Source organism: Anticarsia gemmatalis, chromosome 15 (genome assembly GCF_050436995.1).
Source record: "Anticarsia gemmatalis isolate Benzon Research Colony breed Stoneville strain chromosome 15, ilAntGemm2 primary, whole genome shotgun sequence".
In the NCBI taxonomy this organism is placed as follows: Eukaryota; Metazoa; Arthropoda; class Insecta; order Lepidoptera; family Erebidae; genus Anticarsia; species Anticarsia gemmatalis.
The window spans coordinates 1924219-1996307 of NC_134759.1; the positions used below are offsets into that span (position 1 = coordinate 1924219).

Sequence of the window (72089 nt, forward strand, 5' to 3'; positions counted from 1 at the left end):
TGCGCGTGCCTTCGGCCGCGTGAAGAGTTCCAATGAACAAAAGTATCACGATTTGCCAAAAACAATGTGAGTTTCTCATGTACCTAATGAGGAGCCTATTGCCATAATACAAGGCACGTTACCAAACTCCTAGCTAGTCTAGCTACTACTGATAAATGTATATTCCAAACTCATTCAGGTTGCCCGACCCGGGAATCGAACCCGAGACCGTATGATCAGCAGTCGGATACACTACCGACGGCGCCACAGAGGTAGTCTAAAATTAAAAGTTAAGGAACAAAAATCATGTGGGACGTGTCTGGCTATTTTTAATTGAATACGTTTCCTTTAACGATAGGGTCTAAGATGCCTATACTTATAGCAGGGGCGCTGGCAGAAGGTACCTACGTAAAAACAGTAAATTTCCATTCCCTTACACCTTTCCATTCACACGTAAGTGTAAATAAAATACCTACCTTGGAGATAAATAAAGACTTTTTCTAAATAGATCTTCAATAACAAATGCCTTTCGAGCAATCGTGTAAAAAGAGCTTATTGTTATCGATTTGTTAGGCGCTCACTCATAATATTCTTACGTACGAATAAAGTAACAAACATGATATAACTTTATTTGCTTACTTATCTACGTTCATAATTCGCAATAAAACACTGTTTCCAGGTCAGTTTTTTGCTCGATAGACAGCATATTATTAGCTATTGTTGACGTCTGTATTCAGCGGCTAGCGCCTGATAAAAAGTTACAACAAACTTTGATTCACTGTGTTCTGTAAAAGGGTTGGACTATTCATTATCATACGTATTAGAAAAAATCAAATCTAACCAAAACTTCCAACTATGGCAACTATACCTACCTACCCACTTAGTTCCAAAGTAGGTTAAAATACTTACGTAAGCTTGTAATTGCATTATATACCTACCTACGTTCTCTTTACGTTCATAGTAAAATACCTAAACATTTGACATCTACTTTTTACTTGTTGCTGTCTCGTTCACTCATGCGGGGGATTATTGTTCGTGGAATGCGCGCGTCGACTAGTCTCGCTAAGCACAATCAGTATGGTCCAAATTAAAAAATCAAAGAGACCCAATACACCTTAGGTGAACAGCATAGGGTCGAGTTTTGAACAGCTCTAAGCGTGAGAACTTCCAAACAACAGAGAAACGTTCCTCACGAGACTACCAATAGTCACTACTTTGTAAGAGTACATTCATAAATTATAATTTAGGTATTGAATACATAGCTTTTAACGATATGTAGCACTATTGTATCGATACCAAAACATATTTTTTTCATTCAGAAGACCCGTGCAAGATTTAAACCATGTTTTCCAAAAATAAATTATTCGAAAATAGAACAAAATGAAAAGTCCTTGAGAACTAGTCTCGCGAGGAGTGCGGCTACGTCATCGCAGAGACTTTTGTAGTTATGTATGGCCGCCAGCAGAGGCCTGATTGGCCAACAAAGCCTTGTCGGCGGCCATTTTGTATGCTGCTGAGTCACCAAAAGGTGAAAAATGTACATGAATTGCACTCCTCGCGAGACTACACAACGGTATTGGGCATTTCCCTGAACACAAAATTTGGGTTTCATGTTCCTTACCTACCACAGCGTGGAAAATAATAAGAAATATCATTTTTACCTGTAATTTAAGTTCTAGAGTTGATAAAAAGTTAATTTCTATAGAAAACAAATTGCCGCGAAAATTATTTTTTAAAACTTTACGTCGGCAATAGTGCGGAACTTATTCTCAGTTCTGTCGACCCTCACATGGACTGTGACCAGTGCACGGATCTCTCGTGGAAACTTGACGTGAAGTGTGTGAACTGTGAATGATTGTGAATTTATTATTCGATAACGCATTGTATGCTTGGGCGATCTGTCAAAATAGTGAAGTGATAAGTGGACGATGCGCACCGTGGAATGCGGTTGTTTACTTATTATTGACTGAAACCTGGCACAGCGGAGCTGCAGGATGTAGCTCAGGATTCAAGTAAGACGTTCTAAATCAGAAACTGTGATTTATTTGCTATAGACGTGATTTGTGACCGCAAACATGACGGACACTACTACCACAACTAGCACCATTCCTATGGTCAAGGTAAAAACTGAGAGGCCCGATGAGGCCGAGATCAGAGAGTTGGCCGCCAAGATGGTGGAGGCCAACAAGGCCAAGGCGCTCGCGGCTTCGGTGGCAGCGGCGCGGCCTCCGCCCGGCGGGCTGGTCGGCGTGCCGCCGCCCGGCTCTGGTGGTCAGATGGGTATCCTTAACTTCTTAGCCCGTAAGCCCGGCGCCAACGCTGCCGCCGCCGCCGCTGCAGCCGAACAGCGGCCGGCGCCTGAAGGTGACAAGAAGACTCCGGCCCCCGACGAGGCCAGTTGGAAAGGTCACTTCGGTTGGGATATGCTCGGCAAGTGTCACATACCATACATATACCGCTCCGGCGAGAAATACGTGGCGGTGAGGATGGTGGAGATCAAGCTCCTCAACAAATACCTGAACTATCTTCACGCAGACATATACTCGTGCACGTGTATAAGGAGTTACTACATCACAGAGATCGAAGCCCGGCTACTGAACGAGATAAACAACAGGCATTGTGATGGACAGTTTGGTCGGGAACCGTTTACTCAAAAAGACTTAGTAGTGAGGTTATCGGATGCCTATGAGTTCTATAACTTCTTGGACGTTTGTTACAATAAGTTATTAAGGGGAACTACAAATAGTAAGGACAAGTGTGGTTTTATAAGGATAAATAAGGAATCTGTTGTACCATATACTGTGCGGGATAACCAGAAGTTTGTACCATTGTTCTATTTTGAAGGTGAGACGGACAATTTAAAGTTAAAAGCGGACCAGTTGAAAGGGTGGGACTTATCATACTTGAAGTTCTGTTGTAAGGTGCAAGGAATTAGGAATGAATTGTTTGCAAGTGAAACATGTTCAGTGATAAGTTTAACGGACATTAAAAGTTATTTCCCGCCGGGGACTGAGTTTGAGGAGTACTGGCCCAACAAGGTTGTGGACTCACAGCTTCTCATATCTGCTAAAGGTGAGAAAACTAGCTTAACAATTAGAATTAAGCTTAGTATAAACATCAGCATGTACTCGGTGGTTTGGCTATATGTGCAAGAATGGAAATAAGAATATTTACACAAATGTGGCATAAGAAAACCAAACCCCAACAATGATATTTTATTGTATTACTTTTATCTTCTCATTCTTTGATTCAAAAACAAATAGCTGACTTGAGATCTTCCTTCATTTTGTTTACTTTTAAGTGTTTCTTTCTAGGTACCTATAGCCAGTAGTACTAAAAGATTTATTTATATCAATCACATCTTCATTTTTAACAACTATCAACAAATCAAACCCAAGAAAGCCTACTGCAAAAATAAAAAAAAATAATCGTTTACACGGACATACTTTTTAACATGAAAGAATATGCTGCTCTTATAGTAATAGGCTTTGAAACACCCAAGAACTACTAATATTATAAAATAATATCTAATATCACAAAAATTATTTACACATTATCTTACCTACTACAAAAAACCATCTTGCTTTAGAATAAAGTTTGAGATGAAACTTCAAGCACATAATTTCTACTGCAAGTAGAACTGTAAATTTATTTTTTTGATTCCCATAAAATCATTTCTCGCTAATATGAACTGGTTGCTTATCTTAAAAATAATGTTTACCATTCACAAGGCACTTATTATACTCAGCAAACAAAATATCCAAGGCCATAAAAGGCTTTATTAAAGTCTTTTATTAGCTGATAAAGGAATTTCTTTTTACTGCCTTCATTATAGCTCACTTTTGCCCTATATACTTACAAAGTGATTATCATAATAACATGCTATCTTTATGAATATTCCCAGGCTCCATGGTAATTTAAAGTTTAATGATTTCATTACTTAGGTCCATAGATCAATCTCAACCTTTTTCTCATTAACTGTCCAAATGGATTATTAAAAAAAGGTGATTATTTGTATGTACATGCTGTAATTTTATTTAAGTTATAGAAATAGGAAGATTGTGAAGTCATGATCCCATGAAATTGTTAAACTTTAAGATGATTATTGAAATTGATTATGATCCAATAGCATGTGACTGCATGTAACCCAAAGTTGCCATTTCTTCCCCTAAGCACTTGGGTTACATCACAGTAATATGGCACCAAACTAAAGTCCAAAGAATTTAAAAATTCCAAGTCTATACATAGCAGAATTAAATGATAAATATGCCACATGTATAGTAATCAGGTGACATATTATAAATATTTAGGATTTTGTAATTATGCAAAGAAGACACAGTTACCTAAACAAAATATTGTAATATAAGTAGGTCCTTACTGTACCTAGCCATTCACATGCAATTAGCAATTAGCACAACATTAAGTGCCATCAATATCTGTAGGGCACTCATATTTATTCAGTGAATATCTCAAGGCTGAGAAAATCATGAATGAGTGACCTGAAATGACTAATATTGGTACTTTATTAATATAATGCCGTATTTAGTTTTATTAATAGACGTATCGTAAACTTAAAAAAAGATAATTCGCATACGTATTAAAAAACTGAATTACGATCTGCATTGTTATGTTGGTTGTACTCATTTATTTTCGTAAATGTTTTATTTTTGGTGGCCAGCGCATCATCACGCTTCGACCATGTGGTAATAATATAAAAATAACCCCTCCCTTTTGCTAATACACCCTTGCTTTTGGGTAAAAGCAGTTTCATTAATCATTCATTACAGCAGCACTATGCATTTCAATACTTGTCTCGAGTCATTCTTATTACGTGTCAGACAGTAGGCAGACGAAGCCCTAAAATATTTTCCATTATACTAGACTTATCGCTTAGATATTAATCTAGTCTAGACGATCGATTTTCTTGACAATGCCGAGAGGATTCACAATTTTCATAACATTTGTACGTGTAGCTGGCAGATTGACAATCGCAGAAATATGTTTATTAGTAAACATGCGGATGCCGCACGGCGTTCGTGACAATATTTTAGACGTCTTTGCCACGTTATTCAATAAAAACCTTTTGAAAACTTTCTTCTAACGTGTATTCTACTGATTTATACTTACGTAGTTGTAGCTATAATTTACTCTTTATTTGGGATCGATCTTATTACAAGTCATTACATTTATTGCATTACCAATCAATTCCCAAGTCCCGATATTGGTAAGTTTTTTCATACACATAAAGTCAAAAGCAATCGTGTCAAACTATCACGTGGGTTTATTCTTGTACGTTGTACGTAATAATTTACTGACCATATGGTCACGAGATATTTATTTATGTCCGCAATCGCCCTTGTACTTACGTACTTTTTAAATATCGCTAGGTATTTATTTACCCACAGTTCTCACAAAAATATTTTCTAAGTTTATACAGATATGGTTATTTTTTATGTGGGTTACGTCCCCTTTAAAATTAACCGACCCCAAGACTGCGCCCTGGAATTTGCAGCTTGCATGCCTTGTATTACCCTCAAAACGTATTATTCAGTTAACAGAGATTGCATGTTGCAATTTAAATTCGGTCATAAAGTGGGCAATTTCTTGGTCTACTCTTCTGCTCTCGCTGATGTCGATTCCGATCCGTAGTCGTGAAGCCCTGAAATTGACTCTAAAGGTGGCGGTTCGCGCCGCGACAGAGACAGGCGACCGAGACAGGAGACCGCGACCGGAGACCGTGACCGCTACTTAACTCTAGGCAATGTATAAAGCATCAGTTCGCGAGCGCGACAGAGACAGGAGACAGAGGCGCGCGACAGGAGACAGCGAGACGGTCGCTGCTCCGGTGCAGTAGTGTCTCGGTCGCGCTCGTGAAAGTACGTGTTTATGTTTAAAAATGAGTTTTTCTGACGAAGACTGTGAGACTCTGATTGAACTTATCAGGCAGCACCCTCCGCTATACAATGCACAACTAGACTCCTACAGAGACGAAAATTTGAAGGACAATATTTGGAAAAGCATAGCTGAAAGCATAAATAAAACAGGTGAGTTCTTCTTATTTTATTTATTTTGCATAAAATTAACATATTAAGAAAGAAAAGGTTAAGAAGAAAAGGAATGGAATCAGTTCAAACAAGCCGTGTGACATGTTGTTCTTGCCAGTCTACTGCTCCTTGCTGTGACGTCAAGTAATTGGTTAATTTTACTCTAATATCGAGTCCGTTGCTGTTCGAAAACCCTCCTGTTCCACGTAATGTAACAAAATTTGAAGGCAAATTTTCTTCCTCTCGATTCCATTGATGTACGGGCATTTGAGCAGATTCCAAAAATCCATCTCTTAATAGGTTATGCAAGCAACAGGCAACTAAGATCATGTCTGTGCATGTTTCTGGCGCTATTCCGATAGGAGTGTAAAATATTCTAAACACCTGAGACAGCAAACCGAACGCGTTTTCCGATACTCGTCTCGCACGACAAAGGCGGTAGTTAAATATTTCTTTGCTTAAATCGTTTTTTGCAACTCTTCTAGCGTAAGGTTTCATCATAAAAGTATCAAGACTAAATGCTTCATCTCCAACTAAAAAATGGGGTAATATTATGTTCGAATTCGGTAGATTTTTTGGTTTCGGAAAATTAAATTCATTTTTCATTATTTGTTTTCCCATTGCAGACTTTTGGAATATTCCACTATCTCCTTCTTTGCCATAAGAGCCAACGTCTACTGCAATGAACTTGTAATTATAGTCTACAATAGCCAGAAGAACAATTGAGTAATACTCCTTATAATTAAAATACAACGACCCACTATTTTCAGGGGCTCTTATTCTTACGTGCTTCCCATCAATAGCACCTGTGCAATTGGGGAATTGCCATTTGTCCCAAAATCCTTCAGATATAAGCCTAAAATCACTTTCTTTTGGAATAGGCATAAAAATTGGCACCAAAACAGTCTTTAAATGTTTTAACACCTCTTTGACTATTTGTGAAATATAAGAAGGTGATATACGATATTCGAATGATAGCGAAGCATATGTTTCTCCAGTCGCCATGAATCTGGGAATAAAAAAAAATATTATTATTTATTACAGATTCGGAATGCCGTAAAAAATGGAAACTGATCAGGGACTCCTACAACAGATATAAGCGCAAACAAAAACAATCGACGGGATCTGCAGCACCAGCTAAAAATTCAAAGTGGCAGTTTTATGAACGCTTAAGATTTTTAGAAAACACACCATCAGAACGGCAAAGCTGCACCAGTGTAGAACAAGAACAGCAAAGCTCCGCCAGTGTAGAAGAAGAAGTTACTAATACCTCCCCAGGAGTAGAACATGAAGATACTCCTCACGAAGCCGCAGACACGTCAGTACATAACACTCCTTCAAAGGAGTTACCAGGCACTTCTAAATCTACACAAGAGAGATCTAATATACCACTAAATAACAGTTATGAAAAATCAACCTCCAAAAATACAAAGAGAAAGAGACAAAAAGAAGATGAATTCATAAAATTTATGAAGGACAGACAGGAAAACCGAAATAGACAGCTGGAGTCATTAAAATCTCAAGAACCAGTTGATGATATATCGACATTTACAAAACATATTGAAATGATGCTAAGAAAATTGAGTGCACGTTCAAGAGCCATGGCAAAAACGGAAATATTTAATATTGTCTCGAAGTATGAGATCGGAGATATCGAAGGTCAAACTGAACGCCCCTATACTGATTCATCATACCAGTTATCATATAATTCAAATTCATCATACAATTCATATTCTCCGATAAGTGCAGCATCAGAACACCAAACACAGACTGGATTGATTGATTTAACATCTCGCCAATCACTAAATATTTCGAGTGAACCATTTCTAAACAATTACGGTGAAATCGACCAGAATAATTTAGATGAATTGGCAAACTTACCTTAAAGTTAGTGATAATTTTTCTTTTACTGATATTCTTCCCTTTTCTTGCATTGTTTTTTTCAGTAAATTTAATACGTAATCAAACTGTGTTTTATTCAGCCGAAAATACTTCCTGAATATATTGTCATCAAACATCAGGTGCTTCTTTACTAATAGCGAAAATGATCCTTCTTCACCTCTAGTGGAATATAAATCCTTAATAGGTAATCGTCTTTCAGTTTTGTATTTGTAATAATAATATAAGAGCAAATCATCGTCTTCTTCTTCCTCCAATAGCAGCTTCATTACTTGGTTTTCCATCACGACACAAAACACCAGTGACTTCATCGACAGACTCTCTTGAACTGAGCGGTCGCTCTGTGACACTTGTCGCGATCTTCGGTCTCAGTCTCAACCTACAGTACATGCCGAAGAGACCGAGACACTTGTCGTGGTCTCTGGTCTCAGTCTCCTGTCTCGGTCGCCTGTCTCTGTCGCGGCGCGAACCGCCACCTTTAGCTCCGAGTGACTATTTAAGAATCTCACAAAATGTTGATTCTTTACTACCAATAAAGTAAAGTTATTTAGTTAGTAATAACTATTAAGTAATCCGTTTTTGGATGCAGTTGAGGACATTAAACTTCTGTCAAAAAAAAGTATTGAATTTCTGTTTCGTTAGACAATATTGAGTCAAATATTCCCGATAAAGATTATTCGTTTGCACAAATCGTATCATAGAAGAGATAATAGTCTTCGATCAAAAATACTCAAATCTGAAAGGACACACATACCTACCTAGATCTTGAAACTTCGAAAGAGTAGACCTCCGTAAGTCCGTACTACTTCCCTTGAGTGCCGTGTAAGGCGATTTAAGGATTACTGTCCAATTGCATGGACGCATTTTACGACCACTGAGGGATGAAATGTTTGAGGGAGTGGGATGAGAATTGACAAAACCAAATTGTTCCTCATATTCCACAAGGATACTAAATACTTATTTAAAACGTAGCTGTATTTACTTGTTCATACAATGCAGTTCATTTCACGTCCCCGCTTCTCTGCTTTCGCGGAATTTGTAAAATATAATTTTCAGAAACTGCCGCAGTAATAAATGGAATAAATCCATATCTTTTCATACTAATCATTTACCTCGAAACTTTGTTTTTTGTTCGCTTCTGCAGACACGCCGCTTAAAACCACGCTAGATGACTGGTATAAAGCGGGTGTAAGGTAAAATGCACGGTACATGTTTATTGAACACTCAATTATGAAAAATTAAGTACGTAACTATTCAGTTTCGTAACAAAATAAATATTTATAGCATCCGTTGCTAATTTTAACTCGGCGCTGGTCATGGAATCAAGAGATCATGGATGAGCCGTTGCGTCACATCTTGAAGGAACTTAGACGTCTGCTAAAGTTTTAATTAAAATAATAACCATGTATAAATAATCAGATTTTTTTTTCTAAAAATTATGTAGCTGCGTCGCTTAACGAAAGGTCTTCTAATAATATTGAACTTAAATTTTATATAATTTTTGTACAAGGATATTTTTATATTTTTTTTCGAAGGGCGTAATCATGAATGATTAAGTCTTCAGATATTATTATATTCTTTATCTAGGTACCTATTATTATATTTTAAACAGTCATCATCACGTTTGTGTGATAATAATCCTAATCATCCCATAGAAGCGACGATTCAGTATTTTATTTGTGTAAAGATTTGTAAAATAATGTGATTAATGTTTTTGTTATCTCGTATTTGCCTATTTATAGTCATTGTTACATAAGTATATGAGGATGTGAATAAAATTATTAATGCATCAGATACCGGTGGTTACGTAACTTAGTGCATTAGATCTTTGATAAGAAACGCAAAAAATCATAAAAGTACCTATTTATTAAATTGAAAACGTTGCCATTAAATGCCTTTGCTGAAACTAGACAAACATTCACCCCCTTTTTTGAATACATTGTAATAACAATATATGTATGTAAATGCAAATGACCGTACTCCCTTGAATAACATCGTTGATATTTGCATAAAGTATTATTTTATGCTGAAATGTTGATATACAAGGATGCAGGTAGTTTTATTACTAGGTAGATATAGGTACAATATAAAAAAAGTATTGTGTATAGCTAAACAGAGTTATTGGTCGGATACTGCTGTTTGAAATGTACCTAGCTAGTGTATTATAAATGCTATCTTCATGCATTTGTAATTACTATACCTAAATAGTATTTTATGGTTCGCGCCTTACTTCCACTCTGTATGGCCAGGTCCTTAGCTGGTAACGCTCGTGTGACGAAAGGGTGAACTTTTATAGTTACGAGATCAGGCAAACAGTCAAAAATCTGTCTTATATATCTACTTAATTCAAATATGTAGTTCATCGGCATTATCAATATGTTCTTCATAGACGTAAAATAGCTCATAAATATTTAGAATCGTCATGCGTTTTTTACTAGCAGCGTGAATAACAATAAATTGTCACGAGACCAAAATGCTGACGGGTGTTGGACCGTGCAGAGATAAGGGCTGGCTGAGACAGTCCTGCGGTTAGAAGATCTTTGTTGCGTTTCTCGCTCCTCAAACGAATTAGCAACACGCGACGCGAACGACTACCGAATATAGACCTTTGAGCTTTCGAATTTAAAAAATAATAATCTTTGAACCACAATGTCACTGGTTTTCATTAAAAAAATGTGAAGGTTATACCTCGTTAAACCTTCAATGTCAGACCTTGACATGTAAAAATATTTGCATCATGGTTGTAGAATAATATCTCCTTTATTGCTCTTTGTACTTTGCATTTTTTTGTGCTGCGTCATTCACTTTATCTTAGAAAATTTCCATTGCACCTAAAAGCTTCTTAATCTAATCAGTGGCAGATACCTATTTTCTTAGAATCTTACCCATATCTCGCAAGAAGAAAGAAAATATTGATTCCTTAAGTGAATTTGATGTCTATCGTTCTATAATTAACGGTATTTACCATATTAAAACTGAAACTTTTGAGAAACACGTGGTTGTAGCGCTGTATAGAATCTCAAGAAGCTCTCAATAAAGCTTGCTGTTAGTCTCTACCTTAGCAATCTTGGCAGTCAAAATGTGTCCTTAAAATGTATGATTTGGGGCCTTTTTCCATAATGTTCCAAACAACCATTTGTGCCTATAATTCTAGGCAGGTAAATAACCGCAACATGACGTTTTAGTCTATGTTACCTTATTGGAATGACTCCGCGGTTTAACCTAGTCTGCTTCAAACGAAATTATACTTTAATCCTTTATTCATAAAAGTTAAATTCGTGAGCACCGGAACGCGTTTAAGTCTTTAGTTCCAAGGCGCTTTTAGTTAGAGGTTAAAAAATAATGCTTTGATCTAGTGGTCGCAAGCGTGACTGGTAATCGTGAGGATCCGGATTCGATTTATCAATGTATCCTTTAAGTAAATTCTTAGAGCTAGCAACCCGGATTATGTTCAGTCCGAACGGCTTTATAACCGAAGCCGATTTTTTTAAATTAATTGTTAGCTTTTCTTATCATACATTCATACTTCTTTAGTTTGACACAAGCCGAAAAATTACCCTAGACTTGCGATTCGCAGTTCGCAGCTAGTGTGGTCAATCCTTGTATGATTTTCCCTGTTTTCTTTGACACCCTAAATGGATTGGCTGTTTGCAAGTAAACAAGATGCCGGATTGCGTTATTTAATATTTCACATGCTACAGTTGCTGTAACAGTATGTGCTAGATTGAACTCCGATTAATTTATTCTACTCATTAAATTAAAATTTGTAATAATGACCACAAACCAAAAATATTTTGTGCGCATATGGGGTCGAGGCTTTTTATGAAAACGACCATATACTATAGCAGTAAAAATGACATATTTATTTTCCTTATTGAAAATTAGATTCGCTGCCTGCTGTACGTTCTAAGAAATGTGACTGGTAGTACGAAGCGCCATGCGAAGACCAGTGACATGTTGTAATGTTCAATCATTGCCATAACTCGTTATGAAAAATGATCATTTTATTGCAGCAAACGGAAGGAAATGTTAACAGGAAAAAGTACGATAAAAATTTAAATGAATAGTCTTAAAAACGGGAATATTTTATCGTTAATAACGGTAAAATATATAACGGGTATGATTGCCGACAATTTCAGTGTTGCCAACAGAAGAATGGTTATCTTGCAGAGGCTTTCTCTGTTCCCGTTACGCCATGATGTTACCAACATTACGGATTTTATCTGTGATCAAATGCCCCAGTTTGGAACTTCCAATTGTGGTGTCGTAAGATTTCACAGTTCATAGCGCCTCTGTTGAAATAATAAAGAAAAAAGTGCAACTGCAAGTTATCTGCTATTTAACCCCTGCTGCACAAAAAAGTCAAAGTGCCTTTGGTCTGCCTTTGACTGATGATAGAATTAACGACACAGCAACAAGATAAATATTGTTTTATTAAAAAAAAAAATGTTTCCGGCCCATAGAGCGCGCAGATATGATTGTTGCCGTTATCATTATTTCACAATATCTACGCAACACTATATTTTCCTGTAAGGTATCTGTAAAGAAACTACACAAAATACTTCTGTGTAATCCTCACGCCTCGTTCATCTTGCGGAAAAATCATAACTTATGCTGACTACGCCAAAATTTTAAGTCTACGGGTTTAAAATTTTAAAAATGGTTTATCTAGCAGTCAAAATATGTCATGTGAGTCACATTTACATGTAATTGTTCACAATCTAGCTAGCTTGTTACAATTTGACCTTTTTGGAGCATACCGTGTAAATTTCAAGGGCGTTCATTGTCTAATATTTCTATTGATATTCTCCAACTCCAACGGTAGCTAATTACTAAATGCCACTGCAAGTGTATTGCGCAAAACAAGATTATTTTATCGCCGTGTGCTATATTTACCATGGTCTTTTCCTTTCATTATGGTCGCTTCTTGGAAATACGTGAACTGACTGGATAAATGATACCTACAGTACCCGCAAAAGGCACAGTATCAACTTACATCATTATAATTATTAGTGGTTCGCAAGGGCTTGAAATTCGACCGCAATTCAGTATATTTTGTGGATTTTTTATAAGTTCTCCATGTATAAATATTGATCATGTCCAACCTCACACGGGACTTTAAGACTGTAATTATTTTTCTTTGTGGAGTCATGGATCGAAGAAACAATTCTTCTTAGTTTTTCAACTCAAAATCAATATTTGGATGAATGAAGGAAGGTTTACAATACAGCATACAACGCGTTCTAATTTAGATTGTAGATGGGGACGGTCGGTAGGGGACGACCTTTTCGGACATACGGGCTTTATCTGTTATATAGCACAAAAGGGTGAGGTGCGTAGTTGCACGTGGCCTTAGTTCCTACCATGTACCCTCTATCCCACTTTCAAAAACGTGAAGTATTCTTTACATTATATAATTGCGTTTAATTTAAATATGTCAAATCATTGTTTTATGTTATGATACGGTTCATCGCACGTGGATAAAACTAAAATAGTATGTGTTATCTGTTGACTAGTTGTTATTTTTTTTATTTATTGGTTGTTTTTTCCTTATTTATTCACAAATTCCTTGTCCTTGTTATCAAATGATTTCAAGAAAAATGGCTGCATGGCGACGCCTATGTCTATTAATCAGCAGCAGACCTTACCAGTAGCTTACGATTTATCTTGCTGTTTCTGGTCTTCTTGAAAGACCCCCGTAAGTTATAGTATTCGCGTGTATACTATTGACGCAATCCAAAAACTAATCTTTCCGGGTCACACGTGAACTAATTACCATAAAGAAAAACGTTTTCGCAATGTCAAAATATTTGAATAAACAAGCTGCTTATCATTTATCCAAGGCAATTAACGCCGGTTATGTGGATGTATTAGAATATCGCTCGAGCTAATTAGATTTCACTTAAATGTGCGTAATTGTATCAGACTAATATTTATTTTGCACACGGAAAAGGCGTGTACTATTTCGCGGCGTTTAATTAATAAATTAATTTATTTTGTCACTATTGTGATCAATTGCTTTATTTGAAGAAGTTTTAGGCTTTAACCATGTGATTGTTCCAATATTTTCCAAGAGTCAAATTACTGATTCATTCACCTTAAATTCGATTGACGCTATGTCCGTATCTTATCAAATCCTAGTATCTGAATCATTTATATTTCATAGAATACTTAAGTACTATCAGCAGAAATGAGACGAAACTGGTTTGTTCCTTACAGGATCGGTATCAGGCGGTGGTCAATGGACGAGGGCGCCTCCCGCGCCGCCTCCGGGCGTCGTGGGGGGTGTGGGAGTGGGTGCGGGGGCGGGGGTGAGCCTCAACAGCGTGAGCAGCCAATCGACGCGGGGCCGGCGCGCGACCACGCAGAGGCATTCACCTGCCTCGGCAGCCATGCAGATGCCCCATGGAGGGCTGTCCGCCGCTGCAGTGCAAGCGCTAGCGAATGGATGGAGTCTACCAAATACGCTGACTCAAGCACAAACAGCGCAAGTGCTCAGGCTTGCACAGGTGTGTTTTAATATTCTACTCACCTACATCAAATTAGACGTGATTTCCATCTAATAAAATAGTAAAAAAAGGGCTATTTCCGGTAGAAAGAGATGCAACTTTTCGCCTATTTTTACATTAAAAATTTTTCACAATAATAATATCCTTCAGTCAAATGGGTTCAGTTAAAGATCCGCAAAATTTCTTATGCAAAGAAACCTATCTAGGTAGTTGCAATTCATTATTACCAAATAAAATGGATTGTAACATTTAATAGGTATTTTTATATTGATTAGTAATTTAGGTGTGTATAACTAATCACTCATTATTTTGCCTGTCGATAAACTTTTTTCCTCTACGTGTACTTGGCGGGTCATTGTGAATTGTCAGTACAATGTGATTTATGCCAATGGGGTTTTTGATTTTACGTGCGACGAATTCAAAACAAACGCTTAGTTGCGTCAAATGAATATTTTAAATACGTGGCAATACTAAAGTTACCTTGCATTTCGAACTTTTCTGTCTACGTTTTAAATGAACGCTATTTCTAAAAGGGCGCATCTCACATCCAAAATACATAAGACATGTGCCCATTTATGTTCAGGTACAAATATACATCATTATCTATACATCTTTGAGCAACGTTAAGCATACCTACTCTTTAACTAATAACATTTTACGACCTCCCCAGACAAAAGTGCATCATGTCTGTTAAAAGAATTATCTAGTATCTTTGTTTTTAAGACGTGGGTAGAGATGACGTCAGCTTTAATAAAATACATATTAGACTTGCCTTTGTGACTTGAAGAAACCACCAAATACCTAAGTATTTATATTACTAAGTATAGGTATTTTAGAAAATGATTAATGGGTTGCCAGCGACAAGCCTAACTGATATCAGATGACTCATATTGGTATTTATTTTTCCTGTTTAAACCAGCCTATTGTAAAGAGAAATTTATTTTAAAATTGCGTAAAGTCAGGTAATAGTCCAAATAGTCTTACTTAGAACTTTATATATTTTTTGGATTGCACGAGTCTTCTTATTGGAAAATAAAACAATATTTTGTATTATAATAGCATTTATTTTATGAAAACATTTGGCGAAACAAAAAGAACACGTATTGTTGTCCGAGCCTGAAAGAAACAAGCCCTATGACGTCAATCATTGTTTATTCATAATTTATATGAATTTGATTCATTCCGATGAAAATCATACGTAATGATTCAAACTATGAATCTTATTCCCGTGCTTGATATTGTCCAAAACCAGGCCTAATTCTTAAATGCCATGCCATCTTTTTCGATCTAATGGAAATCTGTGAACTTTTCATGAGACAAAACCCTACTCTGGGAGAAAACTATAGGCAACCTAAAAAAGTCATTGTCGCTAAGGTTTTGAACCCTCGATATCTTGCACTTATTTTAAAAAAGGACGAGACCTTTGTCTTAAGAAAATGAGAAGGCAACTACTCTCGAAGAGTGGGTCATTGCCTGGTCTTGAAAATGAGGAAGTCTGGCATCGGGCGCTGGTCTAAAGCCAATACATAAAAGCTTAAATATTTACTAAAATGGGGTGAAATGATGTCAGTATATCTCGGAATTTGATGACGCAACTAACCACATTTTATTCAACATTGACATCCTTTTCTCGCTTTCTGCCTGAGTCACAAAGGATGTAAAATTTCAGGATACCTAGACAGCAAAGATCGCTTTCTAGATTTTTTAAAATATTTTATCCAAAAATATTACAGAAAGATATCGATAAATTTATTTTATCATCTAATTATATTATGTTTGTAGGAATAAGTTAAATCAAAGTGATGTATTTGTCTGCAGGCACAAGTTGCGCAGGCGCACGTCGCGCGGTACAACAACGCGATCGCAGCGGCCGCGTCGTTGCCGCAACATCGCTCGCAACACCAGCGTAATGTACAGGTAAACATCAAACTCATCATAAATGCTACGCGACACATACAACGATTCAAATACACTCTTAAGTTCCACTTATATTACGTATACAAACCTACATAGAAAACTATTGAGTCAATACGATGACTTAATAAATCCGCGTACTCAAAACAAACAATTCCTATACGTTAAACAATATTCAAAGGAAACATTTCCACCACAAGTCATAGACCTTTGTTCAGCGAATTCCCTTACGTATATATTTAGTTTATTGTAGTTGTATCGTTACTCCTGGCACAACTCGCTTGATGATTGTTATGTTAGTGCCACGTGACAATGTTTGTTTTTATCGTTTATTTCAGTTTCCGAACAGTGCATTAACAATGGCGATGGGTCAGCAACCCCCTCCACCTCTGGTGAGGAGCACTGCCAACACAACGACCATGAAGTGAGCATCTTTCATCATTTGTAGTGGATACTGTAAGAACAGCCCCCACACGATTAGCTCATTTTCCAAAGCACACCTGATTGGAAGTTAACTTTCAATAAATAATTTCGCCTTTCTTAGTCAAAACCATAGCGCGCCCTTAGTTCTATTACTAGACATCCCTTTATTGACATAACGCGCTCAGTTTCATATCATTCCATTGGGTAGTAATTTGATCCTCGTCAAAATATATTAACCCCATTAATGAGCTTAATTCGTAATTTTTAAGAACTATCGTACATTTCAATTTGTTTGTCGTCTGATTTGTTAGCTCAAGTACGTTGGGCAATTTTCTGTCTTCATGTAGTCAGTCATCGGCCGATGATAAGTTGTCATGTGCGACGGTTTTAACGGCTGTTCTTACATATGAGTGTTTTATTCCAGTCGCCATTGTCTTGACACTGTCTGATATCATATTATTATTAATATTTACGTATACGCTTTTTTTCAATTATATTACCTCCTGAATTCCTCAATGCTGCCACATTCCCGTTTGATCGCTAAACAAAAAAACGTTTAGTGAAAATTTATTTGCTGCTCCTACAAAAGCTTGCTTTAGGTATTTTGTTATTATTGTGGTGAACGGAAAGCCCTAGTGACGTCAAACTAAATCGTCAGTATCTGATAAAATGTAGGCAATTAAAAATCAAAGCAATTCCATTTTTCAAAGCAATAAAATAAATTAATATCCGTTCTTTGTTGCGTCAACTTTAATCTGATAAAATTTTGTTCTCGGCGGCTTTTGGATCCTCTTATCAGGATTATGCAGCATGTTTTTATCTTTTTTTAGAGATAACGATATTTTGGCAGCATCATCCCCATAAGATTGTTTTGTGGATGTTGTAAGTAATAATGTTTGTTTGTATTGCAGTGTGCCACCGCAGGTGACTGGGACAATGAATGGCCACTCAACCTCTCACTCCGTGGAGAGTCGCAAAAGGCTTACTCCCATACCAGACGTCAGTATAACTGGCAACCATACGCCGTATAGGGTAAGAACCAAGATTTTATCTATTTACTTCGAAAATTACCCCTTTACTGCAAATGTACAAAGGTTGCAATTTGCGTCACAAGTTAATTATTACTATTTTTATTAAAGATAATGAAGTTCACGCTAATTAACAGTCTACCATATTCTCTTATCGTTCTTAAGTTGCTTACGTTTATAAATCTGGTTAATGCCTCAAAAACTATTAATTTTCAAAAATACAACATTATTTCGAAATCTCTTTGAATATAAAATGATAGAAAAGATTTACGGCACTAATGACATTCTATGATGGTGCAGGTACAAAAAGCGCTGGTAGAGAATACTATGGTGCCGTGTATCAACGCCAAGCCGTACCAGTACACGGAGCTGCTGATGACTCTACCAGACCTCGCCAGCTACTTCTTCCCGCGGGTTTCGCTCACCACCTGCCGCGCCATGCTTGATGCGCTCGGCATCACTTTGTACAGACCTAACAAGTGAGTAATTTGCTAGTTATTGGTATCGCTTTTGACTTCATAAACCTAAGGTTTTGTTTATAAAGTTAAATAACAGGTCCAAATAAACAAACTTATGTTATAAAACAGTCTAGTGGGTGGTCATTTTCCAAAAAAATATTCATGGCTAAGTCGATATAAAGCTGATTAAAATGATGGAGCACGGGACGCCGCAAGGGACTGTGTTCGGACCTTCTCTATAAAATAAAATGTAACTCAAAGATGATCGGTCGCTAACCTGTGGTATCTGGTTCCAGTACCCAGCTGCAAGTGCTGCGCAACTCGGGCAAGTGCAAGTCGGCGGCGGCGGGCGAGAACGGCATGGCGCTGGTGCAGATCCGCGACGTGATGCAGCACATGCTGCAGTTCAAGTACATGCTGCGCTCGGGGCTGGCGGCCGACGAGCCGCCGCACGCCGCCCCGCGCCCTGCGCATGCGCCGCCCTCGCAGCCCAAGCGAGCTCGCGCTAACTGAGCGCCGCCCGACCACGCGCACTATGCAGCGCCACCGGACCACGAGCAGTACCTCCGCGACTAGACTGTGAACTGTGTGAACTGTGCCGCGAGTGCCGCTCTCCCGGGAGACGCTTGGACGTGCGCGTGTGTCGTCGTGTCGTGCCCGCACCCGCTCGGAGCCTCGCCCCGAGCGTCGTCAATTTTCCATAGCTTGTACAAATTGTATGATAACTATTGTAAATCGAAAGATCTAATTTGTAGCGATCTATTTGTACTATTCAATAGAAGACTGAAATTTTTATTTTTTAAATGATTTCCTATATCAGAAGCCGTAGACGCGTCGCGACCGTAGATTTTAGTCGAGTCTCGAAGTGTGATCCGTTCGATGGATTTGAGTTGATCCGTATGTTGAGTTTATGTATACGAGCTGTAAATACTAGATGTACGCTGCGATCGTGCAGTCGTGTCGTTTCGGCGATACGTTTTAATATATTCCTTAATGAAATAAACCTTAAAGTTTTAGTGAAACGCTGAAAGAGTAAGAGTTATTTTAATTTATAAAAAGTATCGCTCGAATCGCATCATAGAATGCTTAAGAAACTGTATCATCACAATTTGAATTATTACTTCACAAACTTTTGGTCACATTAAAGATTGTTGTGATGAGCGATCGCCTGATAATCTTAACCTTTAGATGGCAAATATGACAAAATTATTAAATAATGAGCAGAAAAGAAACGAAGAAAATTTCACAGCTAATTAGAGCAGTGTATAAAAAAATTAAAAAAATGGCTATTCTTGGCCAGGGACGAGAAAAATTAAAAAACGCCTTTATAATGCGCAATCTTTAAATCAATTGGATGTTGTATTTTAAGTGGCTTAAAGATGAATAAGTTGAAAATACTGTAGAGTCCGCTTACAAGACGATATTGTCCTAATAAGTATCAAAGATATGTAGGACATAGAACATCTATGTTGGGAAGTACCTTAGTAGTGAATCAGCTGTTTCATCATCATCCATTGCCTACTAATTATGTTAGGATAATTACCAGGGGCCTGTGTGGGCATTGGATGACAGTTCCTGGCTATACCAGTGACAATTGGCTTAGCTTAATTAAATTGATTATAAACATAAGAATTAAAATTGTCGAAATATGAATGAGTTCCTATAGATGGGGCTTTGTAGTGTGCAATACAGATGACAGAAGTTGTACAAGACTCCATTGCGTGTTCTGCGTGCATACTGAATGATATTCATTGATAATGTCGTACGCGTAACGCAATGTATTGGATACAAGTCTGAAATTGTGTATTGGTTGTGTAAGAAGTGATTTGTGGGATTTTAATGTCTATCATTATAATAGTTGAAAACATACGTCTTCCTATGATAATGGTGCTGAGAAAAGAAGTCGCAAAAACTACAGAAATATATTTCAAAAAAAGTTTGTGTTACATTTTTCTTGTTTACATAATACTTACATCACAAAATAATTTGGCACGTATTTATTTGTCATTTGAATTTAAATTTTTGAAATCATTAAAAACCAATAATTATGTAATAGCTACTAGTTATAAACCTTAATAAAATAGCCATTAGTTCTATTATCGTATGTCACAAATTAAGCGTGAAATGATAAACACCGCTTTCGAAATTTTTGCAATGTTGTGTAACATTTCAAATCACGTTCTACTTAAAAAGAATAACATCACGACTCCTGATAGGGTGCAGACATACTCGCATATTGCAACAACTGTTTTGTATCAAATACCTCATCTATACTTCCGATGTTATAATATTTAGGCTAAAGATAAATGAAATCCCACAAGTCACTTTAGCGGTAGTGTAATAATACCCCGGATTTACGTAATATTATTATAATAAAACCGGGAACATCACAAATCGTAAATCTGCAAATCAAAGTACCTTATTGTATTAATATATAGGTATGTATTTATTAAGTTGTTAGCCATTACTATTGTAATTAAAATAACATAATCAAGTATAATATAGTGTGGGGGATTTAGTGGGGCCAAGCTTACGTAAGTCGGGGTATTATGTAATCAAACTTCCATTTAATATTAGGTATTATTTCGTTTATGGTGGTAGGTTTTGTTTTCGCGATATTTGATGTGCGTTTCACATAATCTGTCTGGTAAAGCGATTTTGATGTCGTCCTGTATAATAACTAGAAAGTAACTTATATTGTCTTTAGCAATAAATAGAACGGGAATGACGAAGGAATTGCTTGTGCATTTAATAACGTTGCTCTTTTTGATTCTTATTGTCGGGATGTTCGATATCATGGATTGATACCGGCTCCTACATACTTCCCTTGTGGATGCCCAGTTTAGGATAACTTTGACCGGGCTTACAAAGTAAGTACCGAAAATTAACGATTGTTCTCATTCGTTCTCTGTTATATAAGTGTCTGCATTTTCATATTTTATATTATTTATTCATAGGATTAATAGCGCGATATTTAACATAGTTATCTCTTTTTATAAAAAAACGCAGTCAAGTCTCGCAAAAATTGGAAAGAAATAATACTTAGGCCTTGGTAGTTGTGAAGGAATGCTAGTTTAGTATCTTTTTTAAAATATTTAGATAATATAAATGCAGAGCTGTGTAAGTATGCTAAATTATTTATGATAGATATAAGTATGGCATGGTCTATTTGATATATCAGTTGTAAAGCGATACGCAGTAGCACTTCGCAATACAAGTTTGTGGTGATCCTGTATTAAAGAAAATAAAAGATACTTTATATGAATTTTCGTATTTTGATTTTACAAATCCCCATTATTCCCTGTGCCAAAGTTATAGGAGCAGCAGCGAGGACGCTGGAGCTGCTATTTCTTCTGCTCTTGTGAGTTAAAAAAGCAAGTAATTAATTTCTTTAATTTCTTCAATGACCAAGTGCAATTTGTAAAGAAACTATATATTAAAGGCCTGCTCAAATATTGTGTTTTAGAAACCCTCACTGGTCCCTCGCTATACTTGAATCTGTAATTGGCGGTCCGTTAACACGTTCGCTGCCCCTTGCGTTATACGAAACGCACATACGCGTCGGAGGCAGCGAACGTGTTAAACTGTACACGTTGTAAGTGTAAAAATAATTATATGAGCTAGTTTACGCACAGAGGGTATCCTGGATCCAGTATAACAGACTAAACGCTGCGTGAATATTATATACCTTCAGTAGCGATGGATACGATAAATAACATCCTGTAAAGACAGATGTTCTGTAAACGCGCCCTTAGCTAATTACGGCTTAACGCTTAACTTTTAATATTTTATTCTGTGATTTTTCCGAAAGCAGTTCAATGAATATTTAAGTTATCTTCCTTTTCACACTTACACAGCTAGGCCATTAGAAAAACTAAAGGTCAGGCTCAGGATCAACGACTTTTCATCCTCTCTGAAAGTGGTACTACGATATAATTTTTATTTTAACTGAATTTTTGTTTTATATTTAAATACTTAAAGGTACCTCGGTATTTTTATTCGCAGCCAAAGATATTAAATGCTTGAAATACAGCGAATGTACGAATGTAGGTACCGTATGCGACCATTATGTCAAACTTGTCATCGTGATTGTCAATGTCATATTGTCATATGTCATTGAACGAAACGGAGGAAACGCCAATAATTCCTATAATGATATCGGAAATGAAGTTTAAATAGTGAAAAATTTGTGCAAATATTATAAATTCGAGTGACTTTTATAGGAACTACGATGGGAGCTTTACATAAACTGCATTTTGGTCATTTGTTACTGATAACTTATTAATACCTATTTCATTTTTTTTTGTTAGGTTTAGGGATTCATATTGTTCATTCCAATCTTTCATCTTGTATCATTTAAATTTAGTTTGTATCTAATTGTAAGGTTTAGGCAATTTTGCTTTGTCAACATGAATATTCAAGTATGCAGGGACCCGTCAGACGCTGTGGCTCTGTATTTGCCGCAGCGTTTGTACCTCAAATCTTTTGCAAAGCTTAACATTTCTGTCCAGCTCCCTTCCAACAAGGTACACGGCAAGTCGATATCGAACTGGGAACTCATGGAAAAGCTCCGAAAGATGATTTTACCTGATAATTTTTCCGTGTTGAAAGTGTCGAAGCATAGTTCTGAAATGATAAGGTTTGACGCCGAGTTGGAGAATCGTAATGCACTTGATAGAGTTATATCGCGGCTCGAGGGCCGTATAGTACAATTGAAGGATTATCCGGACCAGTTGAAGGTCCGAGTGTCTGAAGCTAAGTCTGATTATCCCACTCGTCACGACTGGGACTCGTTCTTCCGCGATGCGACTGACATGGATGAGATGAAGCCTGGCGAGAGGCCGGACACCATTCACATAAGTAATCTTCCAATAAGATGGTTTGTACATGAGAAGGATCGTGATGATGATGCTCCTCCTTCTGAGAACATAGTTAAGAAAGCCTTTGAGAAGTTTGGTAGTATTAGACAAGTGGATGTTCCCGCTGCCGATCCATTTAGAATGCAAATGAAATCAGCAATACGAGGAATTACTACTCCACCACAAGATGCTGCAGTGTTCTTTGAGGGTTATGTTCAATTCAGTGAATATGTAAGTTTTGTTCGCTGTATGGACGCCTTAAGAGGTCGTAAACTTCTTCGGAAGAAAGATGATATATCTGAGTGGTGTGGCATCAAGGTGCAGTTTGATAAGACTAAACACATGACTGATGCTGCAGTGAAGAGGAGGTCTATTGTGAGGGAACGACTTGTGGCACGTCAGAGAGCTAAAGCTGAGGAAGAAAAGTTAGAAAAAGAAAGAATTGCCAAAAAAGAGGCCAAAGAAAGGTATGTACATGAGAGTTTATTATGATACATGAACTTAATATACATCAATCATCTTTAAGGCTGTCTATCCCCTGAAACATACATATGTAAAAATTGGGCAATGAGTGTAGGAGCAGAGTTTTAATTCAATTCCATTGACACTGATTTGCTCTAATAGACAACTTACTAAAGAATAAAACTATACAATGCAGCTAGTCTTAAAAATCACTCTTATTAAACATAATATTATGTAATTCTAGACAAAAACTTGAGCGTGCTGAGCGTGAGAAGTTAGAGAAAATGCGAGAGAGAGAAGAGAGAAGGAAAAAGAAGCAGCTAGCCAAACTGATGGAGAGAGACAATGTGGATCTGAACAACAAAGTAGCTGAGCAACAACAGAAGCTGCTCAAGGCACAGAAGAAACTGCAGGCTGTGCGCCTCATAGAGGAACTGTTTAGAAGAATAGAGGTTGGTTACTGCATAAGTATCTATTGAGATTGGTTACAAAATTTACATATTACCGTTAGGAATTGCAATTGTATAAAAGAAATTACCAAAAAACAGATGTAAAGTATAAAGTTCATTATTCACTGTAATTTTGCAGTTTAAATTTAAATTGATGCTGTTCAAATCTGTGAATGTCATGAACTGTTGTTGTTGCTAAGGTGACTATTATGGTGTATTATTTTACTCATGCAGTTGGGACTGCCTTCATTGTGTCTTATTATCAAACCATTTGGAAAAATGCAAATCTTAGGGCCAGTTTGACCATGATAGCAGTTCATATTAGCTAAATTAAGCAGCAGCAAAAGAATAGCAAAACAACTCAGAATTCCACCTGGTAACATTGATTAGTAACCCAACACAGTGAAACAGGGCCTATTTATTCACAAAACATGGTCTAGCTCTTTAATCTGATAGTTTATTGTATTTTGCTACATCTTATACAAAAACGTATATTATCAAGTAATTGTTCTTTCCAGTTGCGTCCAGAGTTACAACGCAGCGGTAGAGAGGACCACTACCGGCCGGGAGAGCGAGGCGCGCGCGCTCGTATCATTGACAAGATCAAACGACAGCAGGAGGAATTGCTCGAAACACAGCGGAATCAACTCAAAGATGCATTAAATGGTATATTTTTATGCTATTTAATTGTACGAAACCTGTTATGTTTTGCTGTCTAGTAATAGTGATGTTAGGGTTGGACAGTGTGTTTTGTCGCTCTATACTTTTTTGTAGTTTCATATCGTAATTCACTAGAACGAGAAACAGCGTCTGACGATCGGCACACATGCTTTCCCCCGCAAAGTAATTCCATAGCATACGTTTAGACTTAGACTGTTTAATAATACAGATACTGGCTTTTTTGAAGAGTGGTGACAGAGTTAAACCAATGAATATAGGTGTCGCTTAATAACTTCAACACAAGTTGCTGTATTTTAGGTAAACAGAATAAAGATTTGAGACAGAAGACACTTGCACTCAGTTGACTAATTCACCAATAGCGCAAATGCCGTCACCAATTATTATTAACTATTCCAACAATTCTTCAGATTTGTATTTCGTAACATTACCCACGAACATCAAATTCCTTCGCTAAAATGATACTATAAAAATAATTGTCATATTTGTATAATTCCAGGTCGCATAGTGATTCGTTCCGCGTTAGAGACGAAGAAACCGAAGCGCGACTCGTCGCTGAGCTCGGCGTCGTCTGACGGCCGCGACACGCGCCGCATCAAGACAGAGAGACTGTCCACACCTGAACGAGAGATGGAGTACAATAAAGCTACTGGTTGGTCACTAAATATATTACCGACACGAGTACTAACTTTCCCCGAAGTTGCTCTTTAGGGATGATTTTTAAAATTTGAAAGAAGGCCCCATACAGATTTTCGACATAACCGGTTCAGCAGTTGAGCCAAGAAGACGAAACAGACAAACCAACTTCCGATTGATAATATTCGTAGCAATAAACGAGATAATACCTTTCTGGTACTTTCCGGGATGAGGAAGGGGTCAGTCCACAACTTTGGGAACTATGTTAAAGTACTCTCATTTCCTTCACCGTTAAAACAAGTGATTAATACTCTTAATACTCATAACGTCGAAGAGCCTTTGGTGTGGGTTCGAACTCTCGACCACTTGCGTGGGAGGCTCACTGCTTATCGGTCAAATAGCTGAACGTTACTTAAATACTAACGTTATATACATTTGTTTGCAGCTGGTATCTACGGCATGCCGTACGGCTTCGGCTACCCATTCGGGTGTCCGCCGGGATACGCCTACCCGCCGCCCCCGCAAAGTATGAGTATCATTACTGTTATGTACCTACTTACTTCTTTCATCTTATGCTAGCCTCGTGAATCGTGTTGCTCAAGTATACATAGCCTGACAACTTAAGAGAAAGCCTTGGAATCGAGTTTTATCTTAATTATAATTGAGATTTAGGCGTATGTAAAATGCCAGAAAGATAAGTATACCTAGCAAATAGACAATAATGTATGCTGCATTAGCTTCCGGGGGAAGGACGTTTAAAATTCAAAATTTTGGTTACATCCGAATCCGATACCACCCGAGAATTTTGCTAATAAGGCTCTTTACTTTATGATTTCTGTTACTTCGACAGTTATTAGTATCTGTATTTGACCTAAACCTATTTGGTACGTACACAAAAATGTTTACTTATGTATGGTGTGTTCCACAAAGGACTTGTAAAAGAATAAAAAATCGTCGCCTTTTTATATTGCGTTGTATACAAAGGGCCTTATAGTAATTTTCTCGACGCATTGTATTTATGTATTTGTGTTTTATTTAAATTAAATATATCCTTTATTTAAAAAAAATTGGTACAGAGTATTGGAATAGTCGCATAATCTTTTAATGTTTCGGAAAAGCAGATTGCTCGTGAGAAGAAACGGCAAGAAACTCAACTTACGCTTATATTTTTGTGTATTAATATTTATGGATTATGGATGAAACAAGCGCATCTCAAAAAATGGCGTACTAAGGGGGGGAGGCCTATACTCAACAGTGGGTAAAAGTGGGCAGAATAAATAGATAGATGCTTTAGTCCATTGTAAAGTCACATTTAGGGCTATATTTTTCAGAAGGCTGACTTTCAAAGGACGGACAATTTGTGGGGTCGACGCCTTTGTCCCCGGCCGCCATCTTGTAAAAAGGGGGGTGGGGCTAGGGAACAAAGGTGGCATCCCCACAAACTTGAACTGAAGTTTCTATTGACGTGGTCACCTCGCCGCAATAGCCGTAGCGCCGCGTGTGGTGGGTTCGAATCCCACCCGGGACAAATATTTGTGTGTTGAGCACGAGTGTCTGTTGATGAGCCTGGTCGTTGATGTATCTATATAAGTATGTATTTAGAAATATATAAGTATGTTTATTAGATATTTGAGTTGTGACAACTTAAATATCATTGGACAACTAACACTTTTACGTGTAGATGTAAATATCATTGGACAACTCTGATATTTACATCTACACATAAAAAACAAAATTGTACCCTCTGAAAAACGCAAACTAAGACGTTTCTAACCTTCAATGGACTAGTTATATATGTATGTATGTGTTGTGCGCTAGCGTCGATGTACTACCCGGTGCGGGGCGCGTACTACCCGCCGCCGGCCGAGCCCTACCGCCGGCCCTACCGCGGCCGGGCGCGGGGCCGCGGCAGACCGCGCATGCCCTACTTCCACGGACCTGACGCCAGCCAACAGTATTACAAGTGAGACTTTACATACTAACTGTCTTAATAAAAATAATACAAACTTTTGCATATTTAGAAAACTCAATGAAAATTAACTTATTTCCTACGTCCCTCGTAATATCCTATATTTATACACCTAAGCTATTTATCCAAAATAAAGTAAGTGGTATAACAAAATCGACATTACTTACTAACTCACTGATCTACATTATACAAATGAAACAGAAATTCCAAAAATTGGAATATTTTGATTTTTTTCCTAAATAAATATTTCGTAGTCATCATTTTCAGCCTAATATCATTATTTGCAGGTATTTCAAGATGTTAACGGAAGCAGAATCTCGCAACGAGCACGACGACCGCTCTCGCTCCCGCTCCCGCTCGCGCTCCCGGCGCCGCTCGTACACTCGCTCACGCACACGTTCACGCTCGCGGCGTCGCTCACACTCGCGCTCGCGCTCCCGCAGTCGCCGCTCCAGGAGTCGCCGCTTGAGGAGCAGGAGCCGACGGTCCAGGTCTAGGAGTAGAAGATCTCGGTGAGTCCAATATTTAATGTATTTTATCACTTCACTCGTAACCTTCAATCCTTTAAGTCTGGCGCGAAAACTAAACTACTACTACTAAACTCCTTTAATACCAAGTTCTTTGGTAATTAAATCAGCGGTCTAATTTTGGAACACAAAATATTTCTATTTACCTTTTGCCAGTCAACGAAACTTCGTGGTTTCAAAAGTCGAGTCGCAGTACGAACCTTTGATTTGGTAAACAATAGTGTAAAATTCGAAGCTAGCTATCGACAAAGTATTCCTGCTTGAGCTACTGCATAACAAGATGTATGAATGTGAATGAAGCAAGGGAAGTTTATAGGGATTGTAGCAAGTGACGTTCCTCCATTTAATCTATTACTAAGTTATGCGTTAATAATGTGTCTAGTGCCCTAGCGGTTTTTTTTGTATACCTATATAATTCGATACGGTCAATAGTGACGTGTACCTATTTACAAAAAGTAGTCTATAAATCGTTACAGAATGCTAGATATAAAAATGTTTGCGGATCGCATCGATTATTCTCAGATAAGATAGTAGTTTATTTTCAGACAGATAATATTTTTATTATTATTTCACCTGCTACTGTATATTTACTGACTAAGGCTCGCATTTTCTATATATAGCCTTTTGATTTTGTTTGGCTTTTACAAACCAACAACGGACACAATAAAATACAACCAGGCCTAGAACGATTTGTAAATCACACAAATTTTAGTTCCATATAGGAATCGAACTTACTACGCCACGGAAACCACATAATATTGACCTTTCTACGAATTCTCCATACAGTCTCAAACCATTCAAATTATTTCACTAAAAAAATACATTTACGACGTTAAAACCCCCTTAAAACTGACATTATGGGAATAAAACACAAATCTTTATATTTCAGATCATCATCATCTCGTTCTCGATCAAGATCATACCGTCGTTCCCGCTCCCGGCAGCGTCGCACCCGCTCCCGGTCGAAGCACCACTCGCCGAGCCCGAAGCCCGACAGACCGGAGAGGACCGACACTCCGGACAAACAGGACCCTCAAGACAGAAGCTCTCCGAAGCCACGGCCACGTTCAAGAAGCTGGTCCAGCCCTAAACAAGGAGACAAAGCTTGGTCTAAAAGCCCAAAAGAAAATTAAATATATTATTTTGTACTTGCATTTTTATTACACCTTTATCTTTTTGGGAAATAAATATAGTAACTATAGCTTCGGCGCGACTTTCCTGCATTCTGCATTATCGCGCAATAGACGTACCACATTTTAAATGTTATACATATATTTTATTAGGTCGGGGAGAAAGTCTTTTCGCATTATAGTGTGTATGAGCTTGGTGTATGAGACAGAGGAGTATGACTTATGAGACACTGCCACGTTTCGCCTCAGCAACGGTAGTCGTAGCTCGCACTCTATTACATAGAATAGAGTGCGAGCTTATTGCCATATACCGGTAACCGAACTTCGGTTTCTATTGGGGAACAGGAATTCTAATAGCAATATGAGAAAAAACCCGAAATCGAAACCGAGAAATCACAAATCAAAAGACACAATCGATCGACTTCTGAACAATATGAAAAAAGTTTTCGTAGAAAATGCTGCAAGACTGCACAAGTAAATTTTGACACAATATTTCTTGACACCTACTGGTAAAACGATAGTATATTTGTGAATATTGAAAACCGTGAAACATCAGCATCATAAAACCACTATTTATATTTCAAAATCGACCCTAAGACTCACTGTTACAGCATTAACTTAACAACTTCCCAGCTAATTAACGACACGGCTGATTAATAAGCCGTAACGCTAGCACGTCTCGTTAATTATCTATAAGCAATTATCCATAACGTCTTAACTCCCAATGATAATACTCATTAATTATATTAATTTGATTAAAATTACCAATATTTTTGTCACTGAAGGAAATTTATAAATAGTAAAATGGCGTTTGCGTAAAATAATGAAAAAGCTAAGGTTTTTAAATCTGGTATTAAGTTATTAACTTAAACAATATTTTTTATTATAGTAATGGATTGTATTAATTCGTAAAATGTATGCAAGATCACAAGATAGATTATACATAAGTACCAAAGCATATCGAATGCACCTTCTTTTAACTCATTAATTGAATATTGTCAAAAATGTTCACTTCATTTGCAATTATGTGCAATATATTGCATTAGCTTTTTGAGAAAAAACCAACAAAAGAATCCACTATAAGCACGTTGTGCTTGACTCTGTGGCCTACAGTAGAGTCAGCTACAAAACTCGCTTAATCACTTCATATTTTCAAAACCGCTTAACCACTAAAGTTTAATAAATACCTGAACAAAATCATTTATATTTATATGGATTGTTGTTGTCGAATATTTTCCGATGGATAATATACACGCTTTAGAATATAAGGTTTCCGAAAGATGGATTATGTTAAGCGAATTAAGGGGCTGACTGTATCTGCCTACGTAGAATCTTATAAATAGTACAATATCATGATAATACATTTATTAGCAGATATCGACGTCACGTTAAGGTATAAACTGGTAAAAACCCTTGCTTAAATATTGTTATAAATGAGCACGAAAACATTGCGTAAATGAAAATCCCCATATAATCTCATATCCGTCGTTCAAAAATACAATTTATCTATGGATTATTCGGTGGCAGCTTGAATTTCATTAATTAATCAGTTTATAATCAAAGATTATGTTATAATTTAGATAAATGACGCGTTGCTTATCGTTGATAAGGGTGGCTAATTAGTATATGTAGTAAGACGATAATTAATATAGCGATAGTTGTGTGTGTCGCTTAAACTTGGAAAGATGAAAGGTTTCGCTTTTGTTCTGCTGTGCGCGCTCGTCGCCGTTCAGGTAATTACATTTATTATTATGGAGTGATGGATTTGCTTTAGTTAAACAACTTAGTATAGAACCTTGTATGCAAAGATCGCGGCTGCCGGTGTTATACATAATTTAGAATTAAGAATCAGTGACCCGCAGGATTATGCAACTGATGATAGCCTTTTTAATACAGCTATGTACTTTATTTTGGAAATACATAGAATTTTAAATTGAAATATAGATAAATCATGCATGTCAAGGCTTTCTACTGAGTTGTCGGACTATAGTAATTGCGCGACATCCTGTGCAGCCTGCTCGTTAGCTTAGGGATGTAAACTTTATAAAAAAGGTTCTAATTATTACGTATAGTATACGAATAGTATATTTAGAACACCTACCTTAAAACAGATATACCTAAAGAAGGTGCTTAAATAACTTAGTTCAATGTATAGTGCCTATAATTAACAATATGGAGAAGAGAAAGCCTAACTATAATAAAAAATTAGGTAGGTTCGTAGGATCATTTTTATACATATTTATTTTTACTAGTTAAGCCTCTAGGTGTCAGTGCCAGGTTATAGAAGCAGATAGTTATAAATATTACTTACTTACTTTTCAAGGAAAATAAATAGATTTTACGAGTTGTGAACAAAATTATTAATAAAGATTTGTTCAGCGCCTCAGTCTACATTGAAAACCTTTCAGTTATCTGTCAAATACCCATCTAATCAACTTAAATCTTATCTATATTTGAAATCTAAAGTAGATAAAGTGTTTTCATAATAGCGCCGAAAAAAAACCCAGAAACATGTGAATAAATACTCCATTTTCCTACTCTTTATAGTCCAACTATTTGGTTGAGAACCAAAATTTTGAACATCAGTGACTCGCAGGCTTGTGAAGATGCCGGTGACCTATTTGTAACAGCTACTTTATTACGGAAATACACAGAACTACTAATTATAATCTAGATAAATCCTGCATGCCAAAGGTCTCTATTAAATTGTCAACCTTTTCCCTTTTCTCGTCACTCTGAAAGAAGTAAGGAATTATTCCTAAGTTCACGAAAACGGATGCAAATTTTACTCCTATAATTACATAGATAGTTCAATCAATATCTAACGAAAACGTAACTAGGTACTTATACATAATGAGAACGATTAATTCACGTGACTTAAGATTAGGTAAGTATATAATTATAATTGATTGGTATTATTATCTCTTGATTAACATTACGTTGCCACCTAAATCACGGAATAGATACCCGTTTGTTTTTCGACCGACTTCTATAATCAAATCTTTTAGTATATTTAGAATTAGTTTGCGATGTAGGTATGGCAGGGGTTAAAAATTGCCATTTTTTAAAAATAAATACCTACTTAAGTATTCCTAAAATCAATTATATTTTTGTGACCTTTTGATTAATGACAATTGTAGAAGAATTTATCCAAAAGCCAATATTGAAATAAAAAGTTATTTAACTGTGCTGTGATCGCCCATAGTACGTAAACAGTTTCCTTCGCGTCTTCCATCAAAATGTAAATCCTGGTGATAAAAATGGGTTAATCTGCTTTAATCTGACGTAGCTTGTAGAGTAAACTAATTGCTAATTTCATAAATTGCCTATTATTACGGGATTTTGGACTGAGTAGGAGGAAACGAAGATATTTCTCATGATCATTCCTTGAGGAAAATCTTGAAATAAGAGGGATATAAAACAAATTGGGAATGGAAACATTTCTCTGAATACAAATTTACAAAGATGTCAAGGTTGTGGAGATCCGATACTCAGTCGCTCCATATAAAATACTGGTATGCATCTGCATCCGGTGAGACTGGAAGCCTACTTCAGCATAGTTGGAAGAAAGGCTAGACAGACATACCAAAATCTAGCTCAAAATTGGAAATAATAAGTAGCAGACAGATTAAAATCTACATAAACATAATATCAATCAATTTATATAATCTAATTAGGCACATTAATTATGTAGGTAACCTTATTTTTGTATCATTTTAATGCTACTTAATATGTGATTACGTGTTTATCTTCTACATTTATTTTTACATAATTGATAGGTTATCTAAACATACTAATTCACTATGTTATCTTCCATTGATCTGGACTTTCCAATTTCCATTAACAAATGTTTTTTAGCTAGTAAATACTTGTTGATAGCTATAAATCCTTTTGTCCTATTATAAAATGATAACAATTCGATGAATGATATTGTTACACGTATTTTTCCATAATAACTGATTATTTTTATTGTTTACAGGCCCGTCACACCGGTGTCGTAAAGAGTGAGTATTATTCTATAATTTTCCTTAACAATATTATCATTTATTTATTTGTTATTAAATATATGCCTTAAACTAATCTGTTAAAATACAAAGCCCCACAAAACCGCACAAGCGAGTCGTCTGTGGGATCGAGATTATCCAAGTAATTCAATTTTGGTTGGAAAAATATAAAAGGACAGTTACAATAATTTAATATACTTACATACAGTAAACTTTGATTTTGTTTATTATTTTTAATGAAACAAATTGACACCTATCTATAGATATCTAATATTCGTAACAAAATTTTAATCGCAATCGCATATAATATGTTCATTTTTAAAAAGTGCACATGGTCGCTTTAGTTGTCATGTCATCTCTTCAATTTCTTCATTCAAAGATCATAAAATTCTGCCAGTTGTACTTATAAGTGTGTTTATCTTGCAGGCACCCGTGCTGATGCTGCTCTCGGCGAGAACCCCTGGTTGGTGCACCTCCGCATCGCCGTCTCCACCTCCGGCCTCCTGGAGACCTGCGCCGGCTCAGTCATCGGTAACCGTTGGGTCCTCACCGCCGCCAGCTGCGTACAGACGTACGTACATATTGAAGTTTATAGAACTGTTAAACGATAATTTTAAATTGGTTTGAACAGGCTGCAACTTATATTATTTATTTCTATTGGTAGCCTAAGTAGCATCTGGTATGCATGTTAAACATTTTAAACCCTACAGACTGCCCCAGTACCTACACTGTACATAATTTTTCTAGACGTATCAACTAATTCAATGTCTGTAATTACTCATATCACAAGAAGTTTCGTATAACATTATTACAATCAACTACCACAGTTGCTGAAAAACACAGTGTTTCAAATCCTTTTTATACACGAAATATTGAATTGACCAGTGACGTTTAAAGTTAGCTGTAAATGTTTTCCTGATTCTTATATTTGTTAGTGCTGTATTTCGTCGAAACCTTTTAAAATCTACTTACCTCAATCTAACACTACTACGCTAAAGTAACATTTTTTTTTTGATCAGCTCCCGTTTCATCTGGATCCGCTACGGCGTCGTTCAAGTGATCAACCCATCCCTGGTGACTGAGAACAGCATTGTGCGCATCAACGGCGACCTCGCTCTCATTGACATCAACAGGAACGTTGAGTTCAACGGTTAGTACAAACAACTACAACATCAAATTATTATTATAAAAACAAGATAAAACTAAGACATAATTAAAAACGATGTTTGGTGAGGTTATTGAAAAAGGATATAGGGGGGACGGGGTAGTCATATTATAATATGTCTGCCTACTACGTTTTCAATGTTCTCAAAACTATTTTCATGATATCCAGGAATGAGATATTGATTGAAGAGCTGGGATCAAACGAAGCCTGTTATTATCAGCAAAAAATAACCTTTCATTTGTGGGGGAAACCTGGATATAATCTAGTTGTTAACAAATTGTCTAAGATTTACACCAGAACAGTTTATAAACTAGACCACCTGACATTTTCCTTGCTCGCGGCACAGATGAGCTACCTAGTGCTTTTACACCTTTTTAAAGAGCAAAACTATTTTTTGTTACAGACAACATCTCCAACGCTGTCCCCTCCAAGGCTGACGCTGAGGTTCCCGCCTCTGCCTCATTCTGCAGCTTCGGCGCCAACGAGGAAGGAGGTAATTATTTCAAACTCTAACTTTTTCTTTACTTGCCTTTTTACATGGTACTTACGCAAATTATTTTAGATAAAAATTACGATTTTGTCACGATATGCGGTATCTTGGTAAATTAAAACTTGTGACAGCATGCTGGTATGTGTGTGTAGTTGTCTTAACTATCATGCAAATCTTAAGGGTAAAATTTCAGACGGTTTATTTGTGGTTTCCTAGTCGACATTTCGTACCTTTAATCTATTTGTTCGAAGAGGTCTCTATAAAATGCAGTAGATTGTCGAGATCGGATGTTTTCGTTCTTCATACTTACTTTACTAATGTGTTATTTTTGTAGGTCCCGGTGAGACCCTCTCCTGCAACGATGTGAGCCTCGCCCAGGACGGCAGCTCCATTGTCGCCTCCGGTGATGATGTTGCCGCTACTCAAGTAAGTTTATATAAGTTTTATATTGAGACTTAAACGTATCTTGCCAAGTTTTGCATAGAGACTTAAACTGTTTGCTTACTACATTTTCTTTAAATTACATAGCTTATCAGAAAGACCTGTAAGTTTTCAACATTTTTGGTAGTTTTAATAGTACAAGTAAATTTTCCTTGAACAGCAGATAAAGACGATTGTATAAAGAAAAGAATGCAGATGTGAGACTGAACATTCGCACCCGTTTTCTTAATCAAATCAAATCATTTATTTTGTGTTTTGTGATTTGATTTAACTTTTCATGCTTTTTATTTGACTCGCAACTAATACTGTAGTGGGAAATAGTCACATACATGACCGTATATACAAGAGACACATAATTATAAGTGATGTAGACGTAACTGACTGTGTCGTTTACTACTTCTTTATTTATCGTCTTCAGTGCAGCTTACTTATACAGTTTTCTACGAAGTTGTTACCATTGTTAGAGTGTTATACGCATCTATTCGCATCCTTAGTTCATTCTCACGAAATAGGGTTACCATGCCAACGAACGATTTCATACTATTGCAACATTTCCTATGTAGTTTTTACGCGAAAAGATTTCGCAAAGACGACTATTACGTCTACGCAATAAATTAGAATATGATTATCATTTTGTCGCATTATAATGAGGAATTATGTAAAAATTTTGAGTATTATGTTTCTTAACCTAGAAAACATATGCTATTTTTAGTTGTTCTAGTTCATTTTCGATACTTTCGAAAAATGTTAAATAGACACGATTGTCTGCAATTTATATTGAATTATTACTTAAAATGCCAAAAGTCGTCGCCTGGATTCACTAAGTAAATCCTAGTTAATATTTATAAATGCGATAAGTTTGTGAAGATATATATTTTTTCTTTCACTCAAAAAAATATTTTCGAGGAAATATTTTACTACTGTAAGGACGCACAAGGTGGATTTTTCGCATCTTTTCTTGCATTTAGGTGTACTTATGCACATTGCTCAGTTGTCAGGAATTTAACTATTGTATTGTTCCCAGTTCGACCTCGGAGCTGGTCTGGTCGTTGATGGAGTCCAGTACGGAGTCCTCGTCAAGGCCGCCGATGACGACAGCGCTGGCAGTAAGTCATATTATCCTATTTGCATATATATTTATTGATAAGAACAGTATATTTAAACAACAGGAAAATCTGTAATTGAGTATGTATTCCTGTCATTAGTTATAAAAAATATTGGAGATGGTAAGGAGCTTCGTTTGGTGAAGATTTAGAGTAAACTTTAAACTTGATCCTTTTAGTCTAGGAGTTAGTAATTGACAAAATATACTTATCTATTTTTGTTGGGGTACGTAATTAAGATTAAAATATGCTCTAAACTTATATTTGTTTCCAGCCTTCGCCTTCGTCGGTGACTACCTGGACTGGATCGAGCAGACCACCGGTCTGAACTTCTACCCCGAGACTCCCGACGCACCCGAGGAAGTTGACCCTGAATCTCTCCTCGTCCACATTGTCAACTAAGCTGTTCAAGCGACAGTTTTCTTGGAGACCAGATTACAGCACAGTTCTTAAAAACACCCAAAGAACTTCCTTGGATCCATGAAATAAAGAATTTTCTTCTTTCTCATGTGTTTATCTTTTAAAAAGAAGAGAAGAACCAACTAATGTCTCCATTTGTCATCGATTTTTTATATTTTCTTATCGTGGTGTCCAAAGGTGTTGCTCCAAAGACCAGGAGCTGCCTGAACTGATTTCCAAGTTGTTAAACTATCTTAATATAGTAATAAATGTAATTTAACTTATTATTTTGTTTAATTTGAGTTTGTTTTAATAAGTGGATCCGTGTGGCCGATTGACACAATCAATGTAATGTAGTATACATATTACTTTGACATTAATATGAAATTATTAATTTAGGAAACTGATACAGTTCTACGAAGTAAACAACACGCATTAAACATTTTGTGAAATTAAAACGAGCCTTCAGTTTCTTGCTGTTTCTTCTCATGTCCTATTGTATTCTTCTTTAATAACTTTTAAATTGAGCAGCTATTAATAAACGTACTTTATAAAAAGAGTTTTGAAACAAATAATATTTTAAACAAAATTATGTTAGGTGTAGGTAAACAAAGAATTTCCGTAAAATAATGGTATCTCTCTTTAAACACGTACGGTATACGAATTACAGGTTGATAAGTCTGCTTACCCAGCAAGGGTCATGCGATGTGTACACGCAATTACATAACGCGTTGTTTTATGAGTGAATTAACTTTACGCAACGAGCGAAGTTGACGGCCAAAAAAATTGAGGTTAGGACCAGCGTTGAACGAGTCGCGGCCTATCGAGTGAATGTTTTATAAACGGTAAATGATAGTGATTGCTTTATATTAAACACTAGATTCACGGATATATTTTTACTGCTGTTTTTAATGTCGGATCCACGAAATGTAGCGGATATCTGGAATGCACATTTTTGGTCCAATTTTCTAGAGGGGATTCCAATTGATACGATATGTACGATAAAGTAAAATAAACCTAGGTAGCTACTGATGTCAGCAACTATAATTTAGCAGAAAAGTAGAGACATAATCTTATTAAAAGCTAATTATAAGAGTATTGTGAACAAATCTTTTCATTTATAATCATCTTGCTATCTCAATATAATAATATTCTAAAGAATTAACGAGAAACAAGTTTAATTCCTTTTCATCTATAGTAAATGGATCTTGAAATTGCATTTTAAACGTTTAACCTTAAAGCAATCTTGGTGTTCTAACATTTTTTCATCTTCATTCACTTTTACGACTGTTGGAGATAAGCGGATTTCAACCGCTTTACGGAGCTTGTCGGCTTCCTACCACTGCCGTTGTACGAGAACATAAAATTTAAACATTAAATACAAACATAAAACTTACACGAAAATAGTCTGTAAATGTACGCTGCAGAGAAAAGTAGATATGTACGGTTTTATTGTTGAAATGGCTTTAACTTTTTAGTACAAAATTTTGGTTCAATGAACTCGTGATAGTCGCTACTGTTGGTTCGTTGTAATCTCGCAACGAGCGCAGTTCTCTGGTGGAAATTATTCAATATTCGTTTTAAAGCAAAAAAATATATCACATTTCGTATCAGTCATTTTACGTAAAGGCTTGCATCAGTAATCAACTTATGTCCAAATATGCAACCTGTCAGTTTGGGATTTGAGTTATTTAACAATTCTTCAACCGTTTTCACACGACAAATTTACAATACACGATAGGTGGAAGACTACCGTAGAACAAAGTAGCTAGGTAATTACCAACAGAAAAAAGCAAATAAGTTGCTCGAAAATCTTTGACACTAGGTTGACTGAAACCAAAATCTATTAATATTTGTATAAATTGAATTTTTTAAGCCCCTCTTTTCCAAAGTCGGTCCCACAAAAAGTAGTAAATAAGACGCATGAATATCTTTAACACAAAGTTGACCAAACCAAAACCTATTTACTTACTTGTCCATTTTTATCAATTGAATTATTTTATGCCCCTCCCTTTCGAAGTCGCTCCGTACATGGTAGAGTTTTCTAGTTTTAATACACTTTCTGTTAACATAAAGCCGGATACGAAATGACATTTAATACTAGGTAGTTACGTGAGACTAACTCATGTTTCATCTATCAAGGAAATGACTGGTCTATTATGTATTTTTGCTTTATTACATATGTCAAAAATAAAATAATTTCACGATTTTTATACCCTACGGTGGTGTATGGAATACCACGTTTTCCCTTTTTACAATGTTAGTCCCATGTAAGTAATAGAGGGGTGAGCCTATTATTATTTGTTTATTTTTATGCTTGTCTATTATTAATGCTTTTAAAATAGTACTGAGAAAATAGAAATTACATTACCTGTATCTATTTTTGTAACTGCCTAAATTACTTAGGTTTCTACGTTGTGTAATTGTTATATCTATGTGAACTGATTGCTAGCTGATAAACTTAACTTTTGCACTGTAAAGTATAATCAATTTTATCCGAAAAATATACAGGTGCTCATGTCTTGTATAGCATTTGCATGAAAATCGTGAGTATTGGGAACAGATAAACAGAGGCAGTGGGAAACTAAGTTTTATAAATTGTACTTCTAGTGACACGCTTACTAAAACATGTTAGAATGATGTTAAAATGCCCGTTGAGTTGAGTATCTGAACCACTACCAAATGTTCAATTAAACCACAGAATTACATTTTATAATCATTTTTGGATCATTTTTTCGCGAAGATTCAAGACCGTTCCACTCGCATAATAGGTAGGTGGCAAAAGCTTTCTTGAGAACAACCTTGACCGACTTGATAGAAGCGGTATAAAGTTATTGCACTTATTACGGAACTGATCCGACGTTGCGTTACATAAGTGAATCGCTATTTTAATACACCGTGTGGTCATTCTGTGACCCAATGGAGGTTTTTGTTGAGAAACATGCTTCAATACACGTTTCTTTTGATAGAGGATTATCTTTGTTTTATATTATTTAGAAGACATATGAATCTGACGTATGGTATTGTTTTAAGGTTTTATACTTTGTCGAGAAATACATTTCCATAGCCGTGATACTTTTCGTACTGAATTATTTTAAGGCTTTCATACTTTGGCGAGAATATTTTACGTTAACATGTTCACTGTAACTGGATTTATTTAGTTTAAGTTAGGTAAATACTTGTGGGATAACTTGGACGTGTTCCTAGAAAGATGACCACAGGACTGGAAACCCTAGAGAGAGGCCTTTGCTCCTCAGCTCCTCACTGGGACACATAAAAACTAGGTTAAAAAGAAAAAATACATTACACCGAAACTATAGCTTTAATTAATTAACGTCACATCCGGGCAATGACTTTTTCCCAGAAACTCATGTCCTTACTGTATATATTTAACAAAGGCAAGTAGTAGGTGGTCCAAGAAACGTTGTATGGGAAACCCCGTCTGTCGTAAGACAACTTACGTTTAAAGTTCCGACAGTTATCTTGTAACATCTTTAAGCGCTTTTACTGGGTAAATACACAATACGCAATATAGGTTTTGCTTTAGGAAGAGCTACAAAATAAATAAGAAAGCTCTTGTTAGAATGGAGAAATGACATTTTCCATTTAGTATTTTATTGTGGCTATAGAGTAGAAACGATTAAAAATCTAGTAGGACATTAGCAAATGGTGCTTATAAAAACTATAATTTACTCCAACGGTAAAGGAACACAACGTGATGAAAACCATGCCTAGAAATTGTTTAACGCATTTCTTGAGGGCATGCAAAGTCCTCAACCCATACATACTTGGCCAGCGTGGTGGATGCAATGCCTATCCTCTCCCTCTTTAGTAAGGAGACCCTTGGCAAGCAGTCGGAAATTAATAAGTTATTGTTTTTTATAAAGTAGACACGATCTAATTTATAGGACACTGTTAAATGGTGGATTTAAAAGCGAACAAGAGTTTTCACATGAGCAAATGTTTTGCCTGGACTAAAGGCCTAACCCCTCCCTCATTACGGGAGGAGACCCTTGCCCAGCAGTGGAATAGTAATGAGTTAAAATTTTAAATGTTTTGCGGTCAAAATACCATCGACTCTGAACTTGTGTCTACAATCTTTATCACATTTGAAGTTACGTGTGATGTATAAGTAGATTAAACACGAAATGTGGGTTAAGATGCCGCGTCCGAACCTTAGAGGACAATGACGTAATGTGAACCTAAAAGCTGCCAGGGCCGCACTTAACACTAACAATAAAATCTACAAGAATAAAATACTATTGATATTATAAATGCGAAAGTTTGTGAGGATTTTTGTTACTCTTTCACGCAAAAACTACTGGATGGTTTTTAATACGTAGGTACACTGATAACTTGCAACCCGAATTAATTCATGAGATATTTTTGACCTGGGAAATTGGTCATGCAGACGAAGTTGCGGGCATTATAGGCAAATAATTTATGTATTTTAACATTCAAATAAATAATATAATATAAATACGAAGACTTGCAGAGAAAAAGCCGATGTAATTTTTTGTTCCGCCATAAAGAATGGTAATCAAGAAGCAAGATTTTACGACGAACTAAAGTCAGTTGACTTATTTGCATGTATATTACAGTTTTCCTTGTATTGTTAGAAATTTACGCTATAAGCTGGCCTTTTAACAAAATTGTGATGAAAATCCTTAGTAAGTAAAAGAAAATTTAATATTTTAAGTTAATGTCTCAACCGGTTCTTGGTCTTATTGTTGATTTTACTATTTTTCATAGTACGGTTAAAAATATTTATTTCTATTTTATTATTATTTTCATAGATCTTGATAAGTATATTCTGACTGTTTTAAGTATTCAAAATGCTTGGCTGTGTAATTAAATGAGTTGGTAATTATAATTAGTTTTTTTTTCCTGCGTTGCATACAATAGCAAATTACAAAATAAACCATAGAAATATAATACTGGGATTACTTAAATATCTTTAATAGAAATGATAAAAATAATCCAGTTTTGTAATAGAAATAAATGCTAAAGTACTTACGACAGCATGAATGAACGTGTCACACAGATACGCGAGATAAATGCGGCCCTGCTTTAACTTTCTCTCTTACAGCATCAAAGATTGCGCACGATTCTTGTTAACGCATTTGGCCACATTGTGCGCAGGCGCAAACCGCGGACGCTATGTCGCACGCGCAATACGATTTTTAAAAGATTTTTAATAAAAAAATACAAAAAAAATATAAAAAATGTTCAAGTGCGCCCCTGCGTGAGTGTGAAAGGATTGCAGTTTAAAAAATATATGTATTGTGTGAGTGTTTTGTATAAAAAAGTTTGTTATAGTGCTGCCAAAGTTTCTATTAAATTATTTAATGTCTCATGTGATTTCTGTCTCATGTGTGTTAGTTTATTTCGAATTTGAATGCAATCAATGTTTACAATCGGTACAAAATCTTCGGTTTTTATTCGACAGTTTCCAAACTTACGAAAGTTTTCAAAATATTGAATAGAATGGTTCTAAATTAAATGTTTGTTGTGTAGTATTCAAAATTGTTGAACAAGTCAAGTTATTTTGTTGAGTTTGGAATGAAATGTCATATTAAGTTATTTTGAAATTAATTTTCCAGCGAGATATTCCCTTTACTATGATACGGTCATAGAATCGGCAAAATGTTTGGATTCAAACACTCTATGGTGCGACTGGTGGTGTTATTAGCCTGGGTTTTGCGATATTACACCTTCGGTTCCATAGTATTATGGTATATAATTAGTTGTGGGTTATCATTTGCTGTTGTTCTTGCTATCACGACTTACGACCATGACTATTGGAGGTCAAGGGGTGTGTTTTCGCCCCCGGCGTGGCCTGTGGTCGGTCATATACTGTCCGTGGTGATGTTCAAGGAACAAGGTGGAATGTGCTTCAAAAGGATCTACGATACGTATAAGGATTTGAAGTTTTTAGGTGAGTAGAATTTTGCGTATATTTTACTTTTAGTTTTAGCACTGTTTAGCAAGAAAGTGTCGGCTCACTGGGTATAGAAGCCGATGTGTGTTGATTTTGATTCATGACTAGTATTTCATTAACATAGGCAGTAAAAAATATTAATGTTTAATATGTGCGGTGTGCCAAACCACCAATCCATATATCACCAGTCCAAATTAATAGAGCGATAGGTAGATCGTAGATAAGTGAAATTTAGTTCATTTTTCTTTAATATTTTAACCAACATTTATAAATATGTCAAATCAACCCAAACACAGATAAAAACAGCTAGTTATTATCTCTGAGGCCCTATTCTGAAGTTAAGCTCATTTACTCGGAACGGAAAGTGAAAAAAGTGTTTTTTTTAATGTAATGTACGTAAATTGCGATTATTATTAATAGAGCAGAGAACTTTATATTATAAGTACTTAGATTAGTCTATAACTGTAACTTACCGGAAATCTACAAAATATATAAGTATTCATTATTTATTAAGGGTCAGTTTATCAGTTTACGGATAAGTGCTTTATGCAAACAACAGTCAAAATTCTATCTGATGAGCTATCTGAAACTTATCCAGGGGTGGTGCCAACCAGGAAATAGTATAATATATTATGTACCTAGTACATATTTGTATGTAATGTAAAGTAAAAAATGGGTAGACAGTAAATATTGTATGATTAATAAAAGCAACCATTAAAAGTGAAAAAACAATTATCGTTTACTATTAATTAACTAAATATTCCCGCAATTTACAATAATAATACTTATGCAATTTGAGATTTCCCAACAGCGTGAGAATACTTTCCAAAAAGCGTTAATTAATACCTACTTAAAATACTTCTATTTAAGTAGGTATAGATAAAAATCTGTCTATAATTATTAGTTTTGAATACACTATCCAATTGACAACAAAAAAACAATTGAGTTTCCTCTTTCCATTAAACTAACCCATTGCTGTTCCACTGCTAGTCGAGGATCTCCTACTAAATTGAGGGAGGGGTGAGCCTTGAATCCACCACGATGGCCAAGTGCAGGTTGGGGTCTTTGCATGCCAACTTTGAACTTGTCCTATAGACCATTTTCTCTGGATCTTACACTAACGTGTCCCCTAAATAACTTTCCAGGTACCCACCAGTTTTACCAGCGCACGTTAGTAGTCCGAGACCCTGAACTGATCAGACGGGTCTGTGTCAACGACTTCCAGCACTTCACCGACCGAGGGTTCTTCTTCAATAAGGATGTGGATCCACTAGCTGGCTCTGTGCTGTTCTTGAGGGGCAACGAGTGGAAGAGGCTTAGAGCTAAAATATCGCCTATATTCTCGTAAGTTGCTTATACAAATGTTGAAATTAAAGGTGAAGAAAATTTTTATATAAATGTCAGAATATGCCAGTATCGTGACTCAAAGATAAGTGACGGTAAACCTATCTGATAGATACGGTGTTTTAAATGTATGAATATTATTATATCTGCCAGTACCTACTCTACTTGATGAGCTAACTGTTTCTTATCCAGAAGTCATTACATCCTGTTCTTGGAAGAGTATCTTTGGTATTTATGGAAAAAAATGCACTCCTCATTATTAACAATAATAAAATGAAGTAGAATTTATAGTCTATTCTAAAAAACTGAGACTTTCTAGACTATTCTAGAGAACTTAGTAGAGCACCTTGTATGATTTGATTGATTCTTCGGGTGGGGATATGCAATATTCATAATTTTGAACACCAGTGACCCGCAAACTTACGCAGATATACGCTGTTTGATAAAGATTCTTTATTTTGAGAATGCACAAAATAAGACATTATAAATTTAACCTGTTATGTCCCAGTGCTGGCCAAGGCTCTCCTCAAGGGTATTGGGGAAGCAGTAAGGCGTTGAGTCCACCACGCCAACTAATTGTATCTTGGGAATTTTGCATACCTTCAAAAGCTATGTTAAATAACTCTCAATCATGCAAGGTTGCATTATGGTGTTTTTTTTCACCGTTGGAACAAGTGATAATTATTTCTTATAAACACATAACTCCGAAACATCACTGATGTGTTGCCTCATGTATACATGTACCTAAAGACACTCTACTAAGTTGTCAGACTATAACACTCCTGTAATGAGACTCAGGTGTACTCAAATGCAAAAATAGATCTACAAATACATAGAGTCTGTACGTTAATCGAATGCCTTCTTGACAAATGTGCAATGCTCTACTGCTCTAGTAATACCTCACGTTTGATAAGTTATCTAGTGCCTTTCCAATGCATCCTACACGACCTGAATTTATTGTAGATTGAACGCTCTCTTTTAAAAAGACTTTTCTGTTGACGTTGTAAGCTGTCAATGGATTGGCTTGATATTTTATTGTATGTCTAATGTGTATTTGTTGTTGGGTTCATTCTAAAATATCTTACCTATTTATTTTACTACACTATCTCTGTAGCGCGATCGGTAATGTGTGACTGCTGATCACTAGGTCCCTGGTTCGATTCCCGGAGCAGGAAAAGTGCTATTGGCTTTTGCTAATTTATATTGGAACATTTATATTAATAGTGACCCAGAGTTTGGTAACATGCTCGGTATATGACAATAGGTTCGCCGCCTATTGCCTGGGACCAATGATACTAATAGCAAAACGTGGATATATGGATATAACACTCGTATTATTATGGAGTATGTACGTAAAAGCGTAAGATTTTCAAACTATCTTTTTATTATTTTCAGGCCGAACAAACTACGAGGAATGTTCCCGCTCATAGAAAACACAGCAGAAGAATTTGTAACCAGAGTAAAAGAATTACTTACACAGCCTAAAACTAACACCATTCAACCAGCTGACCAAGGCGAGTCACAGCCTAAAAACACGACAAGCAACGGCATAACCAAAGAAGCAAACGGTCAATCGAATGGTGTGAAACTGAACTACTCTGTGGTTAATTCCGAGAAACTTGTGGGAGGTTACACTGCTGATGCCATAGTTCCTTGTGCGTTTGGTTTGAAGAGTAACGTGATGTACAATGAAGAGGACCCTTTTGCTGTGGCACTACATGCGTTCTATGAAATGTCGCTGTTTAATATATTTGAGAAGTAAGTATGTTTTAGTTTTGTCGCAACCTAGTAGCCTACTCCGGTTTCGGCCGGTTTAATAAGTTATGTTACAAAAAACCTTTACAATTGTTTGCCTCCGTGGCGCAGTGGTTTAGGTCGCCACGCCGATACCACTGCAACGGGAGGTCGTGGGTTCGATTCCCACACGGAGCAATTATTTGTGCGATCCACAAATAATTGTTTCGGGTCTGGTTGTACTTTGTGTCCGTTGTTTGTATGTTTGTAAAAGTCCCCGCGACACAAGAGCAATTCTTAGTGTGGTAGTTGTCTTTTTGAAATAGAAATAGATTTTTTAAATAAACCATCCTCTTGAATCACCCTATCTATTAAAAAGAAGTTCAAAGATCTAGGCATACTTATGGACTGACAGCGGAAGGTGACGTTGTTTAGTGTAGTGATCAGCAATTAGAAGCTATGCCTTATTAATAAATGCGCTGTAAACATAGATTACATCCGGGCTACAATTGATATATCTTTATATATATAATTCTTCTGTAAGTGTGTATGTCACTGAACTTCTCTTAAACGACTGGACCGATTTTGATGAATTTTTTTGTGTGTGCTGAAGGATCTGAGAATGGTTTGAGATTATTAAAAAAAGTTGAAAATTTTCAAATTAAAGACGTGTAGACAGGACAACGTCTGTCAGGTCCGCTAGTCTATTATAAATTAGAACAGACCTGGACTAACAGGCACTTTACCCGACTCGGGAATCAAACCTGAGACCTTACGATCAGTAGTCGGTCGGATACACTACCGACCGCGCCACAGAGGCAATAAAACTTTTAGCTGTCGATTGGTACAATAACTGATTAATCCTAACTGTTTAGTTACCTAAATTAACATTACATTCGTTTTAGATTTGCTGATTGTATTCGAAATATTTGCTTATTAGGTAATAAGCTAAGTAATTGTTTTCTGTTTGCGAAGTGTTCTAGCGTCCTAACTTCGAAAGTCAATCCATTTACATATTGACATTAATCAATCTGCTAATTATGCTTAATCAGCTTGCTAAGTAAGTTATTTTCCCATGGCGGTTGACTAGATGTATACTATAGTGCAACAACTTGGTAGAGCGTTATATGAAAGGTTCGCAGGTTAAGGAGGCATGCCATAAGCATGGGCATCACTCCACTTTACTTAATTCTGTGTATACTACCGAAAACCCGAAAGCGTGCATACAACACTCTCTTCTAAGTTGTTGGACACTCACGGTGAGATGTATCTTATTTTTGCATTTAAGACTACTAATATTTTAGGATTGATGAGTATTCATAACTTGGCAAATTCCTTTGTTTTAAATTTTGTATAAAAATCTGATCAGCGCCTCTGATGGGTGTCGTAGGAACTACTTTGGCAGTACATTCGAAATGTCAAAATTTCTATACTCGACAGTACCGACTGTACAGAATCGCACTATATAGTGACCATCAATTTGACGTACACTAGTTATCAACTGAGAAACGTTTACAAATCCTTACTCGCGGCAACACAATTTATTTTTATAAACCCAATTTTCTTTCAATAGCATTCACATATCGTCTCTATCTAATATGATCACGTCTCCTTCATTTATTCTTCCAAACAAATTAACACGAAATTGATTCCTAACTTTGGTCCAAGATCGGCCAATCAATTTTATATATCCAATTTCAGAACTAACTTAGAAAGGCTAAGTATTGAAAAGTTAGTTGTAAGTTATAATGTTCATAATTTGCACTAAGTCAAAGAATTTATGAGAAACTAGCTGACCCGCGCAACTTTGCTTGCGTCACATAAGAGCGAATGGGTCATCATTTTCTCCGTTTTTGTAAAAAATATTACTGGTACTCCGCTCTTATTAGTCATAATGTGATGTTTTATAGCCTATAGCCTTCCTCAATAAATAGGCTAACCAACAGTAAGATATTATTTCAATTACACCTGTAGTTCCTGAGTTTCGCGTTTTCAACCAAAAAACAAACAAACTCTACAATTTTATAATATTAGTATAGATGATATTAAGTGACAGTTTGTTATATAGTTTTCTTGATTGGATTAGGTAAAGTCGAAATTCAATGAGTCTTTAAAAGCAATGAGATGGTTTAGTAAACAAAGTGGAACGATTCTTTTTATTTTCGTTTTAATTAAGATCAAATTGAGTTGCAGAAATGACTTTGTAATAAAAGGTTAATTGACAAAATGACTGCATTTTCGTATTTTCAATATTCATTTATTTGTAATTAATCCGAATTTAATAACTAATTTTTGATACCTTATTTGTTTACCCGACGTTTCGATCAAATTGCATCGATCGGGATCACAGGCTGACAGATAGCACAACCGAGTCAGCTCGTCACCGCTGCATTGTACAAGCCGCAATAGTTTAAAAACGTTAACTATTTCTTAATTAAAAGACATACACAAATCAAATCTGCGATGTCTTGAAAAAAGTTCAAGTGCGTAGTACTCGTAACCGGCGCGCGGCGGTCCTGTAGGACAGGATGTATGTGAATAAGGCAAGGGAAGTTTGTAAGGATCATACCAAGTGGCGTTCTTTGGTCTTTGCCTACCCCTATGGGAAAAAGGCGTGCAACAAACAGCTGCAATTTATCAGCCCGTGACCGTTGCATTTAATATTATATCTGCAAGTCACAATAGTTTAAACTTAACGTTAACTAAATGTTAAATTTTGTGTTTGTGTTTACAGGACGATGCGTCAGTTCTGGCCAGCTTTTGTATTGTTCTTCAGAATGAGAATCATACCTAAGAAGACGCACGATTTCTTCTACAACATCGTCACCAGCGTGCTGAGAGCCAGAGAGAATGGTAAACCATAAAGCTTACTTAAACACACATTAAATGAAAACTCTGTGTGCCTGTTTAATTACAGTGCGTTATTATAAAAATGAAATTTAAAAACCGCCTGAGCACGAGTTAGTTTCCTTGCCATTATTTATAAAAACAGCAATAAATCACGTATGTTGTATTGAAGCCCCCTTCAAAGATTGTTTCATCCAGTTTGTATAGTACTTAAAAATAAATAAATATCATTGGACAACTCACACACGGTCATTTGATTCCAAACTAAGCAGAGCTTGTACTATGGTAACCAAATAACTGATAAACATACTTATATACTTCTAAATACATACTTATATAGATACATTAACATTCAGGCTCAGAACAAATACTCGTGCTCATCACACAAAGATTTGTCCCGGGTGGGATTAAAACCCACCACACGCGGCGCTTTGGTTATTGCGGCAAGGTGACCACTTTAACCACAGCGCCAAACGTGCACGTACTTACTCGTAGTGTTACAGAAATACGTCACTTGCATCTGATTATCACGGTTTATGAGATGCAGCCTGGTGACAGACAGTAAAGTCTTAGTAATAGGTGGTGTTTTACTCTTTGAAATTTTAAAAATATCAATAGACATACTACAGGTCTTCTCGTGTCATGTTTTTAAGCAAGACTAACTAAATTTTGTTTCTTAGTCGCGAATACAACTTATGGCACTTGTGTACAGGTATTTTGTACATTTGATTCTGTTCAGCGAGTTTTGGAGCTGACTGAACAATAATTGTAACGATCTCAGCCATGAAAACTATTGCGAATTTTTATTGCAGTGTAGCGCTAAAAATGTAGAATAAACTGTGTCAGCGCAAAGTCCACAATACCACAAATGTCCATATTGTCAATTAACTAAAATCAAATGAAATATTAAAACATGTTTTACATGTTAAACAATAAACAAGTTTTACAAATTGACATTGTTTTCAGTTTTTCACAATAAGCTGCATGTTTCATACATTCAACGTTTTATGAAATGGGAGTCACAGCATATTATTGGTATTTACTATGAATTGTTCCTTTCTGTTGTAGCTGAATATTACTGGAAATAAATCTAAGTGGATGATAAAAATTGACTAACTTGTCGAATGATTATTATCTGATTCAATATTTTTGCTCATATCATTACGCTTGTTATCCATGAAGGTGAACGTAGAGGAGAAAAAATACCCGTTTTGTCATTTATAATGTTGAATCTATGAAATAAGAGGGAGCCTATTGCTTTATACTGGGCGTTAAACCAAACCCCAGAACTACAATTGCGAACACTCCAACCTGAAATCTAAGGTTTTCCGATCAGTCATATACCCTATCGCTTAGAACATGAAAGGCAACAATAACAGATAAATTTATTCCTATTATATTGGCTGCCTCTTAGTTCGTCAAAGGGACTAGCATACCATATACTGGTCCTATTGACCGCGACAATGGACTCGCCTTTTATAAACAAGAGACGTACAGCACAAACGGCAAAACATGATGTATTTCTGCCTTAACCTTCGCCAACAACAGTCGTAATGCTTACCAAAGTAAAGCAACACCGAGTGTTATTCTGTTACATTATACCTCGTTCCGCACCAAAAGTGATAACTCTATGTAAAATTTTCCTTCAGTTACCTAATGGTAGCGTAATTCATTCGTACAAGCATTCTGCCTTATGAATTGAACCAGAAGAACTCGATTGTGTTCATTTCCATTGCATTATACGATACATGTTCCGATTAATTACAAATTCAGTCATATTTTGTATAGCTGTTATACTTGTTAACAGCTTGTTTTGTTAACTGATCCGATTTATGTTTTTAAGGTCATCGAATGAAACATTTGAATAGTATGGCATTTGAAGAATATAGTGTGTAGGTATTTTACGGAGATATGAGTAATGTATCAATAGCATTTTTCCAAATTAGTCTAACCGGTGAGTTACGAAAGCAACAAAGCGACTAGAGTTACTTTCGCATTTATAGTGTAAGTAAAAATGCATGTAAACCACATGAAAAAGTAAAAAAATCTATGTTATAGTTATTGATTGTTTTAGGGATATCTAATAGAAATCCTTATAAGTAATAACCGGTTTGACATCATACAGTTGTCAGAGGGATACAAACCAACGAATTCTCGATAGAATAGCTACTAAATCGTACAATATTTATGAAGCAATATGTACAATAGTAACAAATTGTTCGTTGTTTATTTCAGGCGTTCAAGAGAAACGTGGAGACTTCATAGACATGATGATGGCGCTGAGAAACGATGAAACCAACAACAATTGCAAGAAAGATACCGAAGATGTTGAAATTAGTGAGTTTTATTATTTTTATTAATGTTTTAACCCATGATTGTCCCACTGCTAGGACCAGACTGTCCACTAACTGTTCACTAACTAACCGCCTCCCTCATTCGGACTCTCCCGAATGAGGGAGGTATAGTTAGTTGTCTCATGGTTAATGGTCAAAGTTGTTCAAGCCGCCCGAAAGGCATTTGACATGGCTTAGCTTTGGTTGTTATCTATGGAGACAACAACCGGGGCCAACTTTTTACGTGCCCTCCGAAGAGAACAGTATTATTATATTACAGAGCGAGTATTATTGTTAGTATTACCGAGCGAGTTAGGATACTTTTGGCTACAGTTGAGATTATGCCTACACTCTTACAGATATCGAAAATACTCAATAATACTTTTTAAATCATCTCAATAGAACCCTAGACTTCAAGTGAACTGTTTATTGACTCTACTTATAACTCTTAAAAGTAAAACAATAACCCGTTTAATAATAAAATTAAAAGTATCTTACGATAATAGGCAGCAGACGAAAGCCGTTTACTGCCTATTAAAAGGTCTCGGGTTCGAACCTAATTAATAAACATTACTGAATAGGTTCATTTAGGTCACCTAGTCTTAGCACAATAACACTTTAGACCTTTGGTTTAAGATATTAATTAGAAAATCTACTTTCTTGTTGTTTTAAGCGGCTGTAAAGTCTATAAGGCCCTTCGTAGACAAAGCTGTGCAAATCTCCGAAACTTAACAATTTTATTGAAAGCCGAGTGGTGTAAGTTGGCACCTCCCTCGCAAGTAGTTGTAGGTTCAAACCCGAGGCAACACACCAATGACTTTTCGAAGTTATGTGTGTATTAGAAATAATGATCACTAGCTCTAGCGGTAACGGAAAACATCGTAATGAAACCTTGCATGCCTAAAAATTTGCATAATACATTTATTGAGGGCATACAAAGTTTCCAACCCGCACTTGGCCAGCCTTGGTAGACTTAAGGCCTAACCCCTCTCTCGTTTGGGAAAGACCCTTGCCCTGCAGAGGGACAGTAACGGGTTATAAAAAAAGTACAACTACCACCAGACAATCCAGTCGCGGCACGAATATCGGCGTCGAGACTAGTATACGAACCTTAATGAAATTGTATAGCGATAATAGTTTGAAGTCTAAACTTGAGTATCGAGGACTTGCGTAGCCTTGTGTACGAAGGGCTTAGCTGCTATTGGTCCTTAGAGAATGAAATCTACTTTACCGAATTGCTGAAGATTATTGAAAAACCGCATTTGACAATGGTATTAAAGTTTGACAATGAGTTGGATTTATCAAAATGTAATATTTTAGAGTGATTAATATTCTAATTGCATTGTCAAATTCGTTAGAAGATAGTCGATTGTGAAATCAGTAAGAATTAGAAATCTTGGAAACTTAAAGATTATAAATTCGTGTTTGTGTAAAAAGCGTTCCACATTGCATGGTCTGCAATCCACATTTGAACAGTATAGTAGACTCAAGGGCTAATCTCTCATTCAGAAGGTGCCCTTTAACCAGCAGTGGTAAAGTCACGAGATAGGAAAGAAAAAAAGAAACAATCTAATACTTTATCTGTAAATATACAAAAATATAAATGTTTTATTCATTAAAAATCTCGCTTAATACCACTGATGTTTGAAATAATCCAAAACGGGTGCAAATATGTGTAAAAAGCAAAAAGACATACCTCATCGTTACTACCATTTTCTTTGACAGCTGACATGGTAATATCAGCAAATGCCTTCATCATCTTCCTCGGTGGCTTCGAGACTACTTCCTCCACCCTCGCCTTCCTGTTCCTGGAGCTGGCTGCTCACCAAGAGGTGCAGGAGAAGATGAGGGCCGAGATCCGAGAGGTCCTGGACCGACATGAGGGGAAGATCAGCTATGAACTGCTGCAGGAGCTGGTCTACATGGAGATGGTTATTCAGGGTACATTCTTTAGTTTTATATGTCACTAGCGGCTGATATTACTGTAAGAGTTTACACAAACCATTTGCAAATTATACACTAGTAACTTACTCGAAAATAGCTCTATCTATCGGTTAAAACCGCTTGAAGTTCAAGAAATTTTGAGTTTTTCGCGAAGACAGATACTCGTAGACAGACAGACAGACGCAGCGAGGGAGCTTTATTTTATAATATATTATATAGTGATGATTAAATTAGAAACAAATGCGCCTGATGGAGAATGTGTTGTTTTTCTCGCTTTTGTTACTTTTGCTGCTGGCACGTTTGGCTAGTTTGCCTTATTCAGTTAGCATTTGAAATAACTAATGCCATGTTGTATGTTTTCCAGAAACACTTCGCTTGTACCCCCCATTCCCGAGCATTCAGCGCATGTGTACCAAAGATTACATGATACCTGGCACCGATACCGTGGTGGAAAAGGGCACCATCGTCCTCTTCCCAACGTTGGGCATACAGAGAGATGAACAGGTAATTTTGAAAACGATCGTATTTTGCTGATATGGTATTACATTTTGATGTCAACTTTATTTCAATAGGATATAATGTAATTTGTTTGGATCTTTGTGCATAAATTTAACGAAGTCTGTGTAATGTGAAGAAAAAACATAACACACCAATCATTTACTCATAGTCCAACAACTTAATAGAGAGAAGAGTATGCCAGATTCGCCGCTGGCGGAGGTATAAGTAGAAAATTCAGAATTAAGAACATCATTAACCTGTTTACTGAAGATTTATGCAGCTGATGGTGTTCTGTTTGATATCTGAGCAATCTACATACACAGATAAATGAATGAATGTTATAAACTTGAAAGTTAAATAATACCCTCCTGTCGCCCAAGAACAACTTTAATTAACAATCTAAAAGAATATTTTGTTTTCGTGGAAGAACAAAAATGTCGATAAAACTCTAAATAGTACTCATCTGAGGACACTGGTTCTTTATCGGTTGTAGACACTATTAATAATTGGTCTTTAATCGCTTTTATATTATGTTCTTACGTAAGTACAATGGGCTGCAGGAGGAAGTCATTTTCGAAGATAGGAAAAAAATTAAAATAGTTTCTTGGTACTCAAATTACCTACTGTTTAGATGACGTCTTATTTAATAGACGGCGAGCCTGTTGCCATTGACCAGGCACATTACCAAAGTCTGGACTATTACTAAGAAAGAAGTATGTAGAATATTTCTTCTAGAAAAGACTTATAGTACTTTTCGACCAGGAAATCGAACCGTACCTTTAAAACCGCTTAATATAGATGTTATACAATATTATTATGTACCTATATTGTATGTTTCAGTATTTCGAGCGCGCATCATCGTTCTACCCTGAACGATGGGCTGACGGCGCCCAGCAGCCGCCGCCCGGCGTCTACATGCCATTCGGAGACGGACCACGATATTGTATAGGTAATGTTTTAATAAATATTTCTAAGGGATTATATATTAATTTGTTCGAGAACATTTATAGATGATATGGATGAAAAACTACGCTAGATTTTACAAAAAAATACAATACATCAATTAAAATAGAAAAGCAATGAGTCGTATCTATCATGCTTGATGATGCAGTCTTTTAATACTACTGAAATAAAATGGTAGTTAATTGCACACTTAAGCACTGTTTTGAAGTTAATATTGTGGAATTACTGGCCACTGTCAAAGTATATCTTATTAAAGTATTTTGAAAGAAGTATTTTAAATATTGGACAGTATAGATTGTGTACATTTTAATTTGATTCTGAACGGGAAATTAACACTACATTACCTTAGTTCATACTTAAAATAAAATAGGTAATATAAAACCATTCACAGTGTTTCTCTAGTTACAACTTCACAAACGAACAAACACATTCCATTCCAGTTTCGTCCGTAATGCTTTCTCAGAACTTATGTTGTAACGTCAGCAAAATAAATAACATATCGTGTTACCACACCGTTTCGCAACGACCACTGGCGGGTGTCGTTTTGCTAACCTTACAATTGGCTAAACTGCCAACTTGATATTTTTATAAACATTATATTTCTTGCTTAGCTATATGTATTTCTGTTTAATATGGCTTGAATTTTATGCTGATATGGTATTAAATTTTGATGTCAACTTAATTTTAATACAATTTATTTGTTTGTCCGTTTGTTTTTTTTATTTCATTTTGGTACGTATTTAATTAAGTTGTGTAATGTAATGAAAAATCATATCACACCAATAATTTATTTGTAGTCTTACAACTTTGTAGAGAGCCTTGAATATGTAAGATTCAAGGCGTGCGGAGAAGAGAAAATTTAGAATTTAGAACATCATTGATCTGTAGACTTAGGCAGCAGATGACGTTCTGTTTGATACAATTTTAGATATATACAGAATTCTTCATTATAATCGTGATACAATCATGCATGCCAAGGCTCTCTACTAAGTTGTCCGACTACAGTATATAAATTTTGAACTATATTTCACACCCATACCAACTAATAAGTTATCTAATCGTTCTATTTACAGGCAAAAGATTCGCAATGATCCAAATGAAGTGCTGTCTAATACGTGTGCTTCAACACATTCGCATCACGCCAGCGCCGCGGGCCAACAAGTTGGGCGAGCCGCTCGTCCAGCCGCGGCTCGAGCCTTTCACCGCGGACCCGCGCTCCCCACTCACCCTCCACCCCGCTGACTCGCTAGTCACACTCAGTTTGTTATGACGAATTTAACACTGACTTAACTTTGATTAAAGGACTATAGTGTAGTCGACTTAGGCCCAACGCAAACCAGCGGAGATGCGGCGAAGATGCTGAGAAAGCAATGAATTTAGAATAACTTCTTTGTCATGTGGATTAAAGCGGCATGTCAAAGATCGATTAGGTACAACTTGGTGCGCTACGCGTCTTAAGGCTTGCCACACACATATAAAACCGAATATGTGTAGATGAACCCGATTGGTACGAGCCGAACAAGTCAGTGGAGTCGGTTTTTTTCTTTGATAAATACTGCTGAAACGAACTTGTCGAACGAAATATGTGTAACAAGTCGTAACCGGCATGTATGTTCAAAACCACATGTCTTAGGAGTTAAGGTCTATGTACATTTGAGTTGTTCTCATTATCTTCGCCATACCTCTACTGGTTTGCGTTGGGCATGGTTAACTTTATTTCGCACACAAAGGTATAGCTTATTTTCACTCCATTAAAATTGTTATCATCTTCTGTACAAGAGAGATTTTAAAGTAATTCGGTACCAGCTGTCAGAGGTTTGTAAGTCTGGTAAACAGTAGCTCAATTCTCTTTTACTATCGAGTAACGAGAGCCGACCTGTCATCGAAAAATTTTGCATAAAAATCTGATCAGCGCCTCTGACGGGCGTCGTAGGAAATATTTTGGCAGTACATTCTAAATGTCAAAAATTCGATAGCTAGCCGGTTGTCGGTAGTCGATAGTAGTACAGAATTGAGGTACAGTCCTACCGATATCGTGTTACCTAGGTAACTGGGTTGTGGAGGTTAGCTAATGAAATGCTTCGCGTTGTACCGGGTACCTTTAGATAAAAATTTAATCATAAAAACCTTTTTAGTGTTTCTGCAACTGCACATTCAAACTGGAAAATGGATTTAATGGGTATTTATAGTAAGTTAAGAACGTAGAAGTTAAACGTAGTAAGTAGATAAGTTAGGAAAAATAATTGGTTGAATAAATAATTATCAAAAACAATGAAAAGATGTACTCCAACTGAGTAAATTTTTTGTTAGATATTTTTTTTTGAGAAACCATTTTGACAATTATATGGGGAAAATTCGTAAAGAAGGATTTAAAAATTATTATTGATCCAGTTATGTTTACTGTGGAACTACTTAGATGGTACCTTAATTATTTGAGACATTTAATGATATAAAGAAAAGTATACCGAGTCATAATTATATTAAAATACTTTATAATCTAGTTTAAGAGAGTTGAAAGAATTTTGTTACGATATTCTGTAAGTGCTTTCATATTTTTGTAAATAAATCTCTTTTACTTCAAAGTTTGCATTTATACATCTATAAATCAATTCCTTTCATTTAAAGTAATACTAGTTATTCACATCTGGTAAGTACCTACGTATTTAATTATCCATACTACCTTATATAATAAATAAAGAATCGCGATTTATCCTTGCATACCTAAAAGTTGTTAAACGCATTTCTTGCAAAGACCATAACCAACACATGGCCAGCGTGGTGGCCTCAAAGCTTAACCCCTCCCTCATTCGGGAGTAGACCCTCGCTTAGCAGTGTAATAGTCATGGGTTAAAAAATGCAAATTTCTGTCTATTATAATTTAACCAACACTCATTAGCATGGAGATAGTTGAAGACCTGTCAAACATTAGTTACTGCTTTGTTACCGAAATCTAGCGAACAGAGTCGCGTTGACTAGTTAGTTAATAAATGTAACTTACGTATACTTAATAACGATTTGTGCTTAGGTTTACAACCCCACCGTTGGTAACCGTAGTTATTTAGTACTAGCTGACCCGCGCAACTTCACTTGCGTCACATAAGAGAGAATGGGTCAAAATGTCCCCCGTTTTTGTAACATTTTTCATTGCTACTCCGCTCCTATTGGTCGTAGCGTAATGAAATATAGCCTATAGCCTTCCTCGATAAATGGACTATCTAACACCGAAAGAATTTTTCAAATCGGACCAGTAGTTCCTGAGATTAGCGCGTTCAAACAAACAAACAAACAATCAAACAAACAAACTCTTCAGCTTTATAATATTAGTATAGATTTAAGTCAAGAGTTTATTAAAAGTAGTTCACAAGTTAATTTTAATCAAAGAACATTTACTGACCATTTGTTACGTGCACCGTAGAACTACGCTGCTCAACGGCGTTGCCACGTTTAATTGTTGTTTTTTAATCCATTTTTAATAAAGTCCAGTTACCATCTCTATACCAGTACCTCGATTCTCTACTACTATCGACTACCGACAACCGACCTGTCATCGAGAAATTTTGTATGCAAATTTGATCAGCCCCTCTGACGGGCGTCGACGGATTATTTTGGCAGTACATTCTAAATGTCAAAAATTCGATAGCTAGCCGGTTGTCGGTAGTCGACAGTGGTAGAGAATCGAGGTACTAGTTCGTAGTCAGTAGGATACTGAGCAGTTCTAGTTAGCTAATCCCGTATATAGGCTGATATTCTCAAGTGCTTCCAAGAAAATCTGAAGACTTCCAGCCGAGGACGAATTCAAATATCAATACAAATGATTCCAAGGTAAGACTTATTTTGTATATATCACTAGCGGCCCACCCTGACACCTAACACAATATGCCTTTTTAACGTGTTAAAGAATTAATGTAAAAATTACTTACCTTTTATATCAGGTCAACTTTAAATAACCATAACAAAAGACTGAAAACAGTTACCTACTATTAATTTAACTTATGTATTTTATATACTACTACTTTTATAAACTACTATAAATTATATAAAAATACTCTACTAGATTCATTTCGTTTATAAAATGATCCCGTGAAAAAAAAAAACAAACGCCTGACGTCTATTGTTTTAATTCGTCAAATGGCCTTTTGTATTCGATCAACAAAGAGTTCTGTTGTATCGTTTATCAGTAAACTTTGATATAAATCGTAGTACGACAAATGAACTTTTTAATACTTAAATGTTATTTATGATTCTAATGTAAAGATAACCCTTTGTATACATATCCTACTAATATTATGAATGCTTAAGTTTTGTGAGGATGGATGTTTTTATGGATGTAGGTACATATATATGAACGTTTTCTACTTTCAACACATAGGATTCTTTTTACAATGGGAAATATTTTCAGGTGGAACCTAGTAGTTAATAATAATTAAATAATATGATAACATAAATAAAAAAAAATACATAACTTAAAACTCGCCATAAAAAATAAAAACTTAAAAAATATATTCTTAAAAAAAATATGAATCAGGAAATTCTACAGAGGTTCGGAATTCGAACATGGTATATTATAGTGTTGTTATTATTTATTATGGTTTGTTCTAATTCAGTACAATTAGGCCTGTTTACTCGTTTCCCTCGTCAAATAGGGTCTAAAGGAAGACGGTAAAAAAACAAAAACCGTAGGTTTTTTATAGAGGCGCTTTCTGAAAGGTTCCCTTTCACGTCAAATGCCGTACATTTGCTATCGTAATTGCGATCTGACGCCGTGAATGGCGTGACGACAGATAAAGAACTTTGTGTTTCGCGCGCTTTTACTTCATGTTTGGACAAAATATGGCGGATTATCCTTTAATGGTTGGTTAGAGTATATTGTTAGATATTTTGGAAGATGTTCCTATTCATTATTTTACTTGGGTAAGTTATGTAACAAACTTGACTTACAACTAAAATAATGAGTTAGTTGTCCTAAAATATAAGTGATATCGTTTTAAACATAATTTACAAATTTTGTATAAATGTTGGTTATCTTTCACGCCAAAATTACTGAACCGATTTGCATGAATTTGGCTATACCTATGTAGATTTTAATTTGTGATATAAAATCTTTCCTCTAAGACGAAATCATAGGTAGAAGTTACTGTAGAAAAGTATACAATTTATTCTTTTTTTTTCTGAAATATTTGTAAGATAGTTGTAGTTACTTTACCGTTAGGTGGCACTTTTGTAAAGAACCCTAAATAAATTTGCAACAACAATCCAATGTGAAAGTTAAATAAATGATCAAATAATTTATTTACTTACAATAAATAATCCATGTTTTACATAAATAAATACGTGTTACATTTATTGTAACAAATTGTTGATTAATTACCGCGATTTATGTTTGATTTTCGTTTTATTTCGTGTCCAATATTACGAGTAAATATTGAGATAAATAAATGGGTAGTATGGTGGAGCAATATAATTTATTAAGCTTTTCGTTAGTAGCGATAATTATTTAAGCAAATGTTAATATTAACCATTTTGTGGATTTTATTAAACTAGTGTAGTGCGTAGTATTCGTAACCGACGCGACGGTCCTGTATGACAAGATGTATGGATGTGAATGAGGCAAGGGAAGTTTGTAAGGATTGTATTAAGTTGCGTTCTTTGGTCTATGCCTACCCCTATATATACCCCTGGTAACCAAATACTTACATACTTACGAGCATATACTTTTAATCTATCTTTAGTAACAGAGTCTCACTCATCTCGCCATCTCTTTCTGGTCCACGCCACTCAGTGGTTGTTTTTGCCCAGCAATCATCAGCATAATGAAATGAATATTATGTACATCACAGAGTAGCACTGAAGCTCAACTTGATTTGTGTACGAATGAATAAAACATATTGTCAGAATATTTGAAACTGTCTAAAGAGGTTTATTTCATTAAACTAAGTGGCTTTTCGCTAGTTCAGCTGAATGAACGAATGATTTAATTATGATAATTCATTAAGAAATTTAGGTTGAAAGATTTAGTCTTTGCTTTATTTCAAGTTGCATTCTGAAAAAAATATATTTAAAAAGCTTCATCTTTAACTTAGCAATTTTTCTATAGTTTTGTACTAAAGAGTAAAAACGGGACCGTATTCCTAAGACTTTGTTGTCTATCTGTCACCAGGCTGTCTCTCATAAACCTAGATAGTTAGACAGCTGAAATATTCACAGATGATGAATTTCTAATGTAAGAATAAAATATATATGTAATGGGGCTTATATAGCTTCTATAATAAAGCTTTACCATAGGCTTATTTCTTTTTACTAAAAACCGGCACCCAAAGAGCTTAAAGTTCGAAATTGAAGTCATTTCTAACGACTTGGCCTTGAATTCTGAACCCGACACTGGCGTATTACACCCTGTCAGCATTAGATAAGATGTCTTTGACAGTTTAAAGTATTTGACAGCTGTCAGTCGTTTAAAAATAGAGTGTAGTGTCGGACAAAAAATTGGTCTATTAGTTTTGTTAATATACATAACTATAACATCTCGCCGTTTTCTCGAAGGGGTAGTACATCCCTGTGAATATAATGATAGTAATATTAATTTGGTAATAGTTTAACGAAACTAAAAATACAGTAGCGAATACATTTATAAAATTGTAACTCAGACTACTATTGTTACAAAAATCGTATCCTATCGCATTTCTTGTATACGGAAATTCCTATTCTAACGTAAATCAATTAATAAAATTTACAAACTGACCGCAGACCATTACTTGTTACTATTTAATAGTAGTTTTGTATACAGATCATAAGTATAAATATACAATACTAGCTTTTACTCGCGACTTCGTCCGCCACCTTAATTTACCCTAATCAGCGTCATTTTTCCGGGGTAAAAAGTAGCTTATGTCCTTTCTCGGGTATCAAAATATCTCCATACCCAATTTCATGCAAATTGGTTCAGTAGTTTAGGTGGGATTGAGTAACAGACAGACAGACAGACAGATAGACAGAGTTACTTTCGCATTTATAATATGCGTATGGATTAAATAGATTATTTGTATTATGAATTTCTTGATGTTTCGAGACAAAACACTAGTCATGATCACAAGCCGAAGCAAATATTAAATTACCTAATTCATTTAACTATCATTCACTACTTTTATTCCTATTAGAAAATCCTTCAACTCGAAAGTTTTAAAGCAAGTCCAATAATTTTAGCCGGCTGTACACACGCTATGGTGTCCCATATATTACGATCGCTCACTCATCATATTACTACTTAAAACAAGCACTTATACATACCACGATTATGAAGCACGTTTCTTATTCAATACAATACAGCATTAGTTTATCAACTGCGTTAAGAATAACTTGCCGTGTTATAAGTTCCAAAGATTTGCTTTAATTCATTTAAAATATTTATTATTTTATTCAAAAAGGATTTGGTACACAATAGTAGCGACCATTTTATCCGCGTAACGCTTTCTGAATAAGAGTAAATTAAATTATGATGTGGGATCATTTAGAGACAATTTTATATTATGATTTCAATAGAAATTTAACTAAATCAAATTTTTGGTGTACTTTAATAATGAAGAGTTTGTTAACTAAAACATAAATATTAGTTACTTAACTTCATTTAAAGAAGCAGAAAGCATAGTTTTATTGTTAATGTGGCTATAATGTGCGGAAATGTTTAACCTGTGAATAAATAAACATTCGACATGTTGGTAAGTTACTTTTACCACTTTTATTTCATCAAAATAATATTATTATTAATCTAAAAAGAACACTTGGTCCCATAATTTTATGGACTGTCCCACTGCTGGGCAAAGGTCTCCTTAACGACGGAGGGGTTGTGCCTTGAGTCCACGACACTGGCTAACCCCCGGTTTCTGAGTACATTTAGAGGTAGTTCATCAATTCAATTGTGTTTTTTATATGAGTTTAATCGTTGAATAGATAAACCACCACTAAATGTACTTCAAAACCGAGGGTAAGTGAGGGTTGGGGACTTTGCATGCCCATGCGGTTTAAAAATAACAAAAATAATGTAGCGTGTTATTACTTTAGAATACTAGTAACGCCATCTAGCGTCGAATAGAGTAAACGATAGTACTATAGTATGGATTTTATGTTGATTTCAGTGGGTATTCTTTTAGATAATATCCTAGACTGCCTTCATTTTTATTTTAATGTTAGGTTATGTCAAGAAAACGTAAATAAATATTAGAGTAATGTTATATTTGTTTCTTGATAAGTGCTAATAGTGTTGTGTCGAATGTTTCTGTTATATTTATATCCATTTTGAGGATGATGAGAAACTGAACTATTATTTGGTGAGATATGTTTATTTTGTTACGATTTTAAGAAAACGTGACATGTAGTATGAGGTTATAAACTTGATTTCAAAAGTAAAAACCAATGTAATGTAACACAAACTCGACAATATTTTGTAACAATAATAAATAAGTACATAATATAGTAACTGTTACATATTTGGGCATTTAAATTAAAAAAAAGAAACTGGAATTTCAATTCCAAAAAAATTATCTAATAAGAACACTATTCGAACATAAAAGTTTCAAATTACGAACACTATTTTATTGTGTCATAATGAATTTAGATGTTCGGAATTCAAAATTCTGTTTCCATTTTCTATTTCGGCGCCCACTTTAAAATTGGAACTTACTAGATTTAGTTTATGACATAAGATTCATTGAGTGTTTAATCCTTTTTGGTGACTGACGATCGTAAAAATATCGCATTTATTTAAAGATTTTATGATACTGTTTTTTGAAGTAAAAATAAATAAGTAGTGAGGAAAGACCTACCTATTTGTTTGGTAAGAATTGTTTTATAATTACATTACTAGGAATCTTGTCCAGTGTCTTTCATTTAAGTATTTGAAATGGTATTTATATACTGGTTATCAAACTCGCAAATAGCTTTACTCGCTATTATCTACAAGCGAATAACATTGTCAATGGCGTGCTATAGGTACGTGGTGTACATTCACTTCTGCCTATACCTTCGTGTAAATCAGGCGTGATATTATATAATAACAATAACATTGCCGTGTTTGCGGATTAGTTAACTAACCCCCGGTTTCCGAGGTACATTTAGCGGTATTTTATCTATTCAATAGCTTTAAAACTCATATAAAAAACGCTACAAAATAGATAAACTACCCCTAAATGTACTCAGAAACCGGTAATAAATCATTTTTTAAATAATAAATAATAATATATAAAACTCTTCCGTTACTGACTGAGGGAGAACGCACACCCGAAACTACTGAGCGTAGAAACTTGAAATTTGGTATGAAGATTCCTTAGGAAGTGTAGAAGAGCACTAAGAGAGGATTTTTGTATTTCCACCCCGAAGGAAGAAATTCCACGCGGGTAAAGCTGCAGGCGGGAAGCTAGTTTACTATTAGTAATATGAAATTCGCAAAAACATATTAAGTAGTGTAGGTACTAAGAATACGTGGTATTTCATTCCGTCCGCTTGTAAATCAGATACGTTTGAAATTGGGACCCGCATCGTCAGTGTGTGAGCGAGATAGCTGATATCAGTGACGTCATCAGCTTTTTATGAATGACCTGAGTTATCTCAGCGCGATTTGTGGGATCAGCTTATCTGTATGAGGAACCCTAGAATAGTAGTAGTAAAGTATAAAAAATAGCTTTTTCAAAATGGCGATTCTTTTGTAATTACGCCAATTTCAAAGTTGCCAGACGTTCATCTCGGTCTTAGGGAAATTACAAAAAACATAACTTTTGCCCGTAGCTTTGCCTATATCTCGTAGTATAATTAACCTAAGGTATAAAAGTTCGGTGTGCTCAAAAGTATTAAAAAAATTAAATCCGGTGTGACTATTTTAGATAATATTTTCTGTATTAGATAGTGTTATAATAGCATATAAGTCATACATTGTAGTATTACATAAGACATATTAATACATAAATCCTTGTAACCTAGTATATAACTATAAAGTCCTCATATTTTAACATCATCTAAATCAAAACATCTTAATGTATCCTGTTTACTATAATTACTAATCACTTTGTTATTGTCTTTTCTCAGGACTCGCTTATCATATTTACTTTAGCCCTAAAACCATTAGCTAATAAGTTAACGTTTCACATATTGTATTAGTATATAAGCTCGTCCTCGATGTACGAACAGTCAGTTCATAGTTAAGTCAGTTCATAGTTAAGTCAGTTCATAGTTAGTTCTAAACATAGTTAGTTCTAAATCAATTCCAAATCTTAGTCGTAAATCAGTGCTAATTCATAACTCATATATTATTTCTAAGTGTAATAAATAAAGTTTTATTCTTTTAAAGTGAGTTTGCCATTCGCCTCATAACAAATTTGGCGCAGTCGGTAGGATACTGCAATTGTGAAGACGAAACGCACGTAGGGACAGCATCGCCCAGTCATCGTGTGGTAGCCGACGGCTTTTAACAGTTTTCGCCGAACATGCAGCTCCTGAACATATTGATGTTACTGTGGTAAGTGGCCAAACTCATATGCTCTATTTCCTTGCCTGAAATCCTTAAATCTAACTCCTAGTTCCTAAATCTTATCCAAGTTGTTTTAACCTTTTTATTATTCGTATATTTACCAAAATTTTTTTTTACAAAATGTCGATCGAAAGCGAAACTTCAACTTCTCTAGATATAGCGACTCTCCTCAAACTAATTCCCAAATTCGAATCAAATGTACCTGACCAGATCTACGGATTCGTCAGATCCTGCGATTCAGCTTTTAATTTAGCCACAGAGGATCAAAAGCAAATTCTATTAGTGTACGTCCTGAATAACATTTCTGGTGTAGGAGCATCAAATATCCATTGCAGACAATATAATAAATGGGCAGCATTGAAATCTTCTCTTATTAGCCAATTTTCAAACGTAAAAACCATATCGCATCTTAATTTAGAACTTCAATCTATGTTTCAAAAACCAAATGAATCTATAACCCAGTATTTTAATAGAGTAGATCTATGCAGGAGTAAAATAGTCGAAAAGTTAAGCACAGAAATCACTGACAGTACTCTTTACGGTAGATTAGCGGTTACCGAAGAAACAGCTTTAAGCGTCTTCGTTAACGGTATAAGCGCAGAGATAGGAGTAATGTTGCGAACCAAAGGCTTTACAACTCTTTCTGAAGCAGGCCGTTTCGCTATACAAGAGGAGAAAATATGTGCAATGAATCGTGCTCGACAGCAAATGTTTCGGTTAACAAACCCAACTCCACCAACAAATCATAATCATATAAATACCAGTAAAACTTGCAATTACTGTAAAAAACCAGGTCATTTAATTTCAGAGTGCCGAAAAAGGCAATTTAACAATTATAAAAATCTACAGTCGAATCAGGTAAACCAACGTGCGCTTCCAGCTCCTAAGCCTAAAATTCATAATTTAAACTCCAAAGCGGCCCCGGATCTGGACATGTCCGAGGAAACCGCTTCTCGATATTATGTCCAGACAAAAATGATCCAAAATCAAGTCCCGCTGGAGGATTTCCAGCTATAACAAAACAAATTTCTAGACCAGTCCATCGGGGACACATAAAAAACACGCAAGTTTCGCAAAGTCTATCAGTGTATCGGACACAACTTCGCGACGCTTTTACTCAGACTGATTCTCAAACATCGCCAAGTCTACCAGTGTATCGGACACAACTTCGCGATGCATGTATTCAGGCTGAAATCCAAACAATAATTAAATCTAATCCTATATCATTTAATAACTCTAGCTCTAGTATTAAGCAAAAATCTACTCCTAAATCTTGTACTAAATCTGACGCTCAATCTGAAACTAAATCTAATATTAAATCTAATACTAAATCTGATACTAAATCTGACACTAAATCTAATTCTAAATCATATACTAAATCTAATTCTAAATCTCGTCTGAACTCAACAAAATCAAAGATCACGAAATCCATCAGAATATCTTCTTTAAACGTACCTCCTGAAAATCTTCTACACTGCAAATTCCATATTGAAGGCAACCCAGTTACTATGCTAATAGATACCGGCGCAGCCATTTCTGTCCTCAAAAAGGAAAAGATTGGTAACGCACCTCTAGATGTATCGGACATCGTATCTATAGTTGGTATATCTGGAAAAGATTCTTCAATACAAAGCTTTGGCACAGCACAAATTGCTCTAGACAATTTCTCTAAGTTTAAATTTCATGTAGCTAATCTTAACATAGAAGTTGACGGAATTCTTGGTAATGATTTTATGACTAAATTTAATGTTAGTATTCATGTTCAATCTAAAACAATGCGTGTACGAGACCGTTCCTATAAATTGTTCAATATAGGTGAAATCACAAAGGGATCCTCAGATACAAACCAGTTAATAGGGTCAAGGGCCGAAACAGTAATCACATGTCTCACTAATGATGTACAGAATGGTCCCGCAATCATAGACAAACAAATAATTAACAAAGACATAACTATTCCAAACGCACTAGTGACAGTCAAAAATAACAAATTTCTAATTACATGCGTAAACACTAGTGACAAAGACAAATTAATAGATATTCCTATAATTAAAGCAACGAGTTTTCAAACTATTGACTTATCTCAGAATATTCATACAATTAACTCAACAAATATTAAATACAACGTCCATGATAAGAGGTTAAAGGTAAAACAATTAATTCGACAAGATCATTTAAATAACGAAGAGAAACAGTCATTAGATAAAATCATCAACAACTTCTCAGATATATTTTATATAGAAGATGAGCCTCTTACATTCACAAGTCATACAAAACATACAATTCCAACTACCTCAGATGTTCCTATCAACACTAAAACTTATCGGTTTCCTTACGTACATCAGCAAGAAGTCAAATCTCAGGTTCAAAAAATGCTAGACCAAAACATAATTCAACCTAGCACATCGCCTTGGAGCAGCCCCATTTGGGTAGTACCTAAAAAACTAGACGCTTCAGGAAAACAAAAATGGCGTGTGGTGATAGACTACCGCAAATTAAACGAAATCACAATCGGAGACAGTTATCCCTTACCTAACATAACAGACATTCTAGACAAATTAGGTCATTCAATTTATTTTACTACATTAGATCTTGCTTCTGGTTTTCATCAAGTCGAAATGGACCCTAAAGACATACCTAAAACCGCGTTCAGCACTCCATATGGTCACTATGAGTTTCTTAGGATGCCTTTTGGATTGAAAAATGCACCCGCAACATTCCAAAGAGCCATGGACAATGTTCTCTTAGGTTTACAAGGTGACCGTTGCTTTGTCTATCTTGACGATATTGTGGTATTCGCATCAAGCCTTCAAGAACACGAGCAAAAATTAACCGAAGTTTTTAATCGCCTTAAGCAGCATGGTTTAAAGGTCCAACCAGATAAATGTGAATTTATGAGAAAAGAAGTAGCATATCTCGGTCATATTATATCAAGTGAAGGTGTTAAACCTAATCCGAGTAAAGTAGAAGCAGTTCAAAATTTCCCAATTCCAAAATCATGTAAAGATATCAAATCATTTCTAGGTCTTGCAGGTTATTACCGCAGATTCATTCCAAACTTTAGTAAACTAACTAAACCTTTAACATGTCTTCTTAAAAAGGACACACCATTCATTTGGGGTGAAAGCCAACAAGAAGCCTTTGATAAATGTAAAGAAATTTTAACCACAACTCCCCTTCTTCAATATCCAGATTTTAACAAAGAATTTATTTTAACTACGGATGCTTCATTATATGCTATCGGTGCTATACTTTCTCAAGGAGAAATAGGCAAAGACCTACCTATTGCATACGCATCAAGAACATTAAACAAAGCCGAATCTAATTACTCAGTGATCGAGCGCGAAGCCTTAGCCATCGTATGGGCAGTCAAACATTTCCGCCCATATCTATACGGTCGTAAATTTAAAGTCGTAACTGACCATATGCCTCTTAAATGGCTATTTAGTATCAAAGATCCCGGTAGTCGTTTAGTCCGTTGGAGACTAAAACTTGAAGAATATGACTACGAGATCATTCATAAATCAGGTAAATTTAATACAAATGCAGATGCATTATCCCGACCTCCTATTTTGAATTCTAACGTAATCAATTTAACTCAAGATAGTCCAAGTCCTTCAGACCACGTAGAACGCAATGACAATAAATTCCCATCCGATGAAGATGACTATATGCAAATTAATTATGAACATTTCCTTTCTTTACAAGATCCTGATATTAATTGCTTTGATCCTTCTATTATAAAAATCTCACCGAATCAATTATTAGACCCTAGACATAAAAACATATTCCTACCCATATCTTGTAATCACGCTGACCATAATAATTTACTAAATCAAGCTTTATCTTTATGCGCACCTGTCAACCTAGATAAACCAAAATCACTCTATAGTGTAGATCACATTATTTCAAGTGAAAAGCAAAATTTTTATTTATGTTATACAAGACCCAACCATTTCGATCCTTGGGACAGTGAAAGTTACTTCAAAGCACTTTTGTCCTGTCTACAACACCATAATATAGATACTCTTTATATTCCCGATCTTAAGTATGATACAACTTGTAAATTATTAAATAATGAGCAACTGCGTATTTCAGCATACCTAGGCCAATATTATAATTGCGAAATTATCATTTGCGAAAACAAAGTAAAATATCCTAAACCAGAAGAAATTCCGAAAATTCTTAAAACATTCCACGATGAACCACTTTCAGGACACCGTGGTATTTCTGAAACAACAAAAAAAATTCGCGAAGAATATTATTGGAAAGGAATGACCAATGATATCAAAAATTATATCGACTCTTGTCTCACCTGTCAACGGAATAAAATTCAGAGAAAGAATTTTCAAGCTCCCATGGTTATTACCTCCCAATCCACTGAACCATTTGAACGTGTCTCAATTGATCTTGTTTCATACTCAGAAATAAGTGATAACAGTAACAAGTATATTTTAACTTTGCAAGATGATTTAACGCGTTTTGTACAAGCTTATGCTATCCCAGACAAAGAAGCCGTAACAGTAGCCAAGCAACTACTACATTATTGTCAACATTTCGGGGTTCCCAAACGTTTTCATTCTGATCAAGGCACCGAATTCATGAATAAAGTTATGAAACAATTAGTAAAATTTCTAGGATGCAATCAAACATTCAATACTGCATACCATCCACAAACAAACGGTGCTCTAGAAAGGTTCCATGCAACATTACGCGACCATATTCGTATGTATTATAATCGTCATTTAAAAAACTGGGATCACATAATCCCATTTGCAATCATGTGCCACAATACCTCCACTAATGCTTCTACGGGTTACACTCCCCATGAACTCCTTTTCGGATTTAAACCTCGTCCATTTTATTCGTTAAAACCAATTCCAGAATATAACGCATGTGACTATTTAAAGGACTTAAACGAACGTCTTCGAGTGTCTCGTGATACAGCTCTGATTAACTTAGAAAGAATAAAAGAAAAAGCTAAAGAACGCTATGATAGTCAAATTAAAAACCCAATAGAATATAAAGTAGGTTCAAAGGTATTGTTACGAGTTCCTAATCCTAATAGTTTAGATGCAAAATGGGATGGTCCATACGAAGTGTTACGTGTAGGCTTTAATGAAAATTATTTGATTCGAAAGGCAGGTAAAAATCAATTAGTGCATGCAAACCGTTTGCGACCTTATTTAGATAATAATATGTAGTAGAGATAATTAATGTTAGATATATATTAAGTAAAATTTATTTATAATTTCCAGGGTCTGTCATTTTACAACAGCCCAGAATGACATATCTTTACTCCAATCCCTTTATAGTCCTAGTTATATACTCAATTTTATAATCTGTTCCTTTATTAAACTCGTAGTTGTAATATTATTATACAAAATTTATAAATTTATTAAAATACGAATTCAGAATTATCGTAAAACTAATGGAGACAATGTTGTTTCTATTGCAGGGCAACCAACGGAATCGTTGCCAATATAAATTTCTCCCAACCTCTCACTTCCAACGCTGGAATATTTTATAACGAAGAAGGCCAAATATTAATTAGCGAAGAATCATGGAAATTAATCATATATCGTGATCTGAAGCCCCTATTCATTTCCTATGAGTCCTTACAACGACTTTCAAATAATTTTAATTCTATGTCATTTAAACATTTGAATTTCCCTACTGTTCTTTCAACTAAATCTTATCTTAATGTTAGCTTAAATAAAATCGAAAATAGACTCTCAGAACTAAGTATGTATCTAGGTAAGAATTCACGCCAAAAGAGAGAACTGTTAGATGGTTTGAGTTCTGTTTTAAAATGGCTCATTGGTACTCCTGATGCCAAAGATGCCAAACATTACAACGAATACATAGATCTTCTCGAGAAACAAAATCTAGAAATGTCTGAACTAATGCAAAAACAAATTCAAATTACTAGCTCAACTATAAAAAACTTTAATGAAACCATATTTAAAATATCATTCGATGAACAAATTATCAACGAAAATATACGTCGCTTAAATGACTACTTCAACAAAACCGAAAATCTAGTGTTTAATTTAAAGATAACTGAAGATATTACATCTATTACTATACAAATTCTTGAATTGGCTACAAATCTCGAAAACGATATCAATGACTGCCTTACAAGTATCCTCTTTGCTAAATCAAACATTATCCATCCGTCTATTATATCCTTGAAAAAATTATATAATGAATTACTACTATCTAATAAATTAAGAACGAATAAAAGATTAGTTACTTCCGTCTCTATAGAAAACATCCATACACTTCTAGATTCTTCATATCTATCAGCCTACGTCTTCTCTGATCGACTAGTTTATATTTTAGAATTCCCATTAGTTCAGAATGATCCTTTAACTTTATATCATATATATTCAATTCCTATCCAACATCCTAATTCCTCTTTCCACTCAACTATTATCCCTGAGCATACTTACCTGGCCACTAACCCTAGTGGACAAAGATATGTCTCAACGAGTTTGCTGAACAACTGCAAAGTCTACGCTTCACGAAAAAGCATCTGTAAAGACCTCGTGATCTACGATTCTTCAGCACGACCAATCTGCGAGATGGATATCCTCCTCAGTAAATCGACAACAATCCCTACGACTTGTACAACCACAACATTTCCTGCCGAAATTCAAACGTTTCAACCTCTTGGCAACAATAAGTGGCTCTACATTTTAACAAAGGATACTCACTGTGTATTACAATGTCTGAATGAAATTTCCAACCACAAACTTCAAGGATCCGGAATCATAAATCTACCTGAGGGCTGTAAACTCCACACCGGATACAGCACTCTGTCAGCATATCAGTCATCAGAAGACAATGTCACATATCCAGTCATCGTGCCCGACATCAGAACTGAAGATTGCTTTGAAATACCCGAAGACATCAAGCCTCCAACTCTACTTCCTATAGCCATCAATGATGTACCATTAGATGCATTAAAAACTATCAAGAATCATCTAGACACTTACTCTCAAGAACTACAAAACTTACGGTCTAAATCAGCATCTCAAAGGTTCTTAGAGAATAACCGAACTAGTTTTTCATGGTTCTATTTTATATTGGGTATATTCATGTTAACATTTCTCCTGTTGAAACTATTCAGTCGATGGTATAGATTTACCCAATGTACAAACGAAAGAGGATGTATACAAATCTTTAATAACTGCTTTGACAACTCCTCCAGAAGACGATCCAGTCAAATTAGTATCCCAATGAGGACCATCACTCATAATACTTCATGTATCTCAGAAGACGAAGACGAAGAAAATAATGCTACAAGAATACTGCCACCATCTTCTCAAAGTTTAGGCGCCAACGCCCAATCTTTGTTCTAAGGGGGGAGGTGTTATAATAGCATATAAGTCATACATTGTAGT

General features: G+C 35.7%; 6 protein-coding genes across 8 annotated transcripts in view; all 6 read left to right on the plus strand.

Moving 5' to 3' along the window:
- Nucleotides 1–1525: 1525 nt before the first annotated feature.
- LOC142978889 (uncharacterized) lies at nt 1526–21519 on the plus strand. The gene is made up of 7 exons (XM_076123495.1): nt 1526–3051; nt 14142–14431; nt 16250–16348; nt 16684–16769; nt 17680–17800; nt 18097–18275; nt 18551–21519. The coding sequence occupies exons 1-7, from the start codon at nt 2055–2057 to the stop codon at nt 18765–18767; spliced, it is 1989 nt and encodes a 662-aa protein (XP_075979610.1). The 5' UTR covers nt 1526–2054; the 3' UTR covers nt 18768–21519.
- Nucleotides 5637–7990, plus strand: LOC142978890 (uncharacterized). The gene is made up of 2 exons (XM_076123496.1): nt 5637–6023; nt 7068–7990. Exons 1-2 carry the CDS (start codon nt 5876–5878, stop codon nt 7907–7909), a joined length of 990 nt encoding a protein of 329 aa, XP_075979611.1. The 5' UTR covers nt 5637–5875; the 3' UTR covers nt 7910–7990.
- Nucleotides 21520–22356: 837 nt separating the features above from the next.
- On the plus strand, nt 22357–28982 carry Xe7 (A-kinase anchor protein 17A). Of its 2 annotated transcripts, XM_076123338.1 has the most exons (9): nt 22357–22513; nt 22766–23580; nt 23820–24027; nt 24543–24690; nt 25202–25354; nt 25784–25864; nt 27157–27301; nt 27595–27819; nt 28724–28982. In XM_076123338.1, the coding sequence occupies exons 2-9, from the start codon at nt 22814–22816 to the stop codon at nt 28965–28967; spliced, it is 1971 nt and encodes a 656-aa protein (XP_075979453.1). In that variant the 5' UTR covers nt 22357–22513; nt 22766–22813; the 3' UTR covers nt 28968–28982. The 2 variants fall into 2 exon arrangements, with proteins under 2 accessions (XP_075979453.1, XP_075979452.1); XM_076123337.1 differs by having other exon boundaries at nt 22357–23580.
- Nucleotides 28983–30569: 1587 nt separating this feature from the next.
- Nucleotides 30570–36850, plus strand: LOC142978937 (chymotrypsin BII-like). Its single transcript, XM_076123579.1, has 8 exons — nt 30570–30697; nt 32944–32968; nt 33395–33539; nt 33988–34118; nt 34537–34626; nt 34958–35049; nt 36089–36170; nt 36442–36850. The coding sequence occupies exons 1-8, from the start codon at nt 30650–30652 to the stop codon at nt 36567–36569; spliced, it is 741 nt and encodes a 246-aa protein (XP_075979694.1). The 5' UTR covers nt 30570–30649; the 3' UTR covers nt 36570–36850.
- Nucleotides 36851–41677: 4827 nt separating this feature from the next.
- On the plus strand, nt 41678–56762 carry LOC142978929 (cytochrome P450 6B1-like). Its single transcript, XM_076123571.1, has 10 exons — nt 41678–41853; nt 42170–42504; nt 43653–43851; nt 45247–45609; nt 48320–48438; nt 50668–50769; nt 52491–52706; nt 53074–53213; nt 54048–54156; nt 55244–56762. The coding sequence occupies exons 2-10, from the start codon at nt 42213–42215 to the stop codon at nt 55438–55440; spliced, it is 1737 nt and encodes a 578-aa protein (XP_075979686.1). The 5' UTR covers nt 41678–41853; nt 42170–42212; the 3' UTR covers nt 55441–56762.
- Nucleotides 56763–57535: 773 nt separating this feature from the next.
- The window catches only part of LOC142978984 (uncharacterized), a 21128-nt gene continuing 6574 nt past the window's right edge, over nt 57536–72089 (plus strand). Inside the window, exon 1 of one of the 2 annotated variants that reach the window (XM_076123651.1) lies at nt 57536–57992. The gene's annotated coding sequence lies outside the window, so the exon portion shown is untranslated. Of the gene's footprint in view, nt 57993–61522; nt 61883–72089 lie in introns of those variants that run through there. The other variant, XM_076123652.1, reaches the window with a different exon arrangement.

Excerpts from the sequence above, each read along its gene's own strand:
- LOC142978889 (XM_076123495.1), top strand. The coding sequence starts at position 2,055 with ATGACGGACACTACTACCACAACTAGCACCATTCCTATGGTCAAGGTA. Across the intron at positions 16,349-16,683 it reads AACACCAGCGTAATGTACAG|TTTCCGAACAGTGCATTAAC; the intron begins GTAAACATCAAA and ends CGTTTATTTCAG. Across the intron at positions 17,801-18,096 it reads GCAACCATACGCCGTATAGG|GTACAAAAAGCGCTGGTAGA; the intron begins GTAAGAACCAAG and ends ATGATGGTGCAG.
- LOC142978890 (XM_076123496.1), top strand. The coding sequence starts at position 5,876 with ATGAGTTTTTCTGACGAAGACTGTGAGACTCTGATTGAACTTATCAGG. Across the intron at positions 6,024-7,067 it reads TGAAAGCATAAATAAAACAG|ATTCGGAATGCCGTAAAAAA; the intron begins GTGAGTTCTTCT and ends TATTTATTACAG.
- Xe7 (XM_076123337.1), top strand. The coding sequence starts at position 22,664 with ATGAATATTCAAGTATGCAGGGACCCGTCAGACGCTGTGGCTCTGTAT. Across the intron at positions 24,691-25,201 it reads ACTCAAAGATGCATTAAATG|GTCGCATAGTGATTCGTTCC; the intron begins GTATATTTTTAT and ends GTATAATTCCAG. Across the intron at positions 25,865-27,156 it reads CTACCCGCCGCCCCCGCAAA|CGTCGATGTACTACCCGGTG; the intron begins GTATGAGTATCA and ends GTTGTGCGCTAG.
- LOC142978937 (XM_076123579.1), top strand. The coding sequence starts at position 30,650 with ATGAAAGGTTTCGCTTTTGTTCTGCTGTGCGCGCTCGTCGCCGTTCAG. Across the intron at positions 34,119-34,536 it reads CAGGAACGTTGAGTTCAACG|ACAACATCTCCAACGCTGTC; the intron begins GTTAGTACAAAC and ends TTTTTGTTACAG. Across the intron at positions 36,171-36,441 it reads CGATGACGACAGCGCTGGCA|CCTTCGCCTTCGTCGGTGAC; the intron begins GTAAGTCATATT and ends ATTTGTTTCCAG.
- LOC142978929 (XM_076123571.1), top strand. The coding sequence starts at position 42,213 with ATGTTTGGATTCAAACACTCTATGGTGCGACTGGTGGTGTTATTAGCC. Across the intron at positions 43,852-45,246 it reads AAAATATCGCCTATATTCTC|GCCGAACAAACTACGAGGAA; the intron begins GTAAGTTGCTTA and ends TATTATTTTCAG. Across the intron at positions 52,707-53,073 it reads CATGGAGATGGTTATTCAGG|AAACACTTCGCTTGTACCCC; the intron begins GTACATTCTTTA and ends TATGTTTTCCAG.